Genomic DNA, 55,460 nt, shown 5'->3' with positions numbered 1-55,460 from the left:
TGGATTATTAATCTGGACCGTTGATTAGATTTAATCTTAACCATCCATTGTGGAGGTGGATGGCTATAAATAGGAGGTGAGAGTTAGTGTAAAGTGTGTGAATCATTTGTAACAAACACTTGAGCAATAAAGTGTTCTTTCCACCAAGCTTCCTTTCTCTTGTGTTCTCTTGTGTTCTTAGCTTTCTTGCTAAGCATTGAAGATTAGCTGACTTGGTCTTAACTTAAGGGGTTGAGTAAGTCCAAGTGCCGGCACGGTAGTGTTAGAGTGTGTCCAAAGTCGTGACAATTTGGTATCAGAGCAAGGTTCGAGAGGGAGCACAAGTGGTTTGTGGGTATGGCTTCTAATATCACCATGGAGCATGTTGAGTCTCAAAGGGGAAGGGATGCTATTCCTTCTCAATGGGGAGGCAAGAAGGTTCGTTCTTCAAGTGAGCCTATAGGTAAGGACTCTAACTTCTTAGAAGAAAGAGTTTCTATGTTGGAAAATGTTCTATCCTCTATGGATGAGCGGTTCCAAAGGATAGAACATGACAAGGAAACCCTCGAGACTCAGGTGTTGGGAGAACTAGATGCTTTCAAAGAAAGCATGCTCCAAATCGAAGAGAAGCTTGAGAATTCCTTGAAGTTATTTGAGGAAGTTCGAATTTGGTTCGAGGAGGCAAAATCTCGACCAACCATTATAAGGGAGACGACAAAGATTGATCTCCCAAAGCCAAAGGAGTTCAAGGGCGTGAGGGACGCTCGAGAGGTGGAGAACTTCCTATGGCAAATGGAGAGGTACTTTGAAGGCCAAGGGGTGGTCGAAGAAGTAATAAAGGTACGCACTGCAGCTCTCTACCTTTCTGATAATGCTACTTTGTGGTGGAGGAGAAAGTGCGAATATATGAAGAAGGGTACCTGCAACATAGCCACATGGGAAGATTTCAAAAGGGAGTTGAAAAGACAATTCTTCCCTGAAAATGTGGTTTATGAAGTAAGGAAGAAGTTGAGGGAGTTGAAGCACAAGAGTACGATTAGTGACTACGTAAAGGAGTTCACTACTCTCACGCTTCAAATCCCCAACTTAGCATCAGAGGATGCATTGTTCTTCTTCATTGATGGACTCCAACCTTGGGCAAAGCAAGAACTACAAAAAAGGAATGTTAAGGATGTCGATGAGGCCATCGTGGTGGCCGAATCACTCACTGAGTATCATAGGGGAGACTCTAAACCCAAGTCTTTCTCCAAGCCTAGTTCTACTAAAGGTGGGGGAGATAAGGGGAAGAGTTTCTCAACCAAGAAGGAAGGAAAATATTCTTCAAAGAAATAATACAAGGAAAAGAAGAAGGCTTTCGTGCCCAAAAGGAGGATGTTTCGTGTGCAAGGGACCATACCAAATGAAGGACTGTCCCAAACTAGGGACTCTAGCATCTATCGCTGAGGAACGAGAGGCTCAATCACAAGTGACTGAATGTGTTGAATCTGTCCAACTCATGAATGCTGTGAAGGGAAAGGAGACAAACCCTGTAGAAAAGAAAGGCTTGATGTATGCCAAAGCCTTTATCAATGAAAAACACGTCATGGCTATGATCGACACTGGTGCTACACACAACTTCATCACGCATGATGAAGCAAAGAGGCTTGGATTGAAGATCACCGAAAAGAATGGTTGGTTCAAATCCGTGAACACCAAGGGTGAACCCCTTAAGGGAGTAGTAAAAGAGGTGGAGATGACTCTTGGTTCTTGGAAGGGCCTTGTGGATTTCTCAGTAGCACCCATGGACGATTTTAAAATAGTCATCGGGCTCGATTTGCAAAGGAAGGCAAATATAATACATATGCCATACTATGACGTAGTATGCCTCATGGAGAAAGGGTCTCCATGCATGGTCCCAATAGTCTCTAAAGTTGGCGGATCACCGATACTTTCTGCTATGCAACTCAAGAAAGGGTTCAAGAAGGGAGAGATTACATATTTGGCTCTATTACAAGAGGAGTCAACATCTGAAAGAGAAGACGTTCCTCCCAAAATCAAGGAAGTCCTTGAAGAAAATAAGGATGCGATGCCTTTCGAGTTGCCAAAACAACTACCACATAGGAGGAAGGTGGACCACAAGATTGAATTGGAGTCAGGAGCAAAGCCGCCTGCCTCAACACCTTATAGGATGGCACCGCCAGAACTCGATGAGTTGAAGAAGCAACTCAAGGATTTGCTAGATGCTGGGTTCATCCGTCCATCAAAGGCACCTTATGGCACACCAGTCTTGTTTCAAAAGAAGCATGATGGTTCATTGAGACTATGCATCGACTATCGAGCACTGAACAAGGTAAACATCAAGAACAAATACCCCATTCCTTTGATAGCCAATTTGTTTGATCAACTTGGTAGAGCCAATGGTTCTCAAAGCTAGATTTGAGGTCAGGATATCACCAGGTGAGAATTGCTGATGGTGATGAGCCTAAGACCACGTGTGTTATGAGGTATGGATCGTATGAGTGATTGGTGATGCCTTTTGGCTTGACCAATGCTCCTGTGACCTTCTGTACCTTGATGAACGAGATCTTTCGACCTTACCTTGATCGGTTTGTATTAGTCTACTTGGATGACATTGTTGTCTATAGCAATACTTTGGAGGAACATGTAGAACACTTACGAACTGTGTTCAAGATCTTGCGAGAGAATAACCTATATGTGAAGAAGGAAAAGTGTTCCTTTGAAAGGAACGAAGTCCACTTCTTGGGACACATCATTAAAGGTGAAACTCTCTGCATGGATCAATGAAAGGTGAAGGCTATCAAAGAGTGGGAGCCGCCAAACAAGGTATCTGAATTGAGGTCATTCCTTGGGTTGGCTAATTACTGTCGGAGGTTTATCAAGGGATACTCCGCCAAGGCTGCACCATTAACTGATCTTCTCAAGAAGAATCACTCTTGGGATTGGTCAAAAGAGTGTTAAAAGGCCTTTGATGAGTTGAAGGCTGCTATCACAGAAGGACAAGTACTAGCACTACCCGACTACTCAAAGGTATTTGAAGTCCACACAGATGCTTCTGACTATGCCATTGGAGGGGTTCTAATGCAAGAAGGACAGCTGATTGCCTTTGAGAGTCGCAAGTTGAATGATACAGAGAGGCGATACACCGTCCAAGAGAAGGAGATGACCGCGGTAGTGTATTGTCTGAGAACTTGGCGTCACTACTTGCTTGGTTCACACTTCATTGTCAAGACAGACAATGTGGCTACAAGCTACTTCCAAACTCAAAAGAAGTTAAGCCCCAAACAAGCTAGGTGGCAAGACTTCTTGGCTGAGTTTGATTTCGAATTCGAATACAAGTCAGGCAAGACTAATGTGGTAGCAGATGCGCTGAGTCGCAAGGCTGAGTTGGCGGCCATTTCTATGGTTGAAGGAGATATTGTGCATACCATCAAGGAAGGGTTGCATCATGATCCATTAGCAAAGAAGTTGGTGGAATTGGCTAGAGAAGGTAAGACCAAAAGATTTTGGTTAGAAAATGACATTCTCTACACTAAAGGAAGAAGACTATACGTCCCTAAATGGGAAAATCTAAGAAGAAAATTAGTGAGAGAATGCCACGACACCAAGTGGGCTGGTCACCAAGGTCAGCAAAGGACCTTGGCACTCATTGAATCTTCTTGTTATTGGCCTCAAATGAGAGATGAAGTAGAGAGCTATGTGAAGACTTGTCTTGTGTGCCAACAAGATAAGATTAAAAACAAGACACCAAGCGGGTTGTTGGAACCTCTGCCTCCATCAGAGTGACCGTGGAAAAGTGTCTCTCTAGATTTTATCTCTGCCTTACCGAAGTCCGAGGGGTTTGGATCTATTCTCGTGGTAGTAGATCGATTTTCGAAGTACGCTACCTTTATACCCGCCCCTACTGACTGCACTGCAGAGGAGGCAGCACGACTATTCTTCAAGAATGTGGTGAAGTACTGGTGATTGCCTAAGAGCATCATTAGTGATCGAGATCTACGCTTCACAGGACGACTATGGACAGAGCTGTTCAAACTCCTTAGGTCGGAGCTTCATTTCTCAACAAGCTTCCATCCTCAAACCGATGGGCAGACGGAGAGAGTGAATGCCTTACTCGAGTGTTACTTGAGGCATTTCGTAAGCGCTAATCAGAAGGATTGGACAAAACACCTAGACATTGCTCAATTCTCATACAATCTACAAAGGAGTGAGTCCACAGGGAAGAGCCCATTCGAGATTGTAACTGGACAACAGCCGCTTACACCTCACTCTCTTTCTTCCTCTTACTCAGGGAAGAGCCCTGGAGCTTATCATATGATTAAGTCATGGAAAGAACAAGTAGATGTTACTCGTTCTTACCTCGACAAAGCTGCAAAGAGGATAAAGAAATGGGCAGATAAGAAGATGAGGCATGCAAGCTATCAAGTGGGAGATAAGATAATGATTAAACTTCTTCCACAACAATTCAAAGCCTTTCGCAAGGTTCATAAGGGTTTAATCCGCAAATACGAAGGGTCATTTAAGATCATTGGACGTGTTGGGGAGGTTGCTTATAAAGTACAACTCCATCCCTCTATGAAGATCCACCCGGTCTTCCACGTGAGTATGCTTAAACCATATCACGAAGACCAAGATGAACCGAGTAGAGGTGAATCGATTCATGCTCCGCCTGTGGTGATTAGATCCTTCGATAAAGAAATCGAAGAGATCTTAGCTAATCACATCGTGCGACGAAGAGGAGTACCACCAAGTATCCAATACTTGATCAAGTGGAAAGGACTCCCAATAACCGAAGCTAGTTGGGAAGCTCGTGAGGATTTGTGGCAATTCCAAGAACACCTACAGCGCTATCATGAACAGAACGCGACGAGGACGTCTGCGCATTAGGTGGGGGAGAATGTCACGGTAAATTTTAGAATGTTAAATTTAACAGTGTTTGTAGAGTTTTATAGAGTATTTGAGAATGCTCTAGATAGTTCTAGAACGTTCTTGAATGTCCTAGAAGGTCCCGGAATACTTTAGAAGGTTCTAGAATACTCTGGAAGGCCATAGAGTATTCTAGAAGAGTATAGATGTATATAGAAGTATAAATAGTGGTATGGAATAATCTAGAAGCATTTAGAAAGTTGTGGTAGGATAGATATTTGTAAAGAAGGTTCTGGATTATTAATATGGACCGTTGATTAGATTTAATCTTAACCATCCATTATGGAGGTGGATGGCTATAAATAGGAGGTGAGAGTTAGTGTAAAGTGTGTGAATCATTTGTAACAAACACTTGAGCAATAAAGTGTTCTTTCCACCTAGCTTCCTTTCTCTTGTGTTCTCTTGTGTTCTTAGCTTTCTTGCTAAGCATTGAGGGTTAGGCTGACTTGGTCTTAGTTCAATGGGTTGAGTAAGTCCGAGTGCCGGCACGGTAGCGTTGGAGTGTGTCCAAGGCCGTGACAATATTGGCTCCGTTTTGAAATATCCAAAGTTTTTTTTATTATTTTAAATTATAAAAAAGTCACTGTGTTAATATTTGATATAACTTCTAAAATTAATTTTTGACTTTTGAAAAATTATTCAAAATACTAACAAAAAAGTTAAAAAAAAACTTTCTCCTGTAAAAATTGCCTATCACATCTATTTTAAATAAGTATTTTTATGACTAAAAAAACTAAATACAAAATAAATTACATTTTTAATTCTGTTCTATTTTTTTGAAAATGTGTTCATTCAAAATGCTTTTCAATGAAAATAAAAATAAAAACAAAAACGCTCGAACCAATCAGCATCTTATTGAATTTAACTAACATGCAATCTAAAAATATAAGTTAGTATTACTATTTTATTTTAATAAATACTCAGCAATTAAATTAGAAATTAAAAAAAAATATTTTGCACATTTTTCTATAATAATCTATTTTATTAGTAATTTTAACCTATGTCTAAGAGTAAATATTAACTAAATCTTAACTTATTTATAAATTATTTTTAATATAAACTCATATTTTAAGTTCCTATCCCAAAAAATCTTAATTAAATTATTTATTTAGAGTGGCCTTAACCTAATAATATGATAAATTACATTAATATTTACCAAAGTCAAATTATAAAATGTTTTATAAATTTTAACCCAACTCCATTTCCCTGCATACCAGCAAATATCTCAACTTGTAAATGCAATCTAAGTTGTCAAATGTTGAATTAAGAAAAACTCGAGGCCATCGATCAATGAATAAAAGATAGGAAGACAATTTTTCGTTTAGTCTAGAGTATTCTCATGTTTAACAAACTAATGACTAATTCCCTATAAATCTAAGCTCCATTTAAAGGAATGTTGCTGGCAATGAATTATTATATGCACAAGATTTAAACCTCTGACACTTAAGCAGACGAGTAAACTAACTAACCACTTAACCAATCTAAGTTGGTTAAGGAAAGACAATGTCTTTTTTTTTAATAAAGGAGGACAATTTTTTTTGTTATCCACGGTATCCTCTATCCCGATAGGTTAAAAACTAATCCGTCGCAAATCTGAACTCCATTTAAAGATATACCGCTGGCTAATGAGTTGCTGCATAATGTATATCACAAGACAGAATTCAAACCTCCGACATTTGTTTAAACGACCGAGTTATCTGACTACTCAACCAACTCAAATTGGTTAGGAAAGACAAATTTAAATTGAGTGAACACTCGCTAATTAGTTTTGGGCTTTTGGCAATAATCAAATGCCAGCAACAAAATTGAGGCCTAGTATCCTTCCCATTCTTAATAACAGCTACTTCGATTACAATACAATGGCTACAAAAACATTGCACAAGAGGCGTGGTTGCATGCATGCATGCATGGGAAAGCTCTGTGCAGAAGAAAGAGAAGATTATTCCCTGTTACGAGAAGAGCGCCCCTTCCTTTGGCCTCCAAGAATGCGAGAAATTTGCAAGCCTCGGCTGAATGCTTGGTTGAACAGCATACGTGTCTGAAATTCCGAAACAAATGGAAACCAAGCAAGAAATGCAATGGGAGTGAACAAAAGCAAACCCATTACAATCTCGTAGCCACGTGCAAGAGTTTTTACTGAGCCCCAAAATCCAGCTTTCCGTACTAGAGGCTTTAATGCTTGTGCAATCTGCAAAATACAATGATAACAGTGAGGTAACTTCGAAAAGCCAAAGCCGTAAACAGCAAGCACGTTGAAGAAAATCAAGATAATGTAATTCCACATAATAAAGTCAAACCTCAAATATAAAATAATAATAAACTGCCTCATGAATGGGAAGATAAAACTGTCTAAAGATTTATTGCATTGCATACAATTTTTAAAACCAAAAGCTCCAGTTAAGTGTGTTCCAATGATTAATGATGAAATAGTTATCGTTAGTTCATTAGTTGGAGGAAAAAAGGAGAGAGCAATAACCTGTAGCATTCCCCAACCGGTTGGCATGAAAGCAAGAATGCAAACAACAATGTCCTGGATTGTCATATGAGGAAGGGCAATTAAGAGGGCCAGAACTGATACAAAAGTCACGAATATCAATCCTTTGATTAGCCGGAAGACAAGTTGAAAATCTGCGCTGAATTTTCTCCTCCCAACAGATACCACCTGAAACAATGTGAAAAAGGAAAAATCAGAAAGGACACAGGAACTTGCTCTGCTAGATAAAAAGAAATAAGTGTTGATATAACACATAGGATTTTGACGTAAGCTTTATGGGCAAGAAAGCGACAAGCTTACAACAGATATAATGATTTTATTTTGAGAAAACATACATCCGATATGCCATACAATATACACACAGAACTTGTACTAACCTTCACCACAGATAAAAATAAAAAGATCACCAACCATGATATGCCATACACCTGTAAACCAAGACAACGCATTCAGTTTTCCAAATTTTGATTTAGAAACAAATAAAGATGAGAAGAGCAATGAAGGTGAAGACTAACCAGAATACTTTTTGTTTTTGTAAAATTTAGGTGATAAACAAGACCATATTGATAGATAAAGAAGCGCAGAGATAACAATATCTCAGCTATGATTCCCCGTGTTCCCGAATATTGGAGATGATCTTGTTCCTCCTCCCACCAGGACTCCCAACTTTTCTCAGGTGGTACGCCTATGCCACCTCGGATGCTAATCCATTTATTCCAATCAGTCCAATCATCAACAATCTTTTGCCACTCAAACCCAGAAGGATTGAACAAGAAGGGTGCATAAAGCCAAGTGCCCACCATAAACCACATCGACACAGTGATGAAGAGATAGGCAACCCCACTTCTATAAGTATGACCAAAAATTTGGTACACTACCAGCAAAATCATGAGCTCAATACCCTTGACAAAGTGGCTGCGTGAGTAAAGTCTATAGTTGTCTGCAAATTTGGCATGGAAAACCACAAAACCTCGACCTGTAGGTCTATATTTTGCACCTCCATGAAGTAATGTCCTTCCATAATAGTGAGTCTTTGTCCCAAGCGAGAATGTGAAGAATACTGGAGCTAGCTGCAACTGCATTAATATGAACTCACTAAGTGCAGTTCTAAAGCCCTTTTCCAAGCCAATTTCCATTAGCATGGGCAAGGCCATCAAAAACCCTATTTGAACAAACGACTGAGAAGCCAGAGCCACTTGAAGAGGCTTATTGTCACGAATGGCTTTCTGTGTACTCAAACTTTCTTCAAGCCCACTGAGAACCAGATATAGGCGACCATAGAGGAATACATATACAGTAAGAACAGTAATCTGTAAAATGAAAAGAGGTAAACTAAAAGGTTAGAAATTCTGGATATAAGAACAACAACACAAGGATGACTCGACTCTAAGGGTAACATACAAGTGTACTGAAGTAAAATCCAACTGTGGTGAAATAACAAGACAGCATTCTGAAGAAATCAAAACGATGCCCAAGTCGGTACACATCTCGACTCAGTGTTTGCTCTCCATTGCCATTAGCTATCTTTGCTTCAAACATAGAAATCTGGTTGAGTCCAACATCTCTCCCCTTCCCAACTTGAATGTACTCATGATGAGTGACATTTCCTTCACGGAGTGTAGAGTTAAAGCCTACATGAACATAGTAAAATTCATACACAGGTAAGATAAAAATAAAAATAAAAAAAGAAAAAAACAAAGCAACGAAAGAATGTTTTGGACATCACTTTACCAGCAAAAATATCTTCGCTCAGATTGATAACCTTGGAGGCTTTGCTAACACCCCCTCTTGTGAGGTGAAAAAGCCTATCAAAGACATCAGGATGACCATAGTGGAAGCGAACCCTATAGAAAGCATAATAAAAGAAAGTAGATTATACATTTCTATAACATATATAGAGTATCGAAGAAAAATGTATGATGAAGCCCAAAATGGTGATACAAAAATATATCTAATGAAAATATGACAAAATATTACTTAAAGGCATTAATGAGTTAGTATTTGGCCTGCATTCATTTGATGCATTCAGATTGTCACTTTCTCTGTATGTTGCTTCAGCATGGATTTTATATTTATGCAACTATAAAGTTGCTCAAATACCATCTGGACCAAGCATGTCAACCTATTGCGTCTCCCACTTGGAACCTTTTTCTCCAACTCCTCTTCTCAGTCATATAATTTTCTTAGCCATCAAAAGATAAAAACAAGTGAAAAGATCAATAATGAGAACTTACTTCAGGGGATTAGCCAACAATCTCTGACCAATTGTAACAAAACTGGTCTCCTGATTTGACATGAACCATGCAAGTGAAGAAACACTGAAATCTCAGACAGACACAGTCAGGGACACTAAAATTTATCAACTACAGTTGTATGAGAACAATGTTACTTCTCAGGAATACCAAAAAAAAAAATAATTTAAAATTATATTCAAAAACAGAAATAAATAAAAGACCCAAGTGACTTTACCTTCCAGTAAATATATGCTCCCTGAGTCCAAGAATACTTGGGTACCTCACACCATCATGCTTCTTAAGAAATTCTTGCAATAAATTTCTCATTTTCAAAGCTTCTTCCATATAGTTGTCCTACAGAAAAGGCAACTTAATCACATAGCATTATGCAAGACCTTATAATTGTGTTCTCTGCCTTATCATACAAGCTTACCTGGTTCATATCTATTGTTTGCAAGCCTTCTCCACGTGTGAAAATTATGGCATGGTTCTGATTTTCAGGCTTACCCTCACCCAAAATAGCTGGTCCAGGAAGCTTTATTTTATATATTACCTGATTAGGAGAGTCAAGTGGAGAATATGAACCAAGATATCTTCAAGTGAATTCAATGGAGGGAAAAAGATTGATTAAAAGTTAAAGTCTAGAGTTGTATTTAGCCCTACAGAAAAAACTATTTACTCCCTCATTGAAGTTAACATTTTTACAAAACATTGTTTCTCTGTAAAAGGGTTTATTCAGTTATGCATATACCTCTTCCAATCCTAGGAAAATTAATATTATTCACCATCAAGATTATGTCATGAACCATCTCTCCTAAAAGCTTAAGCCATGTCAACTATAAACTTTCCAATGTTATCATATTTTGTATCCTCCATAGGTGGTATTTTCACTGTTTCTCCCCAATAAAAAAAATATATTTTCTTTATAAATTACTAGAGTAAAAAAAGATGAAAAATATTACAGGCTCCATGTATCGACATGTAATCACCTGGTCTAAATACTGCACTGGCTCTGTCTCTGAAGGATTACTGGATTTTGGCATTGCCTTCACTAAACAAGAGTAATAAACCTTGTTGATCTTTTTTGGCCTCTCTTTGCTAGGTTCCTCAACCTCATCAATGTAAGCAACCCGAAGTGAAGGGTATCTGCCAATCAATGAATAAGTACATGAAGCATTAAGATCAGTATTACTAAGCAGGGACACTAACTTACCTTGTCATAAGCCTCAATATGTCTTGAGCACGAGCAGCACCAGATCGCTTGTCAATCCCATATTGTTGGCATGATACTACATATGAGAATTTCATATCTGCTACTGCTTGACATTGCGTCAACAATGACCTTTCACCCGTTGCATTGTTGTCTGAATTTTCTATGGCTTTATAGCCTTCCATCAAATCTGCACATTCATGGCATTTCGTCAGAAAAACAAAACTTCTGAAAAAAAAAAATCTCGAGGACTTGTAAATTCAAAGCTAAAACAAAAGCAGATACTGAGTATGCATTCAGCCAATCCCAAAAGCAATCAATCACCTTCATCTTTTGCCATGTCAAGGAAAGCCTGGAGTTCCAAAGCCTTTCTGTAGTACATCATGCCTCTTACTGCACCAGTATGCAAACTTCAGTCAATTACAACAACTAACAAGCATATCAAGTTCTGATGATAGGATCCTAAAGGACCCAAGCTTGTATTAGAAATATTTGTTCTTTTTTTTTTTTGTGTGTGTGTATCTGAGAGAGAGAGGACCAGTTTTAGTCAAAGTTTGGCCTCTGTATGAAGCCCAGAGACGAAGTTCTTCTTCTAACTCATCCGATTCATTTCCTTTCAGTTCCTCCTCACTGGAACAATTCACTCTCTGAAGGAAGTTGTTCCATTCGTCTGTATATCAATAACAAAAAAGGTTACATCAAATGCAATGATATCCATCCTTGAACTTTCACACTTCTGTGTAAAGGGGTGAACCTGGAAAGATCTTTTGCAAGTAAAAGAGTATCGAAACACCATCTTCATTGGGTGATTCCAACTCACGTAAGGAAAAGAGAACCTCTTCAGTGTAATATGGTGTTAAAACCCTGTTAAGTCAACGTGCCAAAAATAAATATTTACATGATTCATTTTCTTTCTAAAGGAAGTTAAAGTTACTTTTAATACAACGTATATATATGTTGATATTAAAGTTCATCTATGTATCAATTAGGGATATAATTAGTTTCTACTTTATTAGACATTGTAAATTTTGAAGAAGGACTAAGACCTACAAGCTGAGGAGTTCTTTCCCTCAACAATATATGTAAGCACGTATATGTGTATATATGTCGACCAAATTAAAGAAGCAAAGAATATGTCTAATTTCTAATAACCAGTAAGTTATAATTTCATGGGAAAAAGCTTCAAGCTGCAGTACGGTGAAAAGAATTTACCATAGCTTTCATCCAATAATATTTTATTATTAATACAATTTCTTCCTACTTAGGTCATCTTTCAAGAAATTGTTGTTCCTGAAAGCTAGCCATGAAAATGAAACCAAACCAAACAATAAAACTGGGTTGCCTTCACAATAACATAAAAGTTGCAGAGTTGATCGTGTTGTTTTGTAAAGTTTACGTTTTTTTTTAATTAACAATATCATTTTGCTTTTAAATGATTTGATTTTTGTGAGTTTAGCAAATAATTGTGCTGATGATTATAATGCACTCTATTATGAATGGAATCAATCAAAATTCGTCATTAATGCAGCAATTTGTTCATTCAGGATCTAATCCTTCGGTTAGAATTGTTATCACATTATTCTATTCATGAATCTAAGTATAGTTTGAAAACCTTGTAAATTGTTTACTTACAAATTTAAGTTACAACTATGTATGCATATTTTTGGGGGAAAAAATAAAAACATAAAAATAATAATAATAAATACTATATAAATACTTTGAATCTTCAGTCACCAAGAATGCATAGACACAAAACAATTCAGATATGCAAATAGTATGTAAGAAGGAGCGTCTCTAAGAGCTTTGAATTATCTATTTCAGAAGTGTCAATGGAAAAATGCAATAAAATACAGGACTATGGAAAAGCTTACGAGAATGATAGCATGTTGCGGACTTTGGGTGCTGCAGGCATGTCCATAAACAGTGAATTAGAGAAAAAAGAAATACGCCTTTTGGCTTCCAAATTAGATGGTACGTCCATTGCAGATTCTTTGGTTGTAAGCAGCAAGTAAAGCCGTTTAAGCTGCCAATTTTTAAAAGGAGGAAAACATGACATCAGATATGTGCTCCATTATTCATACTCTTAGCAGAATAACTAGATTGGTAGAGAACCTTCTCTGTCCAAGCTTCAGTAACTGGTTGAATTGGAAACCTAATAGCTCCTTCAGAAGCAAACAGCTGATGTTGTGACTCAAGGGCAAGCATCCCCTCATGTCCAGCTCCACCATGGATTGATTCTACCAAACTGTTCAATCAAAACCAACACAATCATAATCAAGGAATTATGATGATTCCCTTCAAAGGTGTAGAGATTGGGTTCTATGTTTCTTCACCTGGATATATGATCCTCCAACATTATATCTCTCGTCACTACTTCTAGCATGTCCTGGAAGAGAATCACAACTTGGTCCCTTTCTTCATGCTTATTGTCTATCTGCAACATAAAAAATGCATGATAAGATTTTGACATGCTTATAACAAAAATATAAACTACACAAGGTGATCAAACAATACCAAATATTTGATTAGCTCAACAAACTGCCGGTAGAGACTAGGAAGTGCATTTAGTCTGAATTGACTTATTAGGTCACCTTCTTCTATATGTTTGTCTACCTCAGAGAAAATGGATTCTATAACCCTGAAATGAAAGGTGCCAACAAAAACCAAAAGGTTTTAGATAAACGACAACCGATTAAGAGTGTCGTAGAAGGCAAAGCATCAAAGTTGAGGAATCTAGTTATTTCCAAGAGTCTACTTTGGATCAAGATAGGAAGAGATTATCAAGAAAGAGATCACTCATAAAGCACTCTCACTTCTATAAACAACCACATTATAGCTTTAAAACTTACTGCTTCTCACGGTCCCCCTGAACCAGGTACTTAATAATGCTCTTAAATGAAGCATAGCACTCCCGAACAGCACAAGACATATAGTTGTCAGCCTCTATCCTTTTCCTCAGCTCTTTATCCTTTCCATTGCTGTCTTTGGCCATATCCACTGCGATTGGAATCTATGGAACACAGACAAATTATTAAATGAGCATAAAGGTAGCAAAGTTTCAAAAAGAAGACAGAATAAACAAACCTTGCTCGCAAGTAAGAATGGTGGCCATTGTATAAGGTCCAACTCACGATCAGCCCAATAAGGTACAAGCAAAAGGTCCATTTCTCTGAATAAGAACACCATAAGAGTACACTGCTGTTAAAAAAACAGGATATATAGACAGGAAAGAACAAGAACTGAAAGCATAAATTGAATCCACTGACAACCTATTACTGATAAGATCTTCCTCTCTGAAACTAGTGATTATTTGGTTCCACAACTGAGCAAATCTTGCAGCCTCTTTACCTTTGTTAGATGGAATCTGTACCATTTAGCCAAATTACGTAAGTTGGGGATACTGTTATTTTTAATTAAAATCTCAAGAATGTGATGGCATAATAATTAACCTGATCAAATCTGCGAGAAAAAGTAGCTTTCAGTCCTTTTTTCCTTTGCTCACTCTTTTCCTCGGGGATCAAACAAGCATTGAAGGCTCCAGGCAATGATTCAAAACGGGATCTGAGCATTCCTAGTGTCCTTATCTGAAACCAGCAGACAGTGAAATGATTATAAAAGGCACTAATAATTCATTCATAAAGTAAGACCCCTTCAAAATCAACAACTTGGATTTGATTCTATTAGAACTAGAAAACCAAACTTGAAACTCAAGCAAACATAAACTTGAATAATCAACTAGAAAAAGACACTAGTGACAATGGCTACATATTATTGCTTGAGGAGCAGTCCAACATTCAAGGGACAGCAGATGGAAGGAACAAGACTAATGCATATCTACCATGGCAACAAATTCTTGCTTCTTTAGAACATGATTAAGCACTAAATAAATAACAAAATCTAATGATCCAAAACCATTATAAAAGAGATCAAAGGAGAAGCCAATCTACTAACCTCTCCGAGGCGACGGAATGCTCCATAAATACCACCAAATAAAGTAGAAAATATGGCATACCAAATCTGGGTATCCATGAAGTATACCTTCAAAGGAAAAAAAAAAAAGATTTAGGTAATTATGCAGAATATATTGAAGAGCAACCAAATTAACTATAGTATAAAAACATACCAGAATAATTGGAGCCCAAAGTGCAATTATAACACCAACGTTATTTCGAGCTACAAAAAGCACAAGAAGGTAATTCACATGAGAAAAATGAAATGAAATAATATAAAATAAAAAAAAATGCTCAACCTTACTACCATGGGGAAAGAATTCATGCCACTGGAATTTCGAGATTTTTACACCCATTATAGCTTTTGTAGGTCCCACCAGAGGCTTTATCTATAATAAGAATGAAAGAGAGAGACCATTAACACAAATCAAATTAATTGGTTATTTCAAAGTAGTTATGTTTTTATTAATGTCCAATACAGGCAGTTATATGAGTTAATTGATTTTTTTAAAGAAAGCTACAAACACACGTTTTATCTATAGCAACAATGTACAATACAAACAATCAGGATGTGAAAAAGAAAATGCAGAGGAAATAACAGAACCATCCAACAGTAATAAATGATAAGGAATCACCTCTATATAGTAGCTGAACGCTAACTTTGTGATCAATAAGAGGACCCAAAACATTGTGTACCTGAAATTAAAGACAGAGAATTAACATCTTATTCCTAGGAAACTTGCATAAATTCCGAATGATGAGAGACTCTAGAACTTTCTTACTTGAAAAGGGACAAAGTGCTCTCATGCATTCCCCTACCAACATAGAGACGAGGCTGTCATTTTTAAAGCAGAAAAAACTAGTTATAGTCCCACTTGCAATGGCACAAAAAAACTGCTGTTTGTTGTACCAAACCACATAACAGATAATGAAAACAGAGTTTTGATGTCACCTACCTGTGACCACCACATCATTAGCATCACAATCCTATAGTTTGACCTCTCAAGAAAACGACGAATAAGTGGGAAAAGAAATAATATGGCAGCAAGCATGTTCGGGGACAAGTATATAACAACAGCCATAATGAACAAAGAAGACGAACTTGAATTGCTCCCAAACCAACTTTGGATGGTTTGAGCAAACCCAGGAGGATTGTCCCAAGTGTAAGCATATGTAACTGAAAGAACAATCACCCATGCTGCAGCTGAAATAATTTTAAGAATATATCTCAACTTAACATGCATGGACATAGTTCGCTGCGCTTTCCAACTGAGAATCACATCCAGAGTAGCTGCCCAAGTGAAAAACAAAACCAGGATAAAGAAAAAGGAAAAACCATAAGCAACCTCCTCATAATGTAAAAAGCTTGAAAGTAAGCAAGTTTAGAAAGACTTTGGCCATTGATACTCTTGCATGTTAGACATTAATAGCGGCAGAAGAAATGGTTCCAAAATGGCGGTTAAAGTAGCAACGTAGATTGCAATTTTTACAGAAACACATGCAACAATGATAGAATTAGCTATTGAATTACACTAAGACATTAGTATATCTTCAGGTAAAATTTGCTATCCCCTACCTTGTCCAAGTTTCAATATGGCTGCTGTTATAAACACACTCAGCACCTTCTTGAAGACATCACCATTAAAAATTGCACTTGGATTCCCAGTTCCATTCCATGCAACAATAATCATTGCCTAATCAAATATTAGCTATTCAGAAGTAGATCTTATTTTGCATTATATTAAAGGGAAAAACAATTAACGTAGAGGGAGAGTGACAACATAAATACATAACGCAATATTTATTACCTGTAAGCACAAAATGAAGAAGCCCCACATGCGATCAAAACTTCTGAAAATATGCCAAAATGACCTTATCTCAACAAAGTTGACTTTTCCAACCCATCTGTCGGAATTAGTTGGCTTGTTATCCTGTAAATTCAAGTTTGCAGCAAGACTTACGATAAGGTGGCACATGGGAGTTTCAGGCTTTCAACAGTTACTAGTTAAATTAAGTTATTCATATAAATGGTAAGAAATTAAAAAAAATCCATCAGACAGTTTCCATCACTTACTAGCCAACGTCATAATCAAGTACAACAGTAAATCCATTTGACAGTTTACATAACTTAGTAGTCAATGTCATAATCAAGTACAACAGTACAAATAAGTTTCTTCCCATCTTCAGCCAAACATTAAGTCTATTTTTTTAATCAAACAGTACATATCATAATTGTCTCCCGAAAAAGCAAAAAAGATTCATGTATTTGGTCTTAAATCCGAAACATCAAATAAGCTCTTAAATGCTTAAATTTGTCTCAACTTAGTCTTGTTTCAAATGTTCCATATATACCCTAAATGCATTGCAATTATAAAGACAAACTCAAAGTATCACACAAGCAAGTGGCTTTCACCCAAAAAGCTAGATTCGAAGAAAGATAGAGTCATCTACTATACAAAAGCACTATGAAGAAAAATGACACCAAACATAAATTTCAGATATCCAACTCTTCTACCCAACAAAAATGACACCAACTTTATGCAGCAGAGCATATAAGATTCGCTGGATGCCCCATGAACTCATACTGGGAGCAAGTAAATGTTTATAATTGTGAAGATAGTGAGAAAAATCAAAGACAATAAATTCATGATCAGCACTTACATTAGATTTGTCAAAATCTTGACGCTCAACTGGCAGCGAAAAGAAATCAGCATCAGCACGCATTGGCCAACCAAGCCGGAAACAATCAGCTGACCTACAATTGTCATTAAGAATTGATAACCCAGAAAGGCATCAGCAATACTGTAATAGGCAGCAAACAGAAGAGGATAGAAAGAGAGAACCATCAGTTGTACCAGAAATATTCATTTAAATCATCATAGTTCCTCCATTGTGAATGCTTTGACCTTCCCTTTTTACTCCTTTCAGCTTCCTGTAGCAACACAGTTATAACCATTTATGAGGCATTATCAATGGTACAAATTACAAATTGGTTGTGCATGATGACAAACATAAAACAAGGAGGGAAAAGAAGACAATAATAAAGGGCGGAAAGCACCTTTGCAATAACATTATAGATAGGAGTTACAACTTTCCCCAAGAAAGCCTCCTCTTCACCTCCATAAGCTGGCTTGATATTCTCTCCCGTCATTGGACTAACATTACCAGAAAGCATACCATACAATTCAAAAGCCATCTACAAGAGACCACAAAAAGTATCCCGCAAAGGCACAGAACATGTCAATATGTGGTTGATTCCCCTTAAATGCCAAAACACAGGGAGTTAATGCATCAGTTAGAGATGTAGTGTTAAACGCTTGTTCTTCTTCCTAACAACTTAAACTTTTGAGAGAGTTGATCTCCAATACTGTATCATAAACTATAATGACCGAGTGGTAGGAACTATAAAGTTCCTCCAAATCTTCATAATCTTCATAGTTAATTTTTTCGGCACAAGATAAAACATGAGGGTTATCCAATAACAGGTAAGAAAACCTAACCTAGTGTTTATGTTGGTATCAAAATATTGAACTGAGAATGTATAATAAGATGGAAGCAAAAGAGGACTAAAAGGTAGTTAAAAAAAACTTTACACAATTAAATAAGGTTGAACACAGATACTAAAACTGTTGAAATATACATTCCTAATAGCTTAAAAGGAAAAAACCCACTTGAAAACACAAGCTTATACATGTGCACTCGTGAAAATTCGTTAATTAGTAAGTTTGGTAATGGATATTCATTACCTGTTGCAGTTTCATTCTATAATATTAAACAATAGTTTGTTCTAATTACAAAGCCTTACATGGTGATAGATATAGCACAGGCATTCTGGCATGAATCTTAGGTTGGCAGCTTCACCCCATATTAGAAGATACAGGCCCATGTACAGTAGTTTACGCTGCTGCACTTCTTGCTGTATGGTTGGTAACCTGCAATATGCATCCACGAATGTTTGTGTCAGATTCAGGAGCTGACATATGGATTTAGCATTATTGTGAAAACAAGTTTAAAATGAATAATGTCTGGTTATACCCATTTGTAGCCAAACAAAGAACTTCTAGTTAGAAAAAGAACAGTTGGATAATCATTCGACACAATGAAAATAGAAACACTCACCAAAGGCTACTTTTCCGACCCAAATACTTGCACCACCTTTTGTAATTCTTGAAAAGTTTCTTCATGACTTCTGTTAGAGCACGCTCATCCAACTAATCAAATAATATGTACACGTCAAAATCAGATTAAACACCAATTGATGCAAAATAAAATAGTTGTTATTAACCGTATGGCTTCCACATATAGATTGCCAGTAAATTAATTGCAGGTACATGCATACAGTAAACAAGTTTCAATTCCTTAAGAATGATTTGCAGCAAGAAACACACCTATAGCATCAAGGAATAATTTCAGTGCATGCTTTTACACAAAAACAAAAACTGTATCATTTATCCAATCAAAAGAATACCTTTGGTTGTTGATCAGGTTTAGGAAATTGCCTTATGTGCACATTTGCAAGCAATAAGATCAAATGTTCTCTCTGATTTGCTACATTGTGCTTCTGCATTTAGTACAAGAGGTGAAAACAAGTTTGATAGGATATGCTAGTCATGAAGCGGCCATGTCATGCTAAAATAACAGAGATTCGAATCAATAGAAATGTTACAATTCCAGATTTTACTTTACCTGAAAGCCAAACATTACCCCAAGCCAATCTAGAATGTCTTCATCCTTTTTTTTCTTGTAGTCCTTAGGCCAGGCAAGACCTCTTGTGTTTCGAAGAGCGGATACAGCAGCTTGGATCTATGAATAGAGCCAAATATGGGCTTTTACTACAATTTGATGGAAATTATATGATGTGGCTAAAATTTCATACATTTGTTTTGGATAAAATAACTTCACAGATATTAAACTACAATCATACCTCCGGAAATCTCATTACTGCCTGATTTGCACTATCAGGATCAAGAGGAAGAATATTGTAAGGAACTAATATCTCTGTTTTCTCAGCAACTTTATCTTGAGTCTCCAGAATCTATTAAATGTCAGTGGCAAATAAATCATAGGCACTCAAGACTGGTGACAACAAAACAAATTAGAAGCAACGTAGACTATCAACTTATTTAAATTTGGACAAAATTCCACATATCATCAATAGGAAAATCACATTTCTGGAGCTATAGAAATATAACCTCACGATCAACTTCCACAGACTGTGTCATGTTAACAGCCTTCAAAACCTCAAAAAGAACATTAGCAGTCTGATATGCCTTGGTTAGTTGTGCACTGAAAGTAAGAAGACAAACTCACTGTTAGTTGCAAAATAACTGAGATTGTATTATGTTGCAAATGATCTAGATAACACACCGGTCAGCTTTATCAGCAGCATTCTGTAAAGCTTGGATATATTTCTTGTAGTAGTGCTGATAAAAACTCTGCATCTCACGAGCATCGCTTTTCTTTACCCTTCCTTTCAATGTTGGATCATTTTCCTAACCCCAAAAACAAATGAAACAAATTGATAAAAAGATACATAAAATTACCATGAAGAAATACTGGAAAAGCAGCATTAATAGCTTACTCTTTCTAGGCGCTGGAGAAGAGCAGTTTTGAATTGCCGAACACCACGACCACTTGAAGTTGGGTCCAACCTATGAGCTTTCTCAAAGGCATAAAACCGGCCTACAAGAGCAAGAAGAAATACATTCATGCAAGGATAAATAATTACAGCCTTCAAAGAAATTAAATGTATGCACAAATGCAATATTCTATCTATGAAGGAAATGCACAAAACCAACACCAGGAAAGCAAGCAAAGAACTTCAGCTAAGCATAAGCACAATGAGTTGCACTAACCTAGCTATGACAGCGAATGAATAAATAACAGTGAAGTTCAGCGAGAAAAACAGAATGTTCTTACAGAGATAAGCGACTCTAGGATGAGTCTTCTCAACCTCATTGGCAACACGAAGAATGGGTGCAATCTCAACAAGGGAGGAAGGCACCACCTCGCTGTCAAATATGGCCTCTCCGAGGTTCCCGGCGGTTTGCGTCCGCGTGATCCGCCGCTGCGACGCCCCCGACGGTTCCGACGGCCCCACCCTCGACGACATTGTTTCGCGGATCTACTTCACAGAACCGTTTCTTCACAGAACCGTTTGCATGTAAGTTAAAAACTTAATCTGAGCTCACAGTTACAATGCAAATGAGAGAAGTGTGCCCTAGCTAGCAGATGAAGAAATAGAGAGAGTGTGTGAATGTGAGTGTTTGCAAAGGGAAGCAAAGCAAACAAAGCATGTGTGTTGTTGAGCAATTAGTATAGCTGGTGGATTCGGTTGCGGAAATAGAAATGCGAATGTGAAATGGAAGACGCTTGGTTGGAGTTGAGTTGAATAGAGTTGAGTGTAACATTCGTCAAGTCAAGAGAGGTCAGAAAAGCTGAAAAGGTGGGGTCCGTTTTCTTTTTGGAACTGTGTTCCTCAACAAAATGCCACCGTTTCTTCCTCTGAATAACACCTCCTGCCATTTTTGCTGGCCCTTTCAAATTTCAAACATTAACGGCTGTTTTATATTGTTAATTCCCACCTTAAAATTAGATAAATTTTCCTAATATAACAAATGCCATAAACCTCAATTATCGATTGGAAAAATTGTTAGAGGCTTAGAGCTTTTGTCACTTGTGACTTTATCACATGTTTCAGTTACTTTAAGTGGCTTTTACATATTAAAAATAAAAATATTATAAATTGAGTATTTTTTACTTTGTGAATTAAAAGAGTAGAAAGTTCATAATTAAAAGACCTAACACTTTGATATTATTCAAAAAAAATTTAAGTCACAAATACCATTTTTTATTTTTTATATAGGGTTGAGAATAATATTTTTTAGAATTATAAATGACTGAAATATTAATTTTAAATGTGACATTGTTTGATTTAAGATATAGAATTCGATTTTTATTTTAGAAAAATTTAAAAAATTTTAGAAATATAAATCAGATTAATCTTAATTCTTTCTATAATTTTTAAAAATACCAAAAATTATATTATTATTGTATATCACTTGTTAATAAATTAGCCCACAAATGCCAATTGCCCAGATATGATGCACTCTATTTAAAATATTTTTTTAAAGTTACTGCCAAATTAAGTGTTCATTAAATTTTATAACCGTTAAGTTTTTTTTTTTATGATATGTGACATTAACTTCTAGTGTTTCTTAATATAAACATAAAGATATTATAAATGTGTTTTTTTTTCAAAGATAATAAATTTTATTTTACTAAAAAAATATAGAGTATCCAAAAATCAGGATAAGAGTAATAAAAAAATGGAGGTTTTTAACATTCAACAAAAGAGGACTAATTTATTTAGTTATGGAAACTCAAAATATGTGTATGTCCAGTTATCAAAAAATGGTGTATTTTTTATAAATATAGAGATAATTTTTTTAAAAAAATTAAAATTCATAAATTGGAGGTTTAGATTTATTTAAGATACAAAATATAGGATTCGATTTGTGATAAAAAAAAAATATTTATCAGTGAAAATACAATTTTTTCTATGTAAACTCAAATTGAAAAGTCCGATTTACATGTTTAAAAAAAAATTTTAACACTAAAACATAAATCCCTCAGATTTGTAAATTTTAAAAAAATAAAAACCACAAATTAAATCTTTAAATTTGTGATATTCATAAAAAAAATATATATATATATATAATTTTTACATTATTAAAAAACAGCACCTCAACTGCAACACAAAAAGTAAAAAGCGAGTGAACAAATATTTAACATTAAATATTTGTTAAATATTTAAAATTAGGGATGTCTCAATGCTGGTTTCAAAGGTGGACTATATACTAGGTTTAACCATGCCTGCCTCTATCACCTCTTTCAACAAAGCATTGTATAGAACTGCGATAGGTTGTCATTCAATTATTGCCACCATTGATAGAACTGTTGGCCATCTAAATTTAGAAGATACGAATAAACTACATTTTTTTTGAATTTTTTGCGATTTTTTGCACCTGATAATAATATATTCAGTTTTTTTTTCCTCCAAATTTAGTTAGTTTAATTTTGCAATTATCATTATTATTGTGCTCTTATATGTGATCATGCATGAGTTTTTTTTAAAAAAAAAAAACAAAAGCAAAAAAAATTCTAAAACAAAAAATTGGTAAAGTGAAAAATGAAGAATTGATTATTATTGATTTTATAATTTACATCATACATGAATTTCGCTATGTTGATTTAATGTAATTAAATTAGCACTTTCTCGTTTTATTAATTTTTTAATTTAGAAATTTTTCATCAAGTTTTCTCCTACAACTAGCATATTACAATAAAAAAACACTTTGCAAAAGATATTTAATTTTTTTTGTAACACTTTGAAATATTGAAAACTAATTTTTATCTCATAGTGTTTATTACTTTATTCTATTTAGTTGTTTTATAAAAAATTTTCCATAACTAAAAGTCTTTATTCTATTTTTCTTTGTCATGAATTATTACGAGTCTTTATTTGTAACAATAAAAAAATTCATGCCAAGAGTTATAATTCAAATGCATAGCATCTTTATATTTATTCAAAGATTGCAAATTTAAATCTCACTTCTAACTTAAAAAAAATAAAAAAAAATTCATAAATTCATCATGCGCCTAAGTTGATTTTTTTTTTTAATAAAAATATTTAAGTATGGTCCCAGAGAAGACAGGTAAACCCCAAACTGGGCTTTGTTGGACTTAGAGGCCATCTTGTCTGGCCCATAATGGCCTAATGGGGCAGGGGTGAAAATTCCAAAACAAAATGGGTCAGGGTGCAAATTATCAATCCAGAAACGTGAGAGTCGAACTTCACGGAAACCAGTGACACGTGTTAGTCACGTATGTACAATCAAAGCCGTCAATTTTCCGAATGTATATCTGACCGTCAAAGTTATTCCTTATCCATTATATAAGCCCTCTTGGTTCCAACGGGCACCTCAGAGAAGCAAAAATCCTCAGATAAACAGAATTCTCTAGAGAGAAAAAGATAAATAAAACTAGAAATTCAGAATCGGTTTTCAGATTGAGCGGAATATCGAAGGAGGAAAACGATTTCGGCCGTAGGTTGAATCTTGCAGGATCAAATCCCCAATCTTCTTGGTTCCGAATCCGAGAAGAAGAGGATTTAGGGTTTCGATCTCACGTTTTCCGCCGATCCTTTTTTCCGATCGGCGATAATATCTTGATCTTTAACCACGCGGTTTGAAATTGTAAAAGAAAAGGAGTAATAGCCCTAACTGTTATTAGTCTTAGGGTTTTGTTTAGGAAAATCGTGACAACGACGACGATGAACGATCAATCTCAGATGATGATGAATTTGAACCAGATGAGCCAGCCTCAGATGATGAATCAGGTTCCGATGATGAGCCAGCCTCAGGTAATTAACAAGTCTCAGATCATAGGTCAGTCCCAGCCTCAATTGCTCTCTCACAGTCAAGCTATGAATCAGAAACCTCAACAGCCTCCGATGAAGCCATCTCAGATGATGATGAACCAGACTCAGCCTCCTATGATGATGAACAGGGGATACAAGGTCTGGTCTCAGCAGCCTCCTCTTGACCCTAACATGAAGTTTCAGAACCCTATGAAACCAAATTTCTCTGCTCCTAAGCCTGGTCGAAGTAACTGGAAGGGGAAGAAGGTCCCAACCGACAAGCGCAAGGACCTCAGGAGAATGGAAAAACCCATTCCAAGCTCATCCGTTAGTGTTCCGAACACCGGCGCCGTTTACCAACCACCTACTCTGCACGAGTTGCAATCGCAAAACCGTCTAAAAGCACGTAAGTTCTATCCCAAGAAGAAGTTTAATAATAGGTTTGCTCCTTATGCGCCTAGGAATACGACATCGTTTATTATTCGTGCGAAGAAGTCCGGTGGCATTGCATCGCTTGTGTCACCTTGCCCGGTGACCCCTGCAGTGCTTCCCACACCTATACTGTCTCCGTCAAGGGAGGTGTTAGGGGATATGGCGAAGGAGGAGTGGGGTGTTGATGGATACGGGTCGATGAAGGGTTTGATTAGGCTTCGATCTCCGGGGCACGAGGCTGATGTTCATGATGATGAGGACGAGGAGGATGGAGGCGGTGGGTCGAGTGAGAGTGATGTGGAGGAACATGTGGAGGTGGAAAGAAGGCTGGACCATGATTTGAGCCGGTTTGAGATGATATACCCAAATTATGGAGGTGAGTATAACAATGTATTAGAGAATAGGGTAGATGATCAGGATTCCCATATAGCACAATTGGAGGAGGAGAATTTGACATTGAAGGAGCGTCTATTCCTGATGGAGAGAGAGTTAGGTGATTTGCGAAGGAGGTTACTGTTTCTTGAGAGGCAAAACCAAGTTGTGGAAGATGTTAACGAGGAAGTGGTGGAGAATGGGTCTGACAATGAAAGTGAAGGTGGATCAGATGTTCCAGTTTTGGGAATTGATAACAATGCAGAGATGGTTGACTCGATGCTGGTAAGTGGGAGAAATATGAACTTCGAGGTTGGTGCTAAGTTAGACAATGTCGGAGTAGCAGAGACTGAAGGCAGAGGTGATGTTTGTATGGAAGAATCTGTTCCAGATGAGGTGGTTGCAAAGAAGAATCAGATCAAAGGTGTTGATGAAATGAGGGATGTGATTGAGTTTAATGAATTGAAGGAGGAAACTGGTGTACAAAAGGATGATGAAAAGAAGAATGAGATCAAGGATAAGGAGATGAGGGATGAAATAAGGTTTAGTGAAGTGAAGGAGGAAAAGGATGAAGAAGCAACGCCTCAGTGTTTGCCGGATAAAGTTCTTGCAAAAGATGATGATTGTATTGATAACAAAGAGGGTATTGAATCTGAAATGCTGGACAGAAATGATGAATCAAAAGCTCTCGAAGCTACAAATGATAGTGTAAAGGATGCAGTCCTCTATGAGAAGGATGATTGCTAGGATTTGGTAGTTTGCAGGTAGTTGGGATAAGCTATTAGATTGTTAAGAGATTATAATTATCTATCCCACCTTGTAGCTTCAGTTGCTCCTCTCAATAGGCGATGGGGGAAGTGTAGAGTGAAACGGATTCTACTGCTTTTTAATGCGTACAAAAATTGTAGCCTTCTAGGTTTATAGTTCACTTTTATTTTGTCTCCCTTTTTAACATTTCTCGTTTTTTTCTGTTACAGGGCTTGAGTGTCTAGGTTGTTGAAAATAGTAGTTAGTTTGCAGGTTCATTTATGTGTAGGGGATTAACCTGTAAGCATTAGTGTTCCTCTGGTTAGCCTGTAATGAATCTGTGAATTAATCTGGAAAAATAATGAATATCTTGTACTTCGATATTTTCTGCTAATTCCGTGTAATAGATTTTTTAATTATCTTGGTTATCATGTTTTGTTCTTCTGCCAAGAGAGGATTCCCCATCCTTCCTTTTAATGTATTCGCTTAGTACAATGAAACTTTTAATATCTTTCTGAATCTTTATTTGACAACTCCTCTGCCAGTTATTGACACGTGATTACCTTACAATGCTGAATGAATTTCCTTATATTGAGTCGCTTCTATTAATTATATCAATGAATAAAAGCTTTCTGTTCGTACATCTCGGTTAATAATACCACCTTCATTCACAAAATCTTAACAAATATTTTAGTGCATGTCTCTGCTAGCTTGGACTTTTAGTTTGATTCTGGTTCTGCCATGGTTTTGTCTTTTGTTACGCATGCAAGTGAATGATTGCCTTATCATCAGTATGGACTATGGAGTAAATACGAGCGCTTTCATAATTCATTATTGAGTTTGATGTGACAATAGGTCTTATGATTGCTCTTTGATTGGAAGGTGGCTTTTAGCTCCAATTTTGATAGAAGATGTTTATGGCAGATCTTACAATAGGGGTACCAGATCACATTCTGAACTGCCAAATGCTATCTTGATGATATTCCTTCTCATGGGGCTGGAATGTTGGATGGAGGCTGCAAGAGTTATATATTGATCTGCTGCTATAGAGGAGAAAAATGGAAGTAATGTTTGCTGGTAACTTATCTAATATCTTTTGTTTTTCCATTTCTCATTGAATTTCAAAAGTTCAAGTACGATGCAAATTGGAAGTCCATGTGTTTTGTATTTCTTTATAAGTTGGAGCTCCATTTAAAGGTTTGTTACATAGTCTAATTATTAGACCAACCCAATTTGGTTTGACTATACATTGTTATGTTTGAAAAAAGTATGATGTTAATTTTAATATTTTTGACAGGAAAAGAATTTAATTATAAAATTAAAAATAATATAAAAAATTAATTACAAATTTGATAAAATTATAGAAGGGTAAACTACCAAAAATATAGTCAAATAATTGTCACGGACAAAAATGCACTCAAATTTTGCTATTGATAAAAGTACCTTCAAACAATTTAAAACGCGACAAAAATATCTAACATTAAATATTTATTTCTCAAAAAATGATTTAGAAATTGATTTTTAATGTGATTTTTTGTAAGTATGATAGAAAAATGAGGTATTATTTTTAAAATTCAGTCTCTAAAGCTAAAAATATATATTTAATATTGGACATTTTTGTCGCATTTTAAAATTATTTCAAAGGATTTTTGTCGATAATAAAATTCGAGTATATTTTTGTTCGGGAATAAAATTATTGAGTGCATTTTGTGTGGTTTACAATTGTGGAATTTATTTTTTACCCCTTCTTTTCCCATGTCTTCGCAGCTCTACTGTTCTTGCTATGTATTAGTCAAATAGCGACAGCAACAACTACGAAGGCATTGCCGCCTGCTACAACTGCTTCATCTATGCTGACATGCACTGTTTTTGGTTCTGTGCAATTCCAATCGGTGATTTGATTTGATTTTTTCGCTAATAAGTTCAATGTGAACTCTCACAATCATGTCATAATGCAACCTTGTGAATCAGGCTTATTCCATTTTAGGCTTCTCTCCCCTGTGGATCTTTGGTTGCCCATTTGTAATAATCTTATTGTATTTGTAAATTGCAAATTGCAAATTGCAATGGACAATGTAATTTCTCAATTCACAAATAAATGAAATAATAAATTTCAATATTTCATACATGGGGCCTGCTACACATACAAGCATACAAGCAACCAAGTTGGCCCAGCCCAAACACGAAACACGCGCACGAAAGAGAGATAAGATGCCGCGTCCAAATCACGCGCTCAGCATTCGAACGGTTACGTATGGGAGACTCTTCCACTTTTTCCACTTCTTCCATTTCTCAAGGCACTTTCAAATCAACGAAACCCTCTCATTTTCGAGCGAAGATCAACTTTCAAAATATAGAAATCGTAGTTCGAAAACTGCATCAAAACACCATCAACCTCTTCTGTGAAGAAGAATCTGAAGAAAAAACAAACCAAGAATACTCAACGTAAGTGCATTAAAATACTGTATATTTTACTTTTCTTCTACGTCGTTCTGATAGGGTTTACTGTTACTGTTGCTTCTTTGTTATACGTCGTTCTTCTGAGTTATACGTCGTTCTTCTTAGTTCTACGTCGTTCTAAGTTCTCCTGCTATTTTTGTTGATTTTTGGGGGTTTATTCCGTAGATTCGGGGGTGTAAACTGCTTAACCTTGTAATGTGGCTTTATATGAAGCATGGCTGAGTGATATCTGTCTGATATCTATATGGATGTATCTGAATATATCTATGGGTGTATGTCACTGTAATCAATGGGTGTATCTTGTTTGAGATCTTTGGGTGTATCTCACTGTTATGAATGGGTGTATCTCACTGTTATGAATGGGTGTATCTTGCGAATATCTGGCTGTCTTGACTCATATATATGGGTGTATCTTACTGTTATCAATGGGTGTATCTTAGTTGTTATCAATGGGTGTATCTGAGTCATATATATATGGGTGTATATTACTGATGTCTTTGGGTGTATTTTTAGTTTCAGAGAAAATGGCAGCAAGAAACCAAACCAAAGACCTCAAATGTGCCACATCTCTTGAATGATAAGTTCAGAAACATGACTGAGGAGAGAAGGCCATTGTCAGGGATCTTGGATTCGGTGGGTTGATGCACATCCCACCACTGAGGGTGGATCACCAACTCTTGAGAGAGTTGGCAAAAAACTTCAAACTTGGGGAGAACAAACTGAGGACAGGATATGGTTCTTTCCATATAACCCCAAAAAAAATAGGTGATGCGCTTGGCATCAATGCAACAGGTAATTAGCTCAAAATTATAGATGTATATTAAGTTTGTTGCTTGGGTGTATATTAACCTGATGCTTGGGTGTATCTGAACTGACTTGGTTGCTTTGTTGTTTTCCTTTTTGTAGGAGATTTATTTCCTGAGAAAGTTGACTACAAGAAACTTCTGAATCTGACAAAATAATTTATAAAGATTCCAGGGTAAGACCCTCAAAAGTCTTACGATGAAATGATGGAAATCGGCGTTGGCAACGAAGAGGAACGCCTGATGTTCAAGAGGATATTCATCCTCTACATACAGATGGCGTTCCTTTTGCCAACGACGATAAACAAATATCGCCGGTGCACCTGGTCCCGATTTTTGAGATGGAGGGCATAGAGGAGAGAAACTGGGGGGGCATGTCTTGACCTTCATGATCAGGGGCATAACAGACTACCAGGAGAAGAAGAAGGCAATCAATGGCTGCCTCTTCGCCCTGATGATAATCTACTTTCACCTTTCAAAAAACAAACGCAACAACAGGGGTGAAAGACCACCAAAGCCATGGATTGCCAACTGGACTAAGGAGCAGTTGGTGAAAAGAATGAATGAAGAGAGAGAGAAAACTTTGGTGAGTAATCATAATAAGTTAGTGTACTTATTTACCCTAATGGTGCTAACTAAAATATCTCATGTTTCAGGGGATTCTGAATTTGGCAGAGACAAAAGAAAAAATGAGAAAAAAAAGAAAAAAAAACAAAAGAACAGGAAATAAAAAAAACAAAAAAAGGAAGGCGAGCTCAACATCGTCTTCGGAGACAGAAACTACCGAGAGTGACACTTCTACCTCTGAGTCTGAGGCTCAAGAAGACTCGGAGGATTCGGGAATTAAACACCCCGGCAAAAAGGGGAAAAAGTAAGTACCATACTTGGGTGTAATTTTTTATAGGGTTTGGGTGTATTTTGTTTGTCCACGTTGGGTGTATGTAGCTTATTAAGCAGGGTGTGTTTCTTTTGCTGCGTTGGGTGTATATTGTATACTCAGTTGGGTGTGTCTCATGAATTCAATTGGGTGTATTTTAGTATGTTCTAAATGATGATTGTTTGCCTGCAGAATGGACTCAAGAAAAAGAAAGCAGAGGGAAGAGGAGTCGGATTCTGATTCAGAATCTGAATCTGAACCAAGTGACGAGTAATGTCCTGAAATTATTACTCCTTCTTTTGGCTTCGTTATAAAGATTTCGTGTATTAATGAAGCGTCTGTTATTGACTTATAGGAGCGAAGAATCATTGCCTGCGGAGAAGGAGAAGAAAAAGAAAGAAACAAAAACAACTCCAAAAGAGTAAGCACTTCTTTGGATAAAATTCTGTGATAAAATTAATTTTTATTTCTGATTGGTACTGTTTTTTTTTTCCACCCAACACCACAAAAAAAGAAAAAAGTAGTTGTGGAGGATTCACCTCCTGAAGAAGATCAATACTTTGACGGGTACAGTACCTCGTAAGCTATACTATGGTCTATCATCGTAATTATTTTTGTTAACGTCTTATTTTATGAATGTAGTGAGACATATGAAATATCGAGTGACGAACTCGATGAATGGCTAGGGGAAAACGTTCGTAAATCTGCTGCAGAGGGGTATGTCTTGCTGTGCTGTGTATTGAGATTTTGGTGTCTTTTGTTTGCTAATAATTGTATCTTGTTTCGCAGGGACAACCAGCCTGACCTGGGATCGACAGAAGATCGCTATGTGTCCTCTGAAACGTAAGAAGCTTTATATTTAATAAAATCTTGTTATGTATTCTGTGAAACAATATGGGTGTATTCTGTGCATCAAGTTGGGTGTATCTTGTTCACTAAGTTGGATGTATATTTGTTTTGAATAACATGAAATCTGTTTAGACTACCGGCTGTCAACTTGGGAAGTGATGATACTTCCTCTCAAAGACGCACAGAACAGAGTAGTGTAACCCAGCCGTCTCAGAGCAGTAATTTCTCTTTCAAATAACCGTTACTTTCTCTTCTAATAACTTCTACTTCTAATTCTGTATATATTTTTTTAGAAAAAAAGCCCTTTATTATTTTATTCAAGAAAAAAAAGGCAGCAAAAAAAAAAGCAAAAACTGCAACTATGTAAGTTCTCAAAAAACAAAGCCCGTCTTCTTTTTGAATTGTTCGGGTGTATTTGTTGACCTTCTTTGCGTGTATTTTAGGTTGACTCCGGACGATTCGAATATGATGGTTGTTAGGGAACAAACGCCGTCGGAAGCGCTTGCAATGTGAGATATGCAAGAATATTTCAACTTATAACCTTAATATTTTCAAATACGTTGTTAACCTTTCATTTTTATTGTTTAGAGTCCCGATCCAATTTTTGTGCCGCCATCCAGCAAACAACCACTGACGCAGATTCCGAACCAACCCTATGCTACAGATTGAAGGGCTAGAGAAACGTAAGAAAATAGTATGGGTGTATATTTGCTTAGGGTTTGGGTGTATATTTGCTAAGAGTTTGGGTGTATACTCTTCTGATCGATTTTGTGCAACTGTGCAGCACTCCTGAAACCCCCAAACAACATCAAGAAACAACACCAAGCTTCCCCCAGCTCCAACAAAAAATAAGTTAATTAGACAGAATCAATCCTTGCTTGTCATCCGTATATTCTTATTCTTACTCTCATTCTTATACATACTGATGCAGTCATCCAGACGCCGAGGACGCTGCTGCCCTGTTGATGATGGCACGGACAGCAAGCTATGTTCCTAAAAAAGATCTGCCGATGCCATCATTCAGCCTCGGATTGACAGATTCAAGCCAGGAGGGGGCGTCGACGCAGGAGACAGAAAGGGAAAAATCTCCAGAAACTGCAACTATACTGGAACAATTGGACAGTTTGGTCCAAAAGTTAGCAAAGGGAAAAGACGAAAGTCCACAAATTCGGAGGGAGACTGGGGGAGAAAGTTCTGCTAAGTTTGAAACACCGGGGGGAACAAATCAAATTCCGGATGATATGAAAGAAAAGTGTACATCTGGGGGACGAGACTGAAGGAGGATGCAAAGGGCGATACTAACGAGTTTGAGGAGATATGCACTGTGACTGGCCAAGGAGAGTACATTTTGATGAGAACGCACCTTGCATCCCTCCAGGCAAACAGTGATATAGAATGTCAGGTAATTTTAGACTAACATTAATGTTTTTACACCAAAGTCAACTGCAATGGTTATTAATTTAAAATTGATTTCTAGGTTGTATCTGCCATCTCTCATCCTAAACCAGAAAAAGGAAAAGAGGTTTCATGCACAAATATACTGTCTCCCCCCAGATATTGTGGTAAGTGTTACTTCTACGAACTTTGGGTGTATTTTATGCATTGGTTTGGGTGTATTTTTTTTTAGATTGGGGTGTAAGTTGTTTATGTTCATGTTTCATTTCTTGTATTGCAATTCTTGCAGAGCATGGCACTTTCTGATCACCCAAAGGGGGAATTCATATCTCCGAAAACGAACAGAGAATTCAGAGTGGAAGCCTACCCCAATTTCATTCCCTTCATAGATAGGAAAAATTAAGTTCGCATCCATATGTAAGTTTTTGTTTCGTAAATTTGTTAGTACGCTTATTTACTTATATGCCAAATAAAATAACAGACTGTTGAAATGTGGCAATCTTTCAGATTTTGCTCCTGTTTGCCACTCGGACATTGGTGGTTATGGCTGATAAATACAAGAACGCGGAAATGTCAAATACTTGACCCGCTGCACAAAAAAGCTCCAAGCCATGAGAGAAAGGACATTAATAAATTCACTGTAAGTTCCCTCTGTCTTCTTTACTTTAATAGATACGTCTGTTTTGAAGTTGAGTTGGGTGTATATTCTATATTCAATTGGGTGTATATTCCATATTCAATTGGGTGTATATTCCATATTAAGTTGGGTGTCTTGTCAATTGACTCGGGTGTATTACTGACTTGTTTTGGTATTTAAGGGATATGTATTTTCGAGATTGATAGCATATGCCGGCGGGAAACCTCTCGAGAAAGGCGAAAAGGAGAAGGAAATTAAAGCCCCATATGTTAAAATTTCAGGCCAAAAAACAAGGTATAGATTTGTGACTCTGAACCTTAAACTTTCCTAAATGAGATTTGTAATTATTTTCTTCGTTTTCAGCTATGACTGCGCTATTTACGTAATGAAGTGGCTTGAGTTAATAGAGCCGGAAAACATTAAAAAGGGGAAGTATGAATGGGTTAACTGGACACAGGTAACTGTCTTTAGAAGTATATAACTCTGTATTACTTTACTGAATTAATATTTCTGTTTAAACATAACATACTTTAATTGTAGGAGGAGGTGGACCACTACAGAGTGGAATATGCTTCCCGGATACTATTTAGTGAGTTGAATAGACAGAGAGATCAGGCAATTAGAGAGAGTAGTGCTATAAGGCTGTCGAAGCCATCCTCTGTATTATTGAGTCCGTTCTGTCAGATTAATTCTGAGGATATAGAAACTGGGTAGTTTGTAAATTGAACAAATGATGTAAATGTTTGCCATTCAATTATTCAATGTATATTTCCCATAGTTAAACTATCTGTGCTAATAAACTGTCTGTGATGTATTTAAAAACTGTATTACAGGTGGTAAAACATAAAGCAAAAAATCAAGGCATACGCATATTATAAATTGTTACACCCAACGCTAGTCTAATAATACACCCGAGGTTGAGTAATAATATACACCCAATTGTCTGTGCAATATTCAAAATGAATGAATTACAACTAAAATATGAAAAAAAAAATATCAACTGAAAAATACGCCCATAACCTGTGAATTTTTACAGCTTTTGTTCTATATGTATCTATATATGTGTCTATATGTAAATTGTCTATTAACAAAAATACACCCAAAGGTAACAGGGATTTTACACCCATACTCTTTATAACTATACACCCAAAGAGTTATCCCCTGCTGCTGGTACCCTGAACTGATAATTTATAACTTGTCCCTGGTATTGGCTGCTACTTGAATGCGCCGCTGATGCAGCATCAAACAGGTTTATCTGAATATAACACTCACGCATTAGCTAAACAATTAACTAGAAAAATAAACTCAATCGCCACAGATTTAAAGAACATTACATTTACCTCGCTTAAAACTTTCGTCTTCTTCTTTGTGGCATTTGCAATCTGTTTCTCCAGCTTTGAACCTAGCCTGTTTTTTGGACGTCCTCTTGTTCGAATCCTTGGCGGGCTTTGAAGCTCGTTAACGGATTCCAAGTTGGCGTCTTCGTGGGATAAAGAAGATGTCCCCTTCCTTTTGGCTTTTAATGCTTCCATCTCGGCCATGACGTTATCGTACGCACGGTGCAGAATTGCAGTCAGCTCCTCCGATTCGGAGGCAAATTCGCAAATATTTTGCGAACGAAAAACCAGTTGGTCGAACCTCTTGCTTCTTGGCTCCATTAGTGGCTCGTCGTGGCTGCTCTTGATGTGTGTGTGTCGCCTCTTTACCTTCTTGCTCCATCGTTCCAGTATGTACCTAGGGGACACTTGGCTTACTTGTTCAAAGCTTAACACGCTTAGAGCGTGACGGCACAGTATCCCTCTCTACTCGAATAATAAGCATTGGCATTTTACCTCGGCTGCAACTGAGTCGTAGGTAACCGCGAACTTGTCGAATATTGAGCTGGAAACTTGTTCTCCGACTTCGTATACTGAATAGCCTAGAGCGGAATTCTTTAATCTGGTGATGCAATTCGCCTTTCCTCTGAATTGGGCTTGGACTTCCCTAAACTTTGCGTGGGTGTACGCATCTTGAAACTGAGCTTCGATGGGGGATTTGGTTGCACACGGTATGACCGTATGAAAATCTGCAGCGTCTGATTCTCTCTCTGCTTGCTCCCTGCTTCCGAGGCAATTATCGTACTGTTTGACGAACTGAATGAGCGAGCTGTTCCGGGTGATGTACTTGTTAAAAAATGAATGCATGCTCTCGCTCCTTTGTGTGCTTCTCATCCCTGCCCAGAAGTGATGGTCCAGATAGATAGGAACCCATATGTGCCGGTCTTCGTAGAGATCTGCATAATACACCCAAACACACACAGTAAAATACACCCGAGATATCGAACAATTTACACCTCTGCTGCAGAATTTAAAAACACATTACCTGAGAGCCACTTGTTGTCCGCAAGACCAAAATTCACCAGAAAATCGTTCCAATTCCTATCGAATGAGTCTTTGCTGTGAGAGTTCCAAACAACATGGCTCATTTGTTGTTCGATATCGGCGTGTGCCTTGTACCCGTTTAATTTGCTTGGAATCTTCTTCATGATGTGCCAAATACACCAGCGGTGAACTGTTGTTGGCATACAGGCCTCTAAAGCCCTTTTCATTGATGCGCACTGATCGGTGAGAAACCCTTTCGGAGCGTTTCCTCCCATGCAACAAAGCCAGCATTAAAATAACCATTTGAATGATTCAATTTCTTCGTTCTCATCAAAGAGCATCCGAGAAGTGTTGACTGGCCGTGGTGATTCACCCCGACAAAAGAACCACAGACCAAATTATACTGACACGAATTGCCATGGTCAGAATGCAAAATCATTAGGTACCCCAACAAATGCTTAGAATACACCCAATGACACGGCCAATATACACCTCTGCTGCGGATTAGTAAAAATAAATTAATTTAGCATCATAAAAAGGGACAGTTTGTTACCTGTTTGTATTGTAGGTGGTGTCGAATGAAATGACGTCTCCGAAATACTCACAGGCGGCTCTGCTTCTGCGTCGGCCCAAAAGGCCAGCTTAATCGATTGATCCTCCTCGAGTTCGAGCTCGAAAAAGAAATTCGGATTCTTCTCTTCATCCTTAATAAATATTTCCCAAATTCCTTTGCATCTTCTTGTTCGGAAAACATTCCGCACTTCCCTGGTAATGTAATTCCTCACGTCCTTTTCGATGAAATTTAACTCGCGGTGACCCCGGCAGCCGCAACAAATGATTGTAGGTTTGCTTGGTCTGATACGGCCTCGTCGTTATTCTCTATCGTACGACGAATGGATGCTTAGTTCCCTGTGCTGTTTGAGCATCTCTGCTTGCTTGGACAGCAGGGGTGTGAATGATCCAGCACAACCTTTGAAATGATCCAAGCACGACATCCTTCAATGTGTGTATATAAATTCTTGCAGGACAGTTTAAACCGGCTCGGATGGTCTTCTCGGTTGGAGATATTTTAGATTTCCATTTTCCCTCTCTGCTACATGTAATCAGTTGATTCTTAATCTCGTTTCCCTTCCTATTTGTGCACCGAACTCTTGTAGAGAAACCTGCAGCTTGGCGTAGTTCCTGTAAAATTTTCCGGCATCTTCAAGGGTCGTAAAGGTCATTCCGACCTTCGGAACAAGCTCGTCATCAACAACAGAGAGAGGCTGCACAATAAACCGTGTCAGAACTGTGAATACACCCATAGAGATGATACAAAATACACCCAATCATGTTTATATGATACACCGAACCGAAACAACTCAAACTACAGAATGACCTTTAAAGCCATAAACTGTCAATACACAGACTGCAGAATACACCATGTCAAAAACTAAAAACACACACAATCATGTCTGATATAATACACCTGAACCACAACAACTCAATTAAAAATAACAAAAAACAAGTAAAGTGTATATACACCCACACTTATAGCTAAAATACACCCAAATCAGAAATTGATCTACACCCGAGCGTCTGCTATAAATTCCAGATAATTAAACAATGTTCAGCAATTTTTAAACTACACAATGCTATACAAATTACTGTAAATCAAACCTCAGGAACTTCGTTAGATTCAAATTCATAATCCACATCGCCTGGATTCAGCGCAGAATCTTAGCTTGAAGGATCCATTATCTTCAAAACGAGTTCAAACTTTGATTTCAGAAAACAACAAATCAAGAGAGAAAACGAAGCTCGAGTTGCAGAGAGAGAAAAAGAGAACGTAAACGAAGAACATACCAGTGAGAAAAGAAGAGGAAAAGATCGATGGAGAAGAATGAGGAAAACGCGCGAGAAGAAGAACAACCAAATCTCAAAATAACGAAAACGAAGAAGGAAACAAATATTTTAAATTTGGAAGTTAGATATACGCGGCATATTATATAGCGCGTGTAATCAACGTACTGGAGGAGCGAGTATCTTAAATTTATGATTTAATAAACTTGTAAAGCATACAAGCCCTAATGGCTTGTATGCAGAGCTTTTCCGTTCATACATCTACATGGAGTTGGAGTGTGCCTTAAATAAGGCAGCAAACAAACGGGTTCAATTATATAAGTTTTCCCCGACCAAACATTAAAAAAAAAAAATCTGTATTCATATTCATACGAAACGCTAAGAAACAAGTAGAGCGAACTATCCAAATTTTCATTTTCAATGCGATATTTGCAACGATGAGTGGCGTAGTAAAGACTAAACGTAACCTGATGTGTGAACACTGAAATTTGAAAGCGATAAACGTAATATCTTAACATTTGTTGGTGAAGTGCCACGTGTACAATTTCATCTTGGCGCCAACAATTATTATCCGCCACACAACAGAAAGCGAACTGAAGCTGTTTCTCGTTGGAACTTGGAAGCAGTTAGTTGCGAATTAGAATGGCAGTGAAAGCTGTAAATTTAGGGTTTCAGTTCCCCTCATCAAGTCCTTCAAGCTTTGGTTCTTCTTCTCCAAAGCTCCGCAAAGATCGGTTAGTGTTTCGGTCCTCAACAGTGGAGCAAATCTCTTTTACAGAATCTGAGAATTCACTCATCGAAGCTCTTCTCGGCATCCAAGGACGTGGACGTTCTTCTTCTCCGAACCAGCTCAATGTCTCTCTCTCAAGTTTCTTCACTTTGTTTCACAGTAAAATTCAACTAAGCATTCTTTATTAATTTATTTTTTAAAAAAAATAATTTATTGCGGTTTTATTTGTGTGCCATGGCAGGCTGTTGAGCGAGCTGTGCAAGTTCTCGAACGTTTAGGTGGCGTGCCTGATCCGGTTCGTCTTTTACTTCAAATTTGTTCATCCATGATCAATTTCGATCCAACTCTTTTTATACATGATTAATCCTGATTATCAGATTTGAATTATTGTTATCATCTAATTTGCCGTCAGCTTTGTTTAATCAACTCATACAACCTGCTTCAGAACTAAGTTTTTTGGGTAGTTAGAACCAAGCAAACGTGAAGTACTAGTTATTTTGTTTGTTTTTAATTCTTCATAGTTCATAGATTACTGGAGTACATCAAATTTAATTCTGCAGACAAAATCAAACTTAATCGAGGGTCGTTGGCAGTTAATTTTCACTACCAGACCGGGAACAGCATCGCCAATTCAGGTTGCGTTTTTGGCTTTTCTTTTTTAATCTTTTGGATGGTCCTATTTGAAACATATTCTCCAAACTCCAATCACAGTTTGCTGTCTTCGAAAAATATACCAGATTTCGAAATTGTTATTTGCATTTTGGATGCCAAATATCATTGAATTCCCATGCCCCTAAGGTTGACTGTTCTGTCAGCAAATCTTTTGCCAACTCACACACCAGAATGGTTTCAAAATCAGCTTTAGTTGATTGTAAGAGTGTGTCTCAGTCTCGCATTATATATTGCTCTTTCAGAGAACATTTGTTGGGGTTGACTTCTTTAGTGTATTTCAAGAGGTATATCTTCAAACAAATGATCCACGGGTGTGCAATATTGTGTCATTTTCTGATGCCATTGGTGAGCTGAAAGTTGAGGTAATAAAAATTAACTTAAATTGTAAGTTGTGATAAATTTAATACACGTGTTAATCTGAACTTGCCTTTTCACATCTTAAAAAGAATATAAGGTTGGCATTCTGTTGTCAATGTTGTAACAATGCTTATTAGCTAAGTGCTTCTGAGAATAAAGAATACGTGGTTAGCTTCCAGGCATATATTGTGTTTTCTGTTGTTTGGTTTTTTCAAGAACCAGTGACATTGCTCGTTCCCTTATTCCTGAACCGACTTAGTCAGCTAAGGGCTTGATTTTATTTTCAACTGACACAGGCAGCAGCATCAATTCAAGATGGAAAAAGAATCCTTTTTAGGTTTGACAGAGCTGCATTTTCTTTTAGATTTCTGCCATTTAAAGTTCCATATCCAGTTCCATTTAGGCTACTTGGTGATGAAGCAAAGGGTTGGTTAGACACCACCTATTTGTCGCATTCAGGAAACCTTCGTATCTCAAGGGGAAATAAGGTGATTTAGGCATAAGCATCATTTTTAAAAGTATTTTGTTCCTTCCCTTGGGTAAAATCCATTGTCTAGCAGAAGCTATCCCTATTTAAGTAAATATATTGTATATTCTAAGAATTATTAGCAACATATCTGTAGTGCAGGGAACTACATTTGTGTTGCAGAAGCAAACTGAACCTAGGCAGAGGTTACTGACAGCGGTTTCGTCAGGGAGGAATGTCAAAGAGGTAATCGTCAATTAAGAGTGTGTATGCATGTGTATAAAATTTAACTGGAATGTTTCAATTCTCATTGCTTTCACGTCCTTAATTCCAAACAGGCAATAGAGGAATTAGTTTCCCTAACGCGGAATAATGGTGAAAAGGAACCAGAACTAGAAGAAGGAGAGTGGCAGATGGTATGGAACTCACAGGTAGATTTGGAAATCCAAACAGGCCACAGACTGTTAATGATCTGATTCTTTTCAAGCTCTTCTTTCCTTTCCTTTTTCTTTTTGTGGCTACCGATATAATCTAATTTAAGCAAAAATGTTTCTGTGGCTAAATCCGTTATGTGTTATTTAAACAACTTATCCTATACAGACTGTGACAGATAGTTGGATAGAGAATGCTGCAAACGGTCTGATGGGAAAGCAGGTATCAGGATCATGTGATTGCAGTCATTACATTTTACTTTATATGCGCAATTGATATACTGCGTCACATCTTCAGTTTGTCATTTACAATGGTTGTTGCAGATCATCGGGAAAAATGGTCGAATAAAGTTTGTGGTTGACATCTTGCTTGGGCTTAAGTTCTCCATGACTGGAAATTTTGTGTGAGTTTCCAGTGTTTAAGGAATTTTATGTTGACCATTAAGATGGCCACAGATTTAGAAGCAAAGTTGTTCTTCATTAAAATCATTTGATAAGGAAGCGACATTGATGTGCTCTAACGTCTTGATTGCTCAAAATTTAACAGGAAAACTGGCACCAAAATGTATGATGTTACAATGGACGATGCAGCCATAATTGGTGGCCCATTTGGATATCCCATGCAGATGGAGAACAAGTTCACCTTGGAGCTTCTGTAAGAACACATAAATCCCAAAACTTAAATTGATGGATTTTGGATGCTGATGGTTTGAATGTTCTTTTTCAGGTATAGTGATGAGAAGATCAGAATCACCCGGGGATACAATGAAATCCTGTTCGTTCATACGCGTACCGATGCATCGAGGATGAACTAACTCTGCCAAATATACAACACAAGGGCTTCCACTTCTTTTTTGTTTTGCTAAATGGCCTTTTTGGTCTTACTTTTTAGTACTCTGCCTCTGCGGGGAAGTTTATAGTTGGACTACTTATCACTTGGAAATTGAATTTTAGGGGTATTCACAGAATCACAGCTATTCCTCTAGAGATTTTTCTGACCCTTTTTTAGCAAACTATAAAGTAGAATAAACTATATTTACCTATTTAAAAAGATTAACTTAAAATAAAATAACATTTGATTGAAGTCAATTACCATTTTTATATGGTTGATTGAAAGACGATATGCTAATAGTTATAATAATGGAATTAAATAAAGTAATTTAAAAATCTATTACCAGATAAAACTGATCTAATACAAACTAAATTTGAAAGGAAAAAAATCAATGAATTTTGAACTATAGAAATGTTTAGATAATGTTTGGATAATGCCAATAATGTGATATTGGTATGCATAATTATGAGTTGTAGAATCTAGTTAAACCACATCCAATGACGGACATTGTGCGAGGGAATGCCCTGTAATAAGAGCTAAATTTATTATACTTTGGACATACCCACACTAATTCTACATTAGAATATCGAGATCGAGAAGTATTACAATTGACGTGATCATTACATTTTTTTTCTCGAATTGCTATTATTCTATCGCATGAACAAACAATTAATGAATATGAAAATTTATACGTTCACACTAAACAAAAATTACAGATCAGGAAGAAGGAACTAAATAGGTGCTCCTCAAACCGTCTTGTGAAGGAATGATTCCATCTAGGCATTATCTTCTTTCCTAATCTCATCCTCTACTTTAAGGCCATTTCCTTCTTGGTGGTTCACTGCACTTTGTTCCTCAACAGTGGGCTTTCCCATACTCTGTTCCTCCACAATGGGCTGTTCCTTACTTTGTTCCTCCACCTTGGGCTTTCCCATACTTTGCTCCTCAACCTTGGGGTTTCCCATACATTGCTCCTCAATATTGGGCTTTCCATCAGCTGACTCTTCTTTCCCCTGTTGCAAGAATTCAGGTTAAGAACTATAAACTGCCTTGACCAAAAAAAAAAAGAACTATAAACTGCCTTGACAAAAAAAAAAAAAGAACTATAAACTGCAAGAAAGTAAGTACCCATTCAAATGACACCAGCAGGGGCAACAACATTGATAAAATAAAAATTCTCATGCAATGGCTGTTACTAACCTTGTTTCGATCACGCCATCGAGAAAGCAAACTAACCCTCCTAGGTGGGATGTCGATTGTAGGCTCCTGATTGTTTCTTGATGCAGGAGATTCTGGTTGCAAAGATCTATTACAAAGCGAGGAGGAATGAAGTTAAAGCTAATCCAAAAAAGGTTGTATTTGTATGCATAAACAGGGATAAAGCAATCATGCTCATTTCATTTTCCAATATCCATCATTCCAAACTTTGGCATTACAGAGAAATCCTGGTCTACTAAAACATTCTGAAGAAAGACCAAGTTCAGAAGAGCAAAACAAACAGAAAGCATGTTAGCACACAGTAGTAAATTAAATAACACACCGTGGTGATGGTTGTGCTTTAGCCTGACCGGACTGATACTGCAATGTAGCCTCAAGCATAGATTCTGCCATAACTGCCCTCTTCTCCATTTCACCAAGTGCAGCAGTTGCTTCTTCATACTTTGACTGCCAAATCAAAATATAATTTAGCCCCGTCAAATAAATCCAAGTAATTATCCCAACTACCGGTTAAGGCAGATTTTACTATAACATGAGCAACAGGTTATCAAGATGAATAATTTACCATCTATTAACCCTTCTTTGTCAAAGACAACAATGAAATATATGGACAAGAAAGGACCAATGGGAAAAAAGGTAACCTGAAGCACTTGGACAGCATATCTTTGTGCTGCTGCATCTTGCTCCGCAAACCTGCGAGCATCCTCCGTCACCTTTTGCTCTTGCTCCACCCGCATCAAGACCTATCAGCAATAAATCTTAATGAGAAGAGAAGTCCTATTTTCCCCGGAAAGTAATGAAAAAATAAGGTCAAAATGAGACCTCAAGCATTGCAGTTTCCTGTTCTTGTTTATCAGAAAGTGCCTGCCGAAGCTCAGCAACCTCTTGCTCCAATTGCTCAACCTGGAGATATTATGAGCTGCATACATGAACTTCCCAAAAGAACTAGGAAATATGGTGAAAAACTGAAAGGGAAGAAAACTTGTAACCTCATTTTAATGGGTAAAGTATACTTTTTGTCCCTAAAATTTGCAATTTTTTATAAAAATACCCCTAACGTTTTCTATTTATTCAATTTTGACTTTAATGTTTTTTATTTGTTTCAAAACTATCCCTAAACGTTTTTTATTTTGTCCCCAACATTTTAGATGGAATTAACATCAAGGGTAATTCTAATATAAACCGAAAACATAAGGGACAAAATTGAATACAATTAAACGTTAGGGGTATTTTTGAAGAAAATCACAAACATTAGGGACAAAAGACATACTTTACCCCCATTTTAATTTATGAGCCTAAATTTTACTTTCAAATATTTATACAAATATGTGAAAAGTTATTTTCAGTAAAAAAGTCAGAACCAAACGCACCCCTATAGGTACTAATGAGAAAAAACATATTTAAATTCAAGCCTTGTACATTTTTATGTGCTTTACAAGGTGCAGAATAGTGACCATTGGTAACGCAACTAACTTGAGGTGGAAGTAACATTAGGTTCAACAGGGACATGAAAGCCTAATTTTATGCCTCTTTCCTTCTATTTTCTTTACTTTTTAATTTTCCTTTTTATTAGCAGTTTCAATATTCAGTCAGAACAATGTAAGATAATTAGTGATTGCTTGAGGCACAAGTATTTCTAGTTTGCTGTAATATCACTCGCTCACTCAAAAGTTGTGATTGGCAGCTAGAACTATCTACATGTTCTAACCCTTTTTTTTTTTGCAAGAACATGCAATGCGGGTGTGCCTTATAGAAATAAAAGTAAACTAAAATACAATAATAATTAAAAAACACCACAGTAAGATGTGCCAACCTAGGGATATAGAATGTATACCATGCAAATAACATATAGTTTATCTAAGAAGCAAATTCATATGGCCTCATGGGTCATGACTTACCTTGGCACTTAGTTGCCGCCTGTTATCCTGCTTGACCATCTCCATTAGTGCTATTTCAAGCTCCTCTGCTCTGTTAAAAAGAATAAAACAAATGTCACTAATGCTGAATGAAAAGGGTGAATTCCATAACTTTCTGTAAGAAGTTAAGAAACCTGAAGTAATTTAAGGAGAAAAACTGGCTGGGGTAGGTATGATAGCAAGGAATAGTGGATAGTTTTATTTATAAAGAAGAAACCATCAAATCATTTTGTGGTTGACCCTTTTATTAATTTGTTAATCATTAATCAAGTGGTTTGATTACTCTAGTAGTTAATGAATAATAGTAGGATCATCCATTTCCAATAAAAATTCCGAAATAAAAAAGAACCCTAATAACCATGCAATGCTTCAAACTTTCGGTATGAAAGTCACACACAGTAAGTAGCGTTTAAGTATAAAAGTTCATATTTTAATTTCTCCCACAGACTAGTCAATATCAATTTTGACATTTTGAGTACCGAATAATAGCTGATCTTTTCTCCTCTAGTATTCTGCATAGTTCAACCTTCAGATAGGCAACCTGAACGAGTTCACAATGTAATGAGCAATGTAGAAGATAACAACAATAAAGCACCATTAGGATGAAGAAAGGGGGAAGATAACAGAAAGACAAAAGCAACCTGCTCATGGAGGTCTGGAACGGAATCTATCTCACCCTCTCCTGTCAGACTAATCAGAATCTCATCTGCATTTGTTGAGCCAGATTCTGATCGCGACAAACTCCCAATCACTTGCATATCACCTGACTGCTGTGATTTAGGATCGTGTTTAAAGCTAAATAGTTTTGATGCCAAACCATGTGAATCCCTCCAAGCTTTAAGCCCTTTCGATCTTTCTTCAATAGCAGCTATTACCGATGGCCGATGTTTATTCCTCAGCTCTTGCAATCTTGCTTCATTTATACTTTGGAAACCCATACAAGCTGTCAATACAAGCTGGCTGCTATCAAATGTGGAGCCAGCCAAGGACTGGAGTAAAGTGACTGCATCTCCAGCATCCTTAGTTGTTACCAACGCAGGACCTAAGAGAAAAAGAAATTAATAAGTCTAACGTAGATATGAATTGCCTAAGAGTTAATAGTCTACTTTCTCCAAATGCACAGTACATAGCTTGAAAGAACAAAATTTTCAAGCCAGTACCATATAGCTCCATTAAAGCAACAGCAGTTCTAAATAGCATGACTCGGTTTCCTTCAAAAAGAAGCACGTCCCACACTCGAAGAACTGGATTCCAAATGATAGTAAGAAATCAGAAGAACAGTGAAACAAATAAATAATTTAACATTGGGTGCTTTATGGAAAGAAAACTAAGCTATACTACTCAATAGAAAAGGATAAAACCTGACCACTTTCCCAAGGAAGCATGTTCACAAAAATGGAAAGGAACCACGGTCCAGTAACCCATGCTACTTGCACTCCCAGATAATCCAGATGATTGACTGCAAGAGAAGTGCGCACAAGATGAACAACTAAGGGGACCTTAAATAAATCCACTTGTTGAGTTTACAGACATAAAAATGAATTAAAAAAATTACAAACCCAATTTCGGAAACCTCTCCCGTACCAACTCCTCAAAAACAAGTTGATCGACCTGATAAGTTGAAAGAAAAAAAGTACTTGAATAAACCTCAAAATATCCGACAATAATTATTCTTATGAATTACTGAATTTACTTGAGAATAGTTTTAGAAACTATGCCTGAGACTCTATCATTTCCTCTGAATAATAGCCATCAAAATAATCATCTAAAATGCCCATCAAGGTCCTGAGAAAAATCACAGTAAACATTTATCAAGTTGACATGATGAAAGTCAAAAGATGTAAAGATGCTGCATAAGCATGAAGATGCCAAGCATCCATTCCTTAAGGATGACAGCATTTCTGAACTACAGAAACAATTATGTTGATATGTCCCATCTAAATATATAATTTAAAAAGTACTATACAACACTTAGTCAAGCAGTAATCTCCAAACCTACCAGAAGGCATTTTCTTCAGGCATCAATAGCAGCAATAATCCCGCAAAAAAATTCATGGCCTGCAAAATAAATTATGTCATGAAAACACAGGCCATGTGTGTGTAACTGGGAATAGACATCGATTGAAGTGTAGCGGATTCACTGTCCATGTTATAGGTCAGATCGTACATATTAGTGAGCTGCAGATCAAAATATGAAGCACAGTACTGAGGTATTGGGATCTTCTTATAATCAATTAATAAACCACACACAATGCTTAGTGAGAGCACATGTGAGATACATGACCGGTTGCCGTTATCTTTATACACTACAAGTCCAAAAGTCTTCTACATGAATGGGTGTGTTTAATGCATACATTTTTAGACATCTCACTAGATTACTTGAGAGATAGGATTTTAAACAATCCATCAGAACGACAATGAAAAAAAAAATCAACCTGACAATAACCAACTGAAGGATTATGTCGAGCATATGCAGTAAGTAATCGCCTCAAAGCATTTCTACCGTCCTCATCAAGGGCAGGATGGCCAGGAAAGGTCCGAGGCAGATCCTGCAAAAACAACAACAGTGAACTTTTACTAAAGAAATATATTTTCCGGCAATGCTGTTGCAGCATTAGGAGCACCAAGGGTGCAATATCACAGGCAAAGACCTTCTCAATCTGTCCTTTCCATTTTTCTGGCACACGTATGCAATCAGCACTAGTGTTCCCATTATCCTCAGCTGACTGAATGCTTTGCTGATCAGTTTTACTTTCAGAGTCATTCTCTAGAGCCAGCAAATGCTGATAATACTTTTCCACCCGCCTTGCTTTCGCACCCACAAAAGCTTGCCAAAGCTAAACCACATGAACAAACTAAAGGGTAACTAACCAAATAGAGATTAACCTTATAACTCACAACTATCAAAGAATGTAGTTTCTACCTCTCCCCTCAGAGCCATTGGCACTCCCCCACGAACAAGAACTTCCAACTCTTCTTTCCATGGAGCCTCTAGTGATGCTGCATCAGCAGCAATACCATTAGATGGGGCACTTGTTGTGCCATCAACAGGAGGGGCATCTGAACTAGGGTCAGACCTCTCAACATCATAGAACTCCTCATCAGAGTCTTCCTCACATGCTCCCTTTACGGACTTAGAATCGTCAGTGTGAGATTGCGATTCATCTTTTGGCACACCTTTCTTGTTTCTTTCATCTTTTATTGGCACGGTTTTCTTCTTCACACGGATCCTCATCATATCTTCAATAGTGCGAAGAGATGGTCTTATCTCTGTCCATAATTGAACTTTATGAACTTTTGTGGATTCACATTCTGGTAAGCCCTCTTTTTGACTACCATTTTCAGCTGCATCATCAGAACCAGGCTTTTGGGTGCTCGACTCATTTCCATCACCATCTTTCTCTGAGCTAACATCAGATTCTTTCTCTGTGGCTTTAGCCCCCAAAGCTCCATCTTCATCCGCAGCCAATCCTTCCTTGGTCAAGTCAGAAGACTCGGCCTGCCGTTCTAGAAATGAGTTCCACCGATCTGACCTTTCCTCTTCTTCCTCCTGAAATCACAATCAAGACGGTTGATGCTTAGAATAACACTGAAATTGCGGAATTATTGTGTGAATACCAACACATAATGCCTATATCTAAAATTTGTTCTGGAGGATTTTAAACACGCCATGAGGTAAAATTTCCCCTAATTCTTCCTTAAAATAGTAGTTGTTGAGATCAAAACTTAAAAAAGTGGCAATACTACCTTGTATATGTTAGCATATTCTCGATATCTGTGCAGGTGCTGAGGCCGCACGGTGAACCCATACGCATCCCTGATCACACGAATTATATGCATTAAATTCCAATAACCCAAAGCTAAACAATGATCCAAGAGAATAGTAAAGTAACAAGTATTTCAAACAATAGCGAAGTGAATGTACCAGCAATCATCCCCAGAATGGTAACAACACATTTCGCACAAAGCTCACAACTCATTCCCCACAACACTCGGCATTGCCTCATTGCAAACCCCAATTTTTCATCCAAAAGGAATAAAAGGAAGAAAATAACGACACACTTAGCTTTGCAGTGAGATCGGTCTTCGCAGTCCAGTAATTTTATTTTCATTTCCTTAAAGTGAAATGAAATAAAGACCGAAATGGAAAACGAAAAATGAAAAGTTGCATAGCTAAGTTGAGCAACAGAATTTTTTAAAAGAAAACCAACTGTGGTCCAACTCCAACCGAATTGTAGGATAACTGAATAATAATAATAATAATAATAATAATAATAATAAAAATAGTAAACTAAAACGAAAAAGATAAGAATGAAAACACGATTCTAAGGCAATGATGAAGTAAGGATTCAACGGATCTGAGAAACGCGCGGAGCGTTTAATTACTACCTCTTATGTTCGAATGTGATGAGCGGATTAGCAGCTTTGCCACCCTTCATTTGTGGATTGGATCCAAATGTTCGGCGAACCGGTAAATCTGCGTCCGAAGAGGAAGAAGAAGAAGAAGATCTTCAACTTGAGTGAGTGCGAGAGAAAGAGAGAGAGAGAGAGAGGAGCACAAGCACATGCACACTAAGCGGGGATGAGAGAGCGAAAATGGCGTCACGTTATTATTACATGTGCAGCGTGGATTGCTTGACACAGAGTTCGAAAAGCTCAAAAGTTGCGCTTATTTTGCTTCCTCCTTTTTTTTTTTTTCTCCTTGCTTGCTTCCTTTTAGTCTTAGGTCACACCATCATCGACATTTCATTTCAGTGTTTTGACCATAGTACGCTCTGCTTTTCTCCATTATTGTCATTATTTTTTCCTTTTATTTATCTTTTTCGGTCTAATTAAAATTAAATTATCGCAACTTGAGCTTATCATTTGCAAATGTTTCCTACTTTCTTATTGGTAATTGGTATTTTACGCTGCCCAAAATCAGGCGGCATTTATTTTAAGATACTGAAATTAATATTAAAATTAAAAAAAATTAAGATTTAGTGTTATATTTGTTAGTTTAAATATTGATATTAAAATTTTAGTTTTTTAATTTTAAAATTTTAGTATTTCAGTATTTTTAAAAAGTGAGAATATAAAGAGATTGATATTTTTAAAAATATAGACTAAAATTTTAATAATATTTTATATTTAAAATATTTATTTTAATTAATTAATTTTATTTTTATTTTTTATAAATTAAATTAAAATTTTATTTTTATTTTAGTTTTTATTTTTTACTTTATACTAAATAAAATATTAAAATTTGTTTTAGTTTTTACTATTTCTGTCTCTTAATTTCATCTTTCAGTCTTTATCTCTCTTTTAAACGCGGTCAAAAAGATTATATTCATATAGTTTTATTCGTAAAAATTAAAAATTAATTTTTTTTGAGTAAAAATTAGTATTTTTTCATCACTGATGTTATAAAACTAATAATAAAATTTAATTAAAAATACATAAAAAAAATTAAATTAGTTTAATATTTTTTTCTTTCTTCTTTTGAGATTTAACTTGTACTTTGGGAGTGAAATCCCTCCTTTTACCCTGGTCTGTCTGTGTTTTGGACACTTGTATTTCTTTTTTTCTGATTGAATGAAATGCACCTACTACCTTCGGCGAAAAAATATATATATAAAAAAATCAATTTCTTAACAAAATGATGTACCATTTATTATATTTTTCGAATGTAAAAGTTTAGCCTTTTGCTATCCTTTATGATCAGCAAAAATTGGTATCTTATACTATAAAAAAAAAATACTAACTTAATATAAAATAAATATAAAAAAAATAGTGACCGTGTGGTCTGGTTCATTTGGACCCCAAGTACATTACCCATTATCATCGTCACCGACACTACACTGCAGGCACCATCACAATAAATTTGAATCTACCTTTTCGGGCATAAATGATAAGAATTATAGATATAGATATATAAATATTTTCTTTACTAACTACTTGCTTTTTTGCGTTTTTTTTTCTATTACAAGCCTTTGTCCTTCTTTTTTATTTATCCTTTATCGTATTCTTGTTGTCTATTTGTTCAATGCTTTACTTATTTTGGGATATGTAATGTTTATTTGTTCATTCAAAATTTTGATGAAACCAACATCCCCTAAAACTTTTTGAAGCAGTCAATTCTTGCATAAAAACGGTGAATAGTTCATGCATGCAAATGCATTGCTTTTTCTTTCTTTTTTTCTCGAAATGAAAATATTTATAAATAATTAACAGTATCCGAAATATCAAATTTTTAAATTGACCCTATCGTTTTTGGGGAGACAAAATGACCCTTTGCTCACTTTAATAATCTCTCCTTCCTTTTCAACTTGAAAAATATTATTCTAGTAAACCCTTGAATTAATCACTAACAATATTCAAGATTAACACATATAGTTCCAAGTAAATAAGAATAACAAATCCATAATAATTAAACAATAATAGTAAAAAATAATAACTAGTGTTCCAATCCTTCATAATTGTTAAAAAATAAAAATACAAATTATAATCTTTTGCACTTAATAAATATTATTCACCTGTAATTCCTGACATTCGATTATACTCTGTTTCATAAGCAACACTTAAATAAACAATTTGCATGATTTTTTAAGACAGACAAACGTCACAAAATTACTACTTTATTTAAATGGTTAGGATTGAAAATGAATTATGTTATGTGTACACTAAAATTAGTCATTAAAATTAACTATTAATATAAAATATATGTTGAAATATAAATAAATATTAAAAATAAATTAAATTGTATAAATATTTATGTACAAATATATTAGTGATTAATTTTTGTAACTGATTTTAATTTTAGTATACGAATAGCATTTTTTATTAAAAATAGAGGTTTTTTTAAGTTAACTTTTCACGATAGGAAAAAAGGAGTTTGTTGATTTAGAGCTACGAAAAAAAATATATTTGCATGTTAGTATATTTTAATCGTATATTTTTTTGTATATTAAAAGATTTTTTTGTGTTTTTTTTAACTTTCATTATTTTAAATGCTAACAATAAAATGATGCATTTCGTTGGTGGTTTGTTTTCTTTGAAGTTAGCTGCATGCATAGATATATTTGAGCAAAGTGGAGAATGGGAAGCCTCTCCTGTTTAAGAAAGTTTGGAACTTGGAAGAGGAAAATCGAGTCTATTTGGTAATCACGTTAAAAACAAAAGAAGTACGGTTTAATTTTTTTGAATGTTGTAATTTTTGTCAAACATAAATTAAATTAAGACTAGTTCACTTTTTATCAAAATCAAGTTTGTAAAATCAATTTTATACAAAATTTTATTTACAAACTCTAATTCAAACACAAATAGACTTTGTACTTTTTCATGGTTAGTAATTAGTGGAAAATGAGGTCCTATTTCACAAATGATATATGTCAGTTAAAACTTGAAAGGCATATTATGGCTTTGAATGTTGGTAAATTATATGGTGTTTTTTTATTGTGATGTTTAAATTGTCTAATTTATTTTTATAAATAAAAAATAAAATATATAAAGTAAAAATAAAATATTTAAAATTTATTAAATATTATTTTTTTGTCTTTTTTAATAAGTTAAGCATTATGTTTTAGACACCAAAATATTCACCTTGAATGTTATCTATATAGTTTGTGGGAATAAATTAGGTTATATGCATAAAGTTAGAGAAACAATAAAAATTAGTTTAATTTTATCTTATTTAATATTTATTTAAATTTAAATTTTTTTTATTAATATTTTTTATTATTAAATATTTTCTTTTTCTGGATATAATATTACGCAAAAAAAAGGTGAATGAGAATTGATGCTAATTTAAGTTATTGAATGTTCTTTACAGTCGCTTATTTCTTGGTTAATGAAAAATCTCTCAACTCATGCTCTCTATCAAGAAATTCCATGACCCTTGTTTAATTAGAGAACGAAGTGAATAAACTTGTTGACTTGGATCTTCATTCTTTAATATATCATGAATGATTTTGTTGAAGTGATCATATTTCATTGCCTTCTCCTTAGAATTATAATCAATTTACCTATTAAAAAAATCGTCAAAAACTAATTTGATAATTTTCCCTTTTCTTTTTAATCTCCATAGTTATAAAATCTTATTAAATTAGTTCATAATGATACATGTTCGTCCTTAACAAAATAATTGATTCAATGGTTCTTTATAATCAAAAAAGGGTGAAAATCATAGATCTTAACTCATTTGTGTTAATGTTGTAAGTCTGAGGAGAATTGAAGTTAGTCCCACCACATTAAAGAAAACATGAAAGAGTGATGAGTTTATAAGATGAAAGATCTATTAATCTAACATCTTAAAGTTTTGAGTTGGATGTGGTGTCTTCTCATTTTATATTCTTTTGCTTGATTCCTCCCCAAAGTCTTTTCTAAATTAGTCAAAAATAATAAATTAAATTTTCCTAAAGTGAATTCACATAGCACCTTGTAAAAAGAAATGGATATGATTAATTGGTTTAAAATTGTATTTTTGGCCTTTCGAGAAATTTCAAAATTTGTATAATTAATAAAAAAAATAAAAATAATAAGAATAACGACGATGATAATAAAAAAGAATAAAAAAGTAAACAACCACAAATAAAAAAGATAATAATAATAATAACAGTAATGATGATAATAACCAATGATAATGACAATGAAAGAGTAGAAAAAAAAACAGTAAAAAGAAGAATAAACATACGATGACTTTGTTAGAAACTAAATTTAAAAAATGTCTAGACATCTAACTTTATTGCAATGCTTATAATATAGAACTATGTAAAAATAATCCATTGATTATAATATTTCTTTTAGATGCCAGGTGTGTAAGGTCATTTTGATATTGCAAATAGAAATGGCTATTAGTTTATATTTGTTGCTGTTTATTCTATTTAGTATTTACAAAGGTTATTGTTATGATGTCTATAATTAATAAGTTGTTTAATAAAAACGTAAAAAAGTAATGTCTATTTATAATTTCTATCTCATCATAAAAAAATAATCATGTTTAAGTTAGATAAAAATTTTAAAAGATACTATAGAATTTTTCTATAAAAAAAGCTTAATAAGGTAACTGTTTTCTATGACCAAATATTTTATTATAGTCCAAAAAAAATCCTCAATTAACAAAAATACAAAAAGTAATTATTTGCTCTCTTTATCTTCTAACTTCTACTATTATTTTTAATTTCATAATAGAAGTAATTAAACAAAATTACATGAAATTTCAGAACTTACATTTTTTATTATTAAAAAAAGTGTTGAGTACATATCCATTCATCACTTATTAAATAATTAAATTTATAAAGAAAATTATATGGTACAGATCTAAATCTGTACAGATTTAAAGATATAATGATGTGGCAAAATCTAAACCACACATCCTAAAATTACACTTTTCACTCAAAACCGTAACTCTTTACAAAGAAAAGCGTCACCTAATGAAAAAAAGTAAATTAGAAGATTTAAGAGAAGAAATAATTAAGTTATCAAAATTAATAGATCAAAAATTAATAATTTTAACTAATGTTAATTGTAATGACACCGAATTCTTAAAATCAATACAAAATGATTTTTCTCAAAATCTTTATTTTACTATAAGTTTTATTGAAGGACTTCAAAAACCTGAAAAAACTTATTTTTCACACGAAATTTCTAAAAAATGTTACCATGGAAATGATTCCCCACATTTTTATCATACCTTCAACCCACAATTAAATTCTATAGTAGATATGCTTGAAGAAATATTAGTATCCATAAAATTTCAAAGGGATAAGGAAAAAGAGAATCCCAAAGAAGAAAAATTTCAAAATATAATCAACATAACAGATCTAAAAGTAAAACCACCATTGAAATTATGAATATTGAAGAAAAATTAGAAGAAGTTACAATGCTTTTTAAACAATTAAAAATGGCTCAAGAAAATAATATTATGGAACATGGTTTTCAAATAGAAGAAGAGTTAGTTAATTCTGAAAATATAGAAAATGAAGAACACATTCTAGATTATTCAAGTGACGAAGAACCAGCAATTCCAATACAAGTAAAAAATGAAGCTGGAACATCTAAGGATAATCAATCTCAATTTAAATGGGAAACCGGTTTTGATAATTATGCTTTCAAAAAAGGGTTTATAAATAAAGATTCAAAATATACAAAAATACCATCAAAATACGTTCCTAAAATCCAGGAAATGGAAGGAGAAAGAATACTTGACTTAGACTGTAAAAAGAATGAAAAGGAAATTTTCGAAAATTGGTTGAATTCCTTTTTATTAGAAGCCTTTACTAATCCAAAACTTAGTGAATTGTCTGGAAGAGATATTTGGAATTACATAGGGTTTCATACTAAAGGAACTATAAGAGATTATATGACATCAATAGAGAACCAAATAATAGAAGAATTAGCAACAAAAATAACAGCTTATGATAAAATATTATATATAATGATGATTCTATATAAAGAATTTTTTGGAAAAAATATTATAGATCATAGACAAAAAGTCTATAATAAAGAATATCAAGAAGCAAAAAACCATCTAGCTAATATTCAGATATATGATCTATGTAATGTAGAGTCTTATATATGTGAATATAGAATACATTATTACAAATTAAAAGAAGAAGATAAAAATCATTATCTTAGTATGTATATAACAAAACTTCCATATCCTGCTAATGAATTTATAATGGGAAGATTTATAAGAGAAATAAATAGAGGGACAATTGAAAATAATTTTGGTGGAGCAACCTCTGTAATAAGAGAGGAAATAAAAGAACGTTGTATGCAAGAAGCGACTCAAAAAAGATTTGCAAATATAATTAGAAATTGCTGTCAGGATAATGAAGAAATACCCCAAAAATATGGTCTTAATAAAAATTTTCAAAGAAAAAGAAAATATCAATTTAGAAAAAGAAAATACTATCCAAACTGGAGAAAAAAGAGGTACTTTAGAAAAAGAGATAACAATAAAAACAAAAGACAAAAAAATGACTATTGCCCGAATAAAAAAGAAAATTGCAAGTGTTGGTATTGCCAAGAAGAAGGACACTATGCGAATGAATGTCCCAAAAAGAAGGATAAAAAAGATCTTACTAAGCAAATAGAAATTGCTAAGTCTTGTTTCATGGAACCATTAAAGAAATCTGATGATAACTTAGACTATATTTTTGAATATGTCTCAGAAATAGACTCAGAGATTGAGTAATAATGCCACATTTATTACTATAAAAATAACAGAAAAGTTTATAAATGCTTTCATAGATTCTGGAGCAACACAATGCTTTGCTAGTTCAAATATAAAACTTGATTGGAAAAAATTAAAGAAACCATTAAGAGTTAGAATAGCTGACAAATCAATACATAAAATTGACCAAAAAGTAGAGATGGCTGAAATTTTTATTCAAAATTATAAGTTCATTGTTCCATCTATATATATGTTAGATTCTGGAATGGATTTTATTATAGGAAATAACTTTTTAAAGCTATATCATCCATTCATTCAAGAATTAACATATATAGTTTTAAAAGCTCCACACGATTCTTTAATAAATCAAAAATCAAAACGTATAAAAATACCGACTACTACTATAGATAAGATCTTAAAATTTAAAATATTTTCTATATTAGAGACATGTTATTTAAATTTACACTTTCAGATAAATATTCCAAAAAATAATCTTGAAATAAAGATAGAAGAACTTTTGGATAAAATTTGTGCTGAAAATCCTTTAGATATTAAAAATACAAATAACGAATTAGTAAGAATTAAATTAAAAGATCCTACAAAAGAAATAAATGTTCCAAATAAAATTTCTTATTCCGCAAGAGATAGAGAAGAGTTTTCATTAGAATGTAAAGATCTTTTGGAAAAAGGAATTATAA

At 35.4% G+C, this 55,460-nt stretch overlaps 4 protein-coding genes and 1 long non-coding RNA gene across 11 annotated transcripts; 3 read left to right on the top strand and 2 right to left on the bottom strand.

Moving 5' to 3' along the window:
• Window positions 1-6,453: 6,453 nt before the first annotated feature.
• Window positions 6,454-21,138, bottom strand: LOC130950443 (callose synthase 3). The gene is made up of 42 exons (XM_057878933.1): window positions 20,710-21,138; window positions 20,372-20,472; window positions 20,158-20,282; window positions 19,983-20,076; window positions 19,715-19,825; window positions 19,477-19,593; window positions 19,259-19,351; window positions 18,910-19,001; window positions 18,596-18,722; window positions 17,849-17,986; window positions 17,646-17,722; window positions 17,452-17,545; window positions 16,599-16,721; window positions 16,367-16,484; window positions 15,747-16,081; window positions 15,573-15,625; window positions 15,426-15,486; window positions 15,098-15,179; window positions 14,964-15,013; window positions 14,792-14,878; window positions 14,290-14,424; window positions 14,110-14,204; window positions 13,925-14,009; window positions 13,690-13,850; window positions 13,355-13,478; window positions 13,174-13,274; window positions 12,953-13,085; window positions 12,712-12,863; window positions 11,595-11,704; window positions 11,379-11,510; window positions 11,165-11,233; window positions 10,844-11,030; window positions 10,620-10,776; window positions 10,064-10,183; window positions 9,866-9,984; window positions 9,631-9,714; window positions 9,128-9,240; window positions 8,798-9,027; window positions 7,912-8,706; window positions 7,774-7,824; window positions 7,379-7,564; window positions 6,454-7,090 (listed from the first exon to the last, which is right to left on the bottom strand). The coding sequence occupies exons 1-42, from the start codon at window positions 20,900-20,902 to the stop codon at window positions 6,842-6,844; spliced, it is 5,859 nt and encodes a 1,952-aa protein (XP_057734916.1). The 5' UTR covers window positions 20,903-21,138; the 3' UTR covers window positions 6,454-6,841.
• A 2,634-nt stretch (window positions 21,139-23,772) lies between these two features.
• LOC130948533 (uncharacterized) lies at window positions 23,773-26,190 on the top strand. The gene has a single exon (XM_057877292.1). It carries the CDS (start codon window positions 24,125-24,127, stop codon window positions 25,760-25,762), a length of 1,638 nt encoding a protein of 545 aa, XP_057733275.1. The 5' UTR covers window positions 23,773-24,124; the 3' UTR covers window positions 25,763-26,190.
• Window positions 26,191-29,773: 3,583 nt separating this feature from the next.
• Window positions 29,774-30,323, top strand: LOC130948428 (uncharacterized). The gene is made up of 3 exons (XR_009073050.1): window positions 29,774-29,896; window positions 30,095-30,172; window positions 30,258-30,323. It is a non-coding gene; the product is annotated as an uncharacterized LOC130948428 (long non-coding RNA).
• A 7,029-nt stretch (window positions 30,324-37,352) lies between these two features.
• On the top strand, window positions 37,353-40,609 carry LOC130951932 (probable plastid-lipid-associated protein 12, chloroplastic). Of its 7 annotated transcripts, none has more exons than XM_057880685.1 (11): window positions 37,353-37,840; window positions 37,957-38,010; window positions 38,237-38,350; window positions 38,630-38,749; window positions 39,041-39,232; window positions 39,373-39,456; window positions 39,549-39,641; window positions 39,811-39,864; window positions 39,966-40,045; window positions 40,189-40,296; window positions 40,369-40,609. In XM_057880685.1, exons 1-11 carry the CDS (start codon window positions 37,628-37,630, stop codon window positions 40,454-40,456), a joined length of 1,200 nt encoding a protein of 399 aa, XP_057736668.1. In that variant the 5' UTR covers window positions 37,353-37,627; the 3' UTR covers window positions 40,457-40,609. The 7 variants fall into 7 exon arrangements, with proteins under 7 accessions (XP_057736668.1, XP_057736672.1, XP_057736670.1 ...); XM_057880686.1 differs by having other exon boundaries at window positions 37,358-37,840; window positions 38,276-38,350; XM_057880689.1 differs by lacking the exon at window positions 39,041-39,232.
• Window positions 40,610-41,073: 464 nt separating this feature from the next.
• Window positions 41,074-48,352, bottom strand: LOC130948854 (uncharacterized). Its single transcript, XM_057877729.1, has 18 exons — window positions 47,997-48,352; window positions 47,355-47,424; window positions 46,531-47,157; window positions 46,259-46,444; window positions 46,043-46,156; window positions 45,607-45,665; window positions 45,326-45,392; window positions 45,167-45,218; window positions 44,974-45,066; window positions 44,768-44,851; window positions 44,249-44,649; window positions 44,087-44,148; window positions 43,590-43,659; window positions 42,514-42,594; window positions 42,333-42,434; window positions 42,014-42,138; window positions 41,674-41,779; window positions 41,074-41,486 (listed from the first exon to the last, which is right to left on the bottom strand). Exons 1-18 carry the CDS (start codon window positions 48,044-48,046, stop codon window positions 41,250-41,252), a joined length of 2,586 nt encoding a protein of 861 aa, XP_057733712.1. The 5' UTR covers window positions 48,047-48,352; the 3' UTR covers window positions 41,074-41,249.
• Window positions 48,353-55,460: the final 7,108 nt, after the last annotated feature.

Source organism: Arachis stenosperma, chromosome 9, assembly GCF_014773155.1.
Source record: "Arachis stenosperma cultivar V10309 chromosome 9, arast.V10309.gnm1.PFL2, whole genome shotgun sequence".
Taxonomy (NCBI): domain Eukaryota; kingdom Viridiplantae; phylum Streptophyta; class Magnoliopsida; order Fabales; family Fabaceae; genus Arachis; species Arachis stenosperma.
This window is presented reverse-complemented; position numbering and strand designations above follow the sequence as displayed.

Coding starts and splice junctions, on each gene's coding strand:
- LOC130950443 (XM_057878933.1), bottom strand. CDS start 20,902: ATGTCGTCGAGGGTGGGGCCGTCGGAACCGTCGGGGGCGTCGCAGCGG. Junction 18,723..18,909: donor GGTCGGAAAAGTAGCCTTTG/GTGAGTGTTTCT, acceptor TGCATATTGCAG/GTTACCAACCATACAGCAAG. Junction 11,234..11,378: donor CCAAACTTTGACTAAAACTG/GTCCTCTCTCTC, acceptor ATACTGGTGCAG/TAAGAGGCATGATGTACTAC.
- LOC130948533 (XM_057877292.1), top strand. CDS start 24,125: ATGAACGATCAATCTCAGATGATGATGAATTTGAACCAGATGAGCCAG.
- LOC130951932 (XM_057880685.1), top strand. CDS start 37,628: ATGGCAGTGAAAGCTGTAAATTTAGGGTTTCAGTTCCCCTCATCAAGT. Junction 38,351..38,629: donor GAACAGCATCGCCAATTCAG/GTTGCGTTTTTG, acceptor TTGCTCTTTCAG/AGAACATTTGTTGGGGTTGA. Junction 38,750..39,040: donor TTGGTGAGCTGAAAGTTGAG/GTAATAAAAATT, acceptor CAACTGACACAG/GCAGCAGCATCAATTCAAGA.
- LOC130948854 (XM_057877729.1), bottom strand. CDS start 48,046: ATGAAGGGTGGCAAAGCTGCTAATCCGCTCATCACATTCGAACATAAG. Junction 45,067..45,166: donor GGAGAGGTTTCCGAAATTGG/GTTTGTAATTTT, acceptor CTTCTCTTGCAG/TCAATCATCTGGATTATCTG. Junction 43,660..44,086: donor AAAAGATCAGCTATTATTCG/GTACTCAAAATG, acceptor TCTTTTTAACAG/AGCAGAGGAGCTTGAAATAG.